The 69,559-nt window shown below is 43.8% G+C and overlaps 6 protein-coding genes and 1 pseudogene across 12 annotated transcripts in view; 5 read left to right on the forward strand and 2 right to left on the reverse strand.

The window, feature by feature from the left end:
- The window catches only part of LOC115536070 (sodium-dependent neutral amino acid transporter B(0)AT3-like), a 7,612-nt pseudogene extending 2,532 nt beyond the window's left edge, over nucleotides 1–5,080 (forward strand).
- A 5,688-nt stretch (nucleotides 5,081–10,768) lies between these two features.
- Nucleotides 10,769–21,063, forward strand: LOC115535390 (sodium-dependent neutral amino acid transporter B(0)AT3-like). Of its 3 annotated transcripts, none has more exons than XM_030346547.1 (12): nucleotides 10,769–11,239; nucleotides 15,627–15,767; nucleotides 15,906–16,043; nucleotides 16,203–16,384; nucleotides 16,515–16,625; nucleotides 16,714–16,826; nucleotides 17,087–17,215; nucleotides 17,386–17,452; nucleotides 17,543–17,747; nucleotides 18,883–19,042; nucleotides 19,250–19,412; nucleotides 19,605–21,063. In XM_030346547.1, the coding sequence occupies exons 1-12, from the start codon at nucleotides 11,101–11,103 to the stop codon at nucleotides 19,800–19,802; spliced, it is 1,746 nt and encodes a 581-aa protein (XP_030202407.1). In that variant the 5' UTR covers nucleotides 10,769–11,100; the 3' UTR covers nucleotides 19,803–21,063. The 3 variants fall into 3 exon arrangements, with proteins under 3 accessions (XP_030202407.1, XP_030202406.1, XP_030202408.1); XM_030346546.1 differs by having other exon boundaries at nucleotides 10,789–11,239; nucleotides 17,296–17,452; XM_030346548.1 differs by lacking the exon at nucleotides 16,515–16,625 and having other exon boundaries at nucleotides 10,791–11,239; nucleotides 17,296–17,452.
- A 6,076-nt stretch (nucleotides 21,064–27,139) lies between these two features.
- On the forward strand, nucleotides 27,140–36,696 carry LOC115535391 (sodium-dependent neutral amino acid transporter B(0)AT3-like). Of its 2 annotated transcripts, XM_030346549.1 has the most exons (12): nucleotides 27,140–28,978; nucleotides 30,713–30,853; nucleotides 31,147–31,284; nucleotides 31,452–31,633; nucleotides 31,761–31,871; nucleotides 31,968–32,080; nucleotides 32,264–32,392; nucleotides 32,467–32,623; nucleotides 32,718–32,922; nucleotides 34,664–34,823; nucleotides 35,175–35,337; nucleotides 35,729–36,696. In XM_030346549.1, exons 1-12 carry the CDS (start codon nucleotides 28,840–28,842, stop codon nucleotides 35,924–35,926), a joined length of 1,836 nt encoding a protein of 611 aa, XP_030202409.1. In that variant the 5' UTR covers nucleotides 27,140–28,839; the 3' UTR covers nucleotides 35,927–36,696. The 2 variants fall into 2 exon arrangements, with proteins under 2 accessions (XP_030202409.1, XP_030202410.1); XM_030346550.1 differs by lacking the exon at nucleotides 31,761–31,871 and having other exon boundaries at nucleotides 27,164–28,978.
- A 1,985-nt stretch (nucleotides 36,697–38,681) lies between these two features.
- Nucleotides 38,682–48,822, reverse strand: tert (telomerase reverse transcriptase). 2 transcript variants are annotated; one of them, XM_030346543.1, is made up of 17 exons: nucleotides 48,674–48,822; nucleotides 48,388–48,528; nucleotides 46,804–48,097; nucleotides 46,513–46,702; nucleotides 45,830–45,983; nucleotides 45,340–45,507; nucleotides 44,939–45,100; nucleotides 44,750–44,851; nucleotides 44,257–44,342; nucleotides 43,928–44,044; nucleotides 43,347–43,418; nucleotides 42,306–42,494; nucleotides 41,703–41,829; nucleotides 41,148–41,209; nucleotides 40,416–40,540; nucleotides 39,840–39,977; nucleotides 38,802–39,075 (listed from the first exon to the last, which is right to left on the reverse strand). In XM_030346543.1, the coding sequence occupies exons 3-17, from the start codon at nucleotides 47,879–47,881 to the stop codon at nucleotides 38,972–38,974; spliced, it is 2,874 nt and encodes a 957-aa protein (XP_030202403.1). In that variant the 5' UTR covers nucleotides 47,882–48,097; nucleotides 48,388–48,528; nucleotides 48,674–48,822; the 3' UTR covers nucleotides 38,802–38,971. The 2 variants fall into 2 exon arrangements, with proteins under 2 accessions (XP_030202402.1, XP_030202403.1); XM_030346542.1 differs by having other exon boundaries at nucleotides 38,682–39,075; nucleotides 48,388–48,822.
- An 82-nt stretch (nucleotides 48,823–48,904) lies between these two features.
- Nucleotides 48,905–54,626, forward strand: rbbp4 (retinoblastoma binding protein 4). Of its 2 annotated transcripts, none has more exons than XM_030346551.1 (12): nucleotides 48,905–49,163; nucleotides 49,864–50,011; nucleotides 50,244–50,389; nucleotides 50,776–50,949; nucleotides 51,250–51,365; nucleotides 51,741–51,901; nucleotides 52,025–52,151; nucleotides 52,345–52,422; nucleotides 52,788–52,885; nucleotides 52,976–53,033; nucleotides 53,154–53,264; nucleotides 53,770–54,626. In XM_030346551.1, exons 1-12 carry the CDS (start codon nucleotides 49,148–49,150, stop codon nucleotides 53,830–53,832), a joined length of 1,296 nt encoding a protein of 431 aa, XP_030202411.1. In that variant the 5' UTR covers nucleotides 48,905–49,147; the 3' UTR covers nucleotides 53,833–54,626. The 2 variants fall into 2 exon arrangements, with proteins under 2 accessions (XP_030202411.1, XP_030202412.1); XM_030346552.1 differs by having other exon boundaries at nucleotides 48,906–49,163; nucleotides 52,809–52,885.
- Nucleotides 54,627–54,930: 304 nt separating this feature from the next.
- sync (syncoilin, intermediate filament protein) lies at nucleotides 54,931–59,488 on the reverse strand. Its single transcript, XM_030346545.1, has 6 exons — nucleotides 59,303–59,488; nucleotides 56,535–58,095; nucleotides 56,153–56,367; nucleotides 55,650–55,857; nucleotides 55,293–55,417; nucleotides 54,931–55,206 (listed from the first exon to the last, which is right to left on the reverse strand). Exons 2-6 carry the CDS (start codon nucleotides 58,083–58,085, stop codon nucleotides 55,176–55,178), a joined length of 2,130 nt encoding a protein of 709 aa, XP_030202405.1. The 5' UTR covers nucleotides 58,086–58,095; nucleotides 59,303–59,488; the 3' UTR covers nucleotides 54,931–55,175.
- An 8,513-nt stretch (nucleotides 59,489–68,001) lies between these two features.
- nhsl3 (NHS like 3) overlaps nucleotides 68,002–69,559 on the forward strand; it is a 36,897-nt gene continuing 35,339 nt past the window's right edge. Inside the window, exon 1 of one of the 2 annotated variants that reach the window (XM_030347095.1) lies at nucleotides 68,002–68,276. The gene's annotated coding sequence lies outside the window, so the exon portion shown is untranslated. Of the gene's footprint in view, nucleotides 68,277–68,556; nucleotides 68,716–69,559 lie in introns of those variants that run through there. The other variant, XM_030347094.1, reaches the window with a different exon arrangement.

A 69,559-nucleotide genomic window follows, 5' to 3' on the forward strand; every position in this document is an offset into this window, starting at 1 on the left:
GAAGCGTCACATGCACCAGGAAATGCTTAACATCATGTCAGCGCCCGCTGTACCGTATTGGTTCGAATATAAACACAAACCCCATTGTAAGACGACCTATATTTGGAAAAAAGATTTGAAGACCAGATCTTGTTTTTATAAATAAATAAATTAATTGTATTCATTGAAATAATATACGAAAACAAAAAGGCATAGAATAAAACACTGCATTGCCACTAAACAGTAGTGCAAATAGGCCGTACTGATGTGTACACCAAAGACTATTCCTGACACTCCTCTGCCCCGCTGTGTTCGCTCTGGCTGTGGTCGCTCCGCACTGTTTCGGCCCGTGGCAAAGCGGGCCGAAACAGTTATTTAATGCTCATATGAGCATCAGTTATTTAATGCTCAGTTATTTAATGCTCATATGACCTAGTGATGAAAAAAAGTTATATGAAAATGTGTGAGGGGAGCGGTGGTGCGCTAAACTTGTTCTGCGAGAAGCTAGATGTGAACCATGGTGTGAACACAATGATCGATTTTCGACTGTGCGCGCATGCACTGGTGTAATTGAGCTGCGCTGCTATATTTCTTTTTTATCAATGTAGCGAGTTGCGAGTCTAGTGCAGGCTGATTTTTTTTTTCCAGCACCCCCTGCTGAGAATACGTTCCCGCGGCTATGTGTATGTGTTTTGATTGTGTTCGAGCCACTAGTTGGGAGTTGAGATTAGAAATTAGGCCGAATAGACGACAGATTTATAACAATTAGTTTGTATGATGAAGAGCACAGACATCATGGACAAAGTCCCTGATTGTTTCTACATTCCTGCCTGACGTCTCAAGTATTTCCCCACCCAGGTGCATTCCTCATCCCCTACCTGATAGCCTTTGTATTTGAGGGCCTTCCACTGCTCTACCTGGAGATGGCCATCGGACAGAGGCTGCGCATTGGCAGCATCGGCGTCTGGACCTCCATCGCCCCTTTCCTGGGTGGAGTCGGTAGGTCGCCTTAAGCGAATCGATTTGAAAACAGTGTCTGATACCTGATAACATTAGCATTGAGTAATTTGAATGGGCATGCAAGCTTTGAGACATGGTTTGAGTAGCAAAAAAAAAGAGATGTGTCTTAGTAAAAAAAAAAGAATCTGGAAGAAGTGCAGCAAAAAACACATGTAACATACAAATGGTGAGGCTTCCTGCTGATAAAGAGCAGTTTGGGTTCAGAAACATGGTGCATTAAACAATGGAGTTGACAATCGATCACAATTAGGAGGACCTTAAATGAGAATCTACATTAATCACAAAAAATCTGTTGCCCAGGCATAGCCAGCATGGCGGTGTCGTTCCTGGTGAGCCTGTACTACAACACCATCCTGGCCTGGGTGCTCTGGTACTTCTTCCACTCTTTCCAGGATCCCCTGCCCTGGAGTCAGTGCCCGCTTAATGACAACTCTACAGGTAACAGGAAGTACATCCGCATGTCTTGGTCATGGCTCGGTGTCTGGGTTAGGTTTCCAAGGTTTGTCAGGGCAGGATTGCTAAAAGTTTTACTGTACTTGATCACATAAGTTATCTGATCTTAAATGAGCAACGATAACATTTTGAGGCAAATACCCTTCCTTGAACCGGTGATCTCCTTGAACAGCCTACAACCAAGAGTGTGTGGACAGCACGCCGGTAAACTACTTCTGGTACCGCCAGACCCTGAACATAACCCCGGACATCGAGATTAGCGGCTCTCTGCAGTGGACGATGGTCATCTGCTTGGCCACCACCTGGTGTGTGGTCTACATCTGCTTCATCAGGGGCATCGAGACCATAGGGAAGGTGGGTGCACCGGGTTGACTTTGGTTGTCATTGAATTTGTAAGGATATACAAGGAGGGATATTCTACCACAGGGTAAATGCAGGAGTTTGGCCTAACGTACCTTTTGTCTTCAAGGCAGTATATGTGACAGCTACCTTCCCCTACCTGGTGCTGACTATATTCCTGATACAAAGCCTCACTCTGCCTGGATCCACTGACGGCCTGATATACCTCTTCACACCAGATGTAAGTTATCACAACTTGCAGGCTGACCTCCTTTCTCACATTTGGGAGCAGGTTTGATGGGATTTTGTATGCGTTTTGTTCCTTCTCCAGTGGAACATTCTGAAGAATCCCCAGGTGTGGCTAGACGCCGCCACTCAAATCTTCTTCTCACTCTCATTGGGTGTCGGAGGTCTCATCGCCTTCTCCAGTTATAATCCTGAGAAGTGGGTGGCCTGTTCATAATGCTTAACTTTCTAATGCTAATCATGCTAAAGCTGAGCTTTCTAATGCTTACCTTTCTAGCACATGCAGGACTGTCATTAAGCAATGACAGACGCTGAAGTGTTAATGATCTGTGTTCTCTCCCGGATGCCCATCAGGAATAACTGTGAGCGAGATGCTGTTCTGGTGGGTGTGATCAACTGTATTACATCTATTTATGCAACCATTACCATCTTCTCCATTTTGGGCTTCAAGGCCACCAACAACTACAACTCCTGCCGCATGAGGTAATTCAAGTTTACTCTTTCAATTTTCTTTAAATTGCCTGTAGATATAATACACATAATGTATTTAATCTGCAGCAACATCTTATCTCTGACCAACTACTTGGAGATCGGAGACCAGAACATGACCTTAGAAAACTACGAACAGATGCTTGAATATCTGACCAGCACACGGCCAAATGAGGTTGCACAGGTGGAACTGAGGTCCTGCGACCTTCAAAAGTTCCTTGACCAGGTACTAAGGGACCGATCAATGGATAGATAATTCTGGTAATAATATTAAATGATAGAATATAAACATATACTTTCCATCCTCTTTTCTCAGAGTGCGTCTGGTACCGGCCTGGCGTTCATTGTGTTCAGCGAAGCGGTGTTAAAGATGTCGGGCTCTCAGGTCTGGGCCGTGCTGTTCTTTGTCATGCTATTCAGCCTGGGCCTGTCAACCATGTTTGGAGCCATGGAGGGAATTTTTACGCCTATTCGGGACCTAAAACTGGTGCCAAAGTGGATCCCCAGTGAGCTGGTCCCAGGTGTGCAGTGCACCAATGCTATTTGTTGTTCCTCCACACAATCAGACATTTTAAGGGTCATGACAGATTGTATCATGACCCTACAGACTTCGGTGGGGGTGTCAATCCATCTGTGCATGGCACCTTCTTAACGAGCAGGGGCGCCTGCAGCCAGAGGGGGCGCCAGTATGCCAATTCCCCACACAAGGTTATTGTACTTCCAAAAGAAACCTCTTCGCAGCGGAGATGATTATTTCTTTATTTTTTCTGCTCGTGGCGCCCTATACGTAATTTGCCGACCCCCCACGGGCTGCCCGGTTCGCCCGTGCTTAAAACCGCTACTGATGACCAGCGAAGTGCATTGGAGGAAAGAGGAAAAGAGCAAAGGACCGTCGTTTATTATCAAATCTGGCCGACTTTGTAGCGCATGGAGTACTTGTGCCGGGTTTAGGCTACGTTTACATGATGACGGTCTGAACAGAAGACGCAAAAGTGGCGTTGCGTCTTCACTTTTTATTCCGCATTGAGTTTTTTCGGGTGCATACGGTGACGCAATAAGTGTGTGGAATTCGATTGGGTATGCATGTCAGGCGGCTAGGTGGTGCTGTGTTACACTATCACACAACACCGGCATGTCTGAGCCCATGCGTAGAATCTTCCTTCTTCTCTTATCTGCGCCGCGAAAACCAAAACATAATTACAGATCCTTCTCTGTTAAGTAATACTATCTGTACATGTCCTGTACATTTCGTGGAAAGACTCCTGTAAGTTTATTAGAGCTGCCAGAGCAGCTTGATGGTCCGACACATGGAAATAATCCAACATGTTTGTTTATTTCCCTGTACTGGTGCATGTATGTGACGTAAACGTGTATGCGACGAGAACTGATCTGAGCAGAGTTTTGCGTTTTGGCAGTGTAGACGGAAATGCTAAGGCGGAGCGAATTCGGAGCAAGTTTTCCACTCTGGAGGGTGGTTTCAGATTTTTGCGTTTTTTAAGCCCCAAAAACGCTGTCACCGTCTTGACAAAAGGCACTTCCGATAAGTATTTTGTCGTTTTTGCCCGCAAGCGTCCTCTTTTAACCGGGGCCTTAATTACACCATATTTTCTCTCAACTCTCAAAGCCGGTGTTTGCCTGATCTCCTTCCTGGTGGCCCTGGTGTTCACCCTGGGCTCAGGGAACTACTGGCTGGAGATCTTCAACAGCTATGTGGGCTCAGTGCCACTGCTCATCATCGCCTTCTGCGAACTGATCGGAGTCATCTATTTCTACGGGATGCAAAAGTAACCATTTCCTTCTAGCAGGAATCTTGATTATTTGATTATTTGATTATTTAAGTGTGTTTTTGGTGGTAGATATGAAGTCGTAATTTTTGCATTAATATATTCCCAAAACGTAGGTTCTGTTCCATGTTGGATACAGTTAAACCTAAAGGAACTCTATTAATCACATTCATGTTCTATGTCTATGGGCAGGTTTAGTGACGACATCCTCTTCATGACTGGGAAAAGACCCAACATCTTCTGGAGGGTTTGCTGGAGGTTTATCAGTCCATTGTACCTGCTGGTGGTGTTTCTGGCCTATGTGGTTATTCAGACCCAGCAGCACCCACAGTATCCTGCATGGAACCCTGACTATGTGAGTGAACCGATCAGAGACGAAAGACATGACAAAAACAGTTGCTTCGAAGTGGTTTGAGGATCATCTCCTTTATAACTTTTTATTACGTAAGAAGTTAATCTTGTATGTTTATTTTTCAATGTTATTGTCATTGTAAAATGTCTTCGTAAAAGCAACTCTGGAAATTTGATTTATTGGCTTGTTTTTATCCCAGGTCAACTTCCCAGAGACAGAAGCAAAGGATTACCCAGGTTGGGTGTTTGCCATTATAGTCATCCTCTCTGTGTTTCCGTTGATCTCCATCCCCCTGGTCGCCATTTACAGACTCATTCGCTGTGGATTCAACAGAAAGTCCTCCAAACGCTTTGGCATCAATCCCTACATCAACAACAGTTATGATATTGAAACATAATAACAGCAGCAGGAATTTTGAGAATTTATGAGAAATGCATGTCTCGAGGTGGCCCACTGGCATTGCTACTTTGAATGTGTGGACTTCTTCAATATATTCTGATATATTCAACTGTGATGGCTCTATGAGGTAGAATAGGGTTGGCCTACAGTGCTGAAGATAACTACTTTTGAATTTCAGTGGAAATAGTTTACAAGTAGGTCTTCAATGTTGCATTTTCATGTTTGTTTGTCCCACTACTGCTTTCTATACAATGTTGTTGTTTTTTATGCACCATTCAAGAGCTGAAATCATGTTTTGAAATAATTATAACAGTAAGAGTTTTTGGATATCAAAAACACGACTATACAGGGACCTTTTTAAGCAAATCTTGCCATTCTCTTGTCTCATAGTTAAGTTACATACTCATAATTACTTACTGATAAAATAACTTACTAAATGTTCTACCTGCTGTGAATCAGTAAAATAGCACTACCACTGATTATTGCAGTTCTTTCATGGAAATGTAACCCCTTCCTGGCGCTGGAAGTGTAATCTTATTATTAAAGGTTACTATATGTTAACGAACCGGATCCTGAATGCTTAGCAGTTGATGGTGAATTAGCTAAATCTCCTGTTTAGCAATAGATGTTATTAAATTAAATGTCCAGGACAAACAAATAAAGATATAACAAATATACATTTATTTGTGCTATATCGAAGTCAGTACTCGTGTGCTACAAAACCCTTAAACAAAATAACAAATATACATTTATTTGTGCTATATATATCATGTACTAATAAACCCTTAAACAAAATAACAAATACACGTAAAATGGAATTGTATTTTAAACCACAATAACATGTGAACACAAATAACATGAAACGAATTGCCTGCGGTGAACCGGTTCGACCTTTTTAAATGTATCTACTACCAAGCGCTTGGGTTTCTAACCATTGGGGCCCATAAATTGGTGCACTTGGAGAAAACCAATCCTTAGTTGCTTTAAGGAGCAATGACACCCTCCGTCCTCCGTTACTCACGTATCCACAGGAATGAACAAGCAGCACGGCAGAGTCAACGAGCTGAGTCAACGACCTTGTTTAACACCCAAACGATGAAGGCGAGACGAAAAAAAAAAGATAATCCAGCAACGCAGGTCTGTTAGCAGGGTTCCTCCTTGGTTAGCCGCAGCAGCTAACCAACGGCGCCAGTCTTTTCCTCTCTGGTGAAGTAGGAAGTCACGAACTTCCAGTGACACACAACGTTTCTCTGCCAGAGGATACCCGTGCCAACACTCAATAAAATACTAAGTATTCCGTCTACAAATATCACTCTTTTTGTTAAGCTCACGCTCTCGTTGAACGCATCACCTCCTCGACCTCATGCTCGAGTTCCTGTCTTTTAACAAGCCCGTCGCTGATTAGCTAAGAGTGCAGCAGGACATAAATCGATTGGCTTATGTTACTTCGCTTAAACACATTGAAAATGCCTTACAAGCCACCACAAAACGAAGGAGTAACGGTCATGCAGTTTATTTCTCTTTATTCACAAATTAAATAAAACTAACTATTTATTCATTAGACGGTATTTATCTGCATATGAAATAACCTTCTTTCTGTAGGTCCCTACAGAAATGTACTTCCTTGTTGGAGAAAGTAATTCAAATCTTTAGAGGGGGCATGCACAATTAATCAAAGAGAACTTTAATTGAGTCTTGTTTAGATCAAGGGTACTATGATAGTCTAATAGTGATCATTTATTTGTGTGTGGGCTTTCCATCCCACTGCCAGCCCTGCCAGTACTCTTCCTGATCATCTGCCTGCCACTCCCATCTCATCAGTGCAACCACCTTCACCTGTGTTCCCTCACCTGATTTAAAACCACTCTTTCCACTCAGTCTCTGCCAGATTGTCTTTAGCAGCATGCAAAGCTCTCTTTTACTATTTCCCGGATTGCTTCCTTGGTTTCGACCCTGCTTGTTCCTGACCCGTCCTCGTCGTTCCTGCCCTGGTAATCTGAACGGCCTTTTGTCCCTGACCCCCCTGCCTGCTCGCCCCTTGTCTGTCTCCAGTTGGCTTGGATTTCCGGTTTGGACAGTAAACTGTTGAACTGTTCCAATGTTGGTCTCAGTCTGTGCTGTTCTTGGGTCCAACCTCTCGCCCATTACAGTGTTGAATTATTGATTGGGTTTGGCGATGGAAATTTTTTTCATTGCAGAGGTTGGATAATAGGAGACAAGATGAATCGTGTTTTAACACAATGCATTTATTAATATATTATTACATAATAACATAACAACTCTTTCTTTATTCTATTTGGAATAAAGAAAACAAATTGTAGACTGGATGATGCAGCAGAGTTACTGTGTGCCATGTTTGGATGATAATAAAACCAAACAAACTAGTATCACCAACCAAGAACAACAACAAAAAGACTTCCTGGAAAACCCTGAATTTAAAAGCCAATATATAAGGTTCCTGAATTTGTGTGGTTCAAAAAATTGCATCAAAATAAAGATCATGCTCATTTTACAGAAAGGATTAAAATTGAGCTGAATCAGAAATATTAACCTCTCATACAGCTACCTGATATCGTTCACCAATGGAGGTTATGTCAACCAAGTTATACTTTGTTCCATCCCGTCATGGACACAGGTTACTAGTGAGGTTGACTCATCAAACATATTATCCTAGGAAGTGGTTGTAAACACATAGTTGATTGCTGGCATGGGCTCTACCAAGAGACGTGAAATGCAATAAGAAAAAACAAGGGTTGAAAAGGTAACTCCACCTCTAAAGTTTGAACATATAACATGAACACAATATTTAAAAAATATATCTAAGTAGATGTAGAGGTTTGTAGCCCTGGAGAGGGAATTCTATGTCTAATAAGTATTGAAAACTATTATTGTCTGACCCTGGCCAGTCGGATGTCCCCCAGCTTCCTCTCCAGACCCCGCTTCCCTGTGAACCACAGGGACAGCGGCGGAGGTCAGGTGACAGTGGATTTGAGGGAAATTATTGAAAAATAAGGCAAGGATCCATGCCACCCAATAACTAGAACATGCTTGTTTCAAAAGTAAAAGGAAATTATTTAGTAATTGAGAAGGAGCAACCAACCAGAGGTTGAAATATCCGTTGGTGTGCAATAATATTTCACTTGAATTAATACACAGCTTTTCATACCCAGAGGCTATGCCAACTTAAGGAGTGAAATCAGATGACTCAGAGTTCATGGTTGGAGCAGAAAGGAAGATTTTTTTTCTGAACCTTGAACATCATTATGATCCCAACTCCTTATATGTGGCTCCTCCATTTGGAGGAGATGTTAGGTCAACACTCTGCATCAGCAGACACTTTAAAGTTGAGGTATCCTTAATGGACAGGGCCTATGACTGAGAACTTTGATGGGTCACCTTCCAGCCGCAATCAGTTTAAGGCAGTCGGAATGAAGATACTTACTCAATTAGACGTTATGAAGACGCTATACAAACACTCTAAAACCGAATAAGTTCAGTTTATCAAAAAAATAAAAAAATCTTTGCAACCACACTAATGAGTTGAGAAATACACAATAATAAAACAAAACAAGAATAATAAACAAAGCAATTTATTAACAGGTCATGATCAGAGTCATTCGAGGAAACTGCACGTCATTCCATCAATATTAAATATAAGTCAAACTGAATCGTTTGGATTCCTTAAACCTGGATTTAGATTCTGTGCTGTTGGATATCAGTTACTCAGAAGCCAGAGCTAGTAGAGAAGCAGTCAGTTAGCAGTAATGAGGGTTGAAGGTTGACTGTGAAAGTGTCTGGTGGTCTAACAGTTCATCCATGCATGAAGCAACACCAGCTTGTAGACATTGCCGTAGACAGCCTCACCAGAGTTGCTCTGCAGGGGAGAGACATTGTTAAGCTCTGTGAAGGTGACCCCTTTAGGTAGAAGTGAACCAGGTTCAGAAATGAACAGCGGCTTGGACCATTTAGCCTTGTATTGCCATCGGAAGAGGGTTGATAGGGGGTTGTAAATGCCCCCAATAAAATAAAGGATTATTTTATGTATACTAACATATGTATTTAAGTCTGTAATTGCAAAACCCAGTTCATATCTTTAGTGCAATTGGATCATTGAATGTTTGTCTGTCATGCTACATTAAAAACTATGGTATTTCGCCACATTTTGATATTCATATTGCCGCTCAAATGTATCAAACATGGATCTGTGTTAAACTGATTGTATGTTGTACCCGGCTGTGAACCATGGCAGAACCAATGTGCAGGTTGAGAAAAACAGCTCACATGAAGCCCAGAAACATGCCAGCAGAAGCTTATTTGCTGATAGACATGTAAGTTGAGATATCTCATGAGTCATTAAAACTGAAAAGGGGAAAATCTCAGCTCGGATTAGCATTTAAAAGAGAATAAGTAGGTTCATAAAGACCAGTTCTTGCTATATGCGGACTAAACAGTTGCATATGGCCCCCAAAACCAGGCTGACCTTTTTTTGATTTTTTAAATTGACCGGTCTTTCTTGGTAGCCAAGTGACTGATACTGAAATCCTGGAGTGAATTGAGGTGGGAGAGACGTTTTTTCTTGATTTTTCTACATTCTACATTTTTCGAGAAACTGTCCTCCCTAATTATAACCGATCCTTACACATACATCTTGTACATGTTTCTCACTTATAATGAACCAAAGACACAATTTGATATTGAATATAGACAGGAATAATGATTTGTAACCCGTGACCAAGCAAACATTTTTTAAAATGAAACTAAAAGGAATATGTTTAAGTGTCAATGCCACTTAATACAGTCTTTGCTTAAACCACGTCCAAACGTCACTTCAGCGATGGTAGAGGGAAAAAAACATGCATGCATGCAAACTTATAGTTAATGTAAAATAAAGAGATTCCCTCTGTTAAATTGTCCTATCACAATATGTAAGAAACTCTGCTGCCCGACTGCTTACTAACTCCCCCTCCAGAGAACACATTGCTCCCATCCTCAATCAACTTCATTGGCTTCCAAAAAAACAACGCATCGATTTCAAGATTCTCCTCACCACCTACAAAGCGCATAACAACTTTGCACCCTCGTACATAACAGATCTCCTCCATCGCCACTCCCCCACTCGCCGCCTACGCTCCGCTGATGCCAACCTTCTCATCTCCATCACCAAGACCAAGTATCGCACCCTGGGGGACAGAGCCTTCGCCATCGCCGCCCCTACCCTCTGGAACTCCCTTCCTCCGGCCATCCGAAACTCTGATACACTATATTCCTTCAAAAGTCAACTTAAAACCTATCTCTTCAGGACCACCTACAACATTTGACAAATCATCCTCCGCCATCTTCCACTCTCTCCCGCTCTCTTAATGTGTTGCCTATTGGCGTTGTTTATTTTTTTCCCTTTTGTTGGATTGTCTGTACTGTCTGTGTGTATTCCTTTCTTATTTGTAAAGCTTCTTTGAGTATTTAGAAAAGCGCTATAAAAACCTGATAAATTATTATTATTATTATTATTTATTGCTACCTTACAATGGATAAAAAAGACCACCTATCCACAGCCTTGTTATTAGAGAAAGGCTAAATAGGCTAAATAGATGTATTCAGCCAACTCTAGAAATGCAGTCTTTTTCAAGAGTCGTCTGCTAATCAGCCAATCATCTGCTATTTAGCCATTTAGCCAGCCAGTGGTTGATTATGCATCACCATGCCACTTGCACTGCCAAGGTCAGTTCAACCAATAACTAACACTCATAAAACCAAAAAATCCCCCCCTCAACTTTTATACATGGGCTTGTGTATTTAAATCCGAAAACTTCTGAGCACAACCACTTGGAGAGAGAGGGGAGAGCGAGATAGTGGCAGAAAGAGACAGTGAGCAAACAGAGGAGAGAGGGACAAACCTACTGAACATCATTGAAGCTACTTTGCCTTAAGTGGACAGAAGACCCTCTACTGGACTGGGAGTCGACTAAAAATCCACTTGGACTCCATCGCTGGATTTGGGACTAATCTCAACGTTATTTTTTGACAACCTGTCATCACAACATGGGAAAAACAGTGGATGGGATAAAGGAGAGACCTAAATGGGACAACAAAATCCAGTATCTCCTGTCCTGCATTGGCTTTGCGGTTGGACTTGGGAATGTATGGCGTTTTCCCTATCTGTGCCAAATCTATGGTGGTGGTAAGGTGATACTTTTTATATTTTAATTCTGTGAATAGTTCATGCAGCATTGCATTTTCTTCTCTAACTTAGTGCGGGTGATGGTATATATATTCGTACATAAAACAACATACTCCAAAGCAATCATTAATAACACCATGACTAAATCATAAAAAACTAATCCAAATCGAAGGATGAATAAGTAAAGCACAACAATAAAATAAGAAAATATAATAAACTTGTGGTCAGAGCTGTCTGCAGAGTCTGCAACATCGTTGCAGACTCATTATATTTCAAAGATGCTAAATCCTAAAAATTCTACCCAGTTGTTCCATATCGTTCCTAAAAAGAGAATGTAGATATTATGGAACGGGTTGATTTCAATTGTTTGGTACGATTTCAGGCTTAATAAACAATATAAATAATCTGTATATCAAAGCAATATCAAGTAACAGTAGTCTCCAATTTATATACACATTAAAACATCATTATATATAATGGATATATTCTACAAAAAGTAACACTAGTACGCAATTAGCTTTCAGACTTACTACTGTCACAAAAATAGAAGTGGTGCTGATCTGATAAAAAATTTAGTGTTGTGGGACTAGTCATCCGCCTGAACTCGGTACATCAACCTAAGCAGAAATGCAATTACCCAAATTAATGTAAGACGTTTCCTAGATCAAAACAAGACATTGCCCACATTAACCACACAACAAAAAACGAACAAAATGAACAGAAGTCTGTAATACAATTTCAAACGTAATGTAATTTTATCCGCAAGACTGTTGTTAATTACCTTCCTTCTTAAAACACTGCTTCCATCAGAAATTGAAACTAGCATAAAAAAGTTGTTTGCCTTCAGGGCTTTCTGCCAGAAAGAGCTTGCTGCCAGAAATGGTTTTCTGCGGAGACTCTATCCAAGAAATTATATTCCCTTAACCTAACTACGTATTCTGTTGCCTAACTGACCATGTAGTTGATTTGCCAACCTAACCACCAAAAATATTGCACGCTCCTATTTTGTACGAGTTGAAACAAAATAAATAAAATATTTGGTTAAACAGTAAAGGTAGACACAGGTGTGCAGTTACAATAAAAGGTCGCTTGATTCCACACGTTTTGAGGGATCGGCAATTGGCATGCTGAATGCAGGAGAGTCCACCAGAGCTGTTACCAGTGAACTTAATGTTAAATTCAACCACAAGACGTCTCCATTGTCATTTCCGAATTTGACAGTTTATCCAACCAGCCACACAACTGCAGACCCCTTTTAACCACGCCGGGCCCAAACCACCACAACAGGCTTTTTTCTCCTGCCAGATCGTCTGACAGCTGACGCAATAGCTGGTTGTCACAACCAAATCATTTTTGCAGTAACAGTCAGAAACCATCTTGTGGAAGGTCATCTACATGCTTGTCGTCTTCAGCAGGGACTTGATGTGCCTGCAGTTCGCTTCTGTTACCAAGTTGAACTGGCCCCTAACTTGGAGAACTGTTCATTTCAGCGATTAATTCTGGTTGTCCCATAGAAATTAAAATTGAATTCACAGGTTACAGGTCTGGTGGACATTGCTGCAGTCAGTATGCTAATTGCCCATCCCTCAAAAGTCAAAAAGACAAAATGGCATTTTATTGATAAAACAGAACATTTTAGATACAAGATACAAGAGATACAAGATAGTTTATTGTCATAAACACAATGGAAACATAGTTTGCACTGGGCAATGAAATTCTTAACTACTAAAAAAATCTGTACAAAGAGCAGAATTTAGTTAAACAAAAACAGTTAAATATAAGGTGCTGTTTAGCATGTGCAATGTTCGCATACAGCAGAAGGCCCTGAAAGACATTGAAACATAGAAGTTTGAATATATACATTGGATACTGAATATTATTAGTACATAGTTCAAATTAAGTTCACAGCTGAAAATAAATACAGTTCACAGTATTGAATATAGTGCAAATACAGAGTGTCATCAGTGTTTGAGAGTGTCATTCAGCAGCCTGATGGCCTGTGGATAAAAACTGTTTTTAAGTCTTGTTGTTCTGGCTTTCATGCTCCTGTAGCATCTGCCAGATGGTAGCAGTGTGAACAGTGTGTGCTGGGGGTGTGTAGTGTCCTTGGTGATGTTGTGTGCCCCCCTTTGTAACCCGGGTGTTGTAAATGTCTTGAAGTGATGGGAAGGCTGCTCCACAGATGTATTGTGCAGTTTTAATCAAACGTTGGAGAGCCTTCCTTTCCTGTACTGTCCAGTTTCCAAACCACACTGTGATGGAGTTGCTCAGGAGGTTCTCCACTGTACATCTGTAGAAGTTGCTGAGGAGTTTGGATGACAGTCCAAATTTCCTCAGCTTTCTTAAGAAGTACAGCCGCTGCTGAGACTTCTTGGTGTTTTGAGACCAGGAGAGGCCTTAGCTGATGTAGGTGCCGAGGAATTCAAAGGTATTCACCCTCTCTACCTGAGTCTCGCCGATGTGTAATGGACTGTGCTGGTCTCTCCTCTTCCTTGGATCAATAATCATAATAATCCGAGGATGAGGAGCTTCTCAGCCAGTCTGGTTGGGAGGACCGTGGTGAATGCTGAGCTGTAGTCGATAAACCGCATACAAACATACGTATCCTTGTTCTCGAGATGCTTGAGAGCTGTGTGGATGGCGGTGTTTACTGCGTCGTCAGTGGACCGGTTCCGATGGTACGCAAACTGTAGGGGTTCCAGGGTGTCCGGGACGGTCTTTTTAATGTGGGACATGATTATCCCCTCAAAACACTTCATCACAATTGAAGTGAGTGCGATGGGACGGTAGTCATTTAGGCAGGTTATGGTGTTTTTCTTAGGTAGGGGCACAGTGGTGGTGGTCTTGAAGCAGGTGGGCACAGAAGATTGTGAGAGGGACAGATTGTAAATATCTGTTAGCACCTCAGCCAGCTCCGCTGAACAGACCCTCAGTGCACGGCCCGGGATATTGTCAGGGCTTGCTGCTTTCCAGGGATTTGTTCTCCTCAGCGCCCTGTACGCCTCAGCTGCTGTCACCGTGAGTGAAGAGCTCTTTGCTGCCTCTGTTGGTAGAATCCCTCTGTTGGTGTTGAGGTCGTCGAAGCGAGCGTAGAACTCATTCAGCTCATCTGGCAATGTGCTTTGGCTGGTTGTGACCCCCCTGCTCCGCTGCTGGTAGTCCGTGATGTGGTGCAGGCCCTGCCAGGGCTGGACTGGCCATCGGGCGTACCGGGCAATGCCCGGTGGGCTTGCAGGTCTTTTTGGGCCGACGAGGTTTACTTGAGGTTGACTTTTTTTTTTTTTAAAGGACCCGGCCCGGCCCAGCCATGTCACACAGCCGAGGGCCGAGGTCCGTTCCATCCCTCTCGGTCGCGCGGGCTGTCAACTTAACCTGAAAGTTCAATAAAACTTTGGCCCAGGCCATAACTCATTATGATTGGTTCTGGGCTGGCCCTGGCCCTATACACACAGCAGAGGGCCGAGGACCCGCCCCTTGGGCCTCGGCTGTCAATCAGTCACGTCACTAACTGACAGAAAAATGGAGAAGAAACGTAAAGGAGGCGCGGAGAATCTCTCTCTCTGCCACTTTGATTTACTGTGTTATAATTTGTTGTGTTTTAGTTAGTGTAGGCCTTAATAAAATAATACATATATTTTACTGCGCTTTTTTTTAATTGTTGAAACAGCACAATATGCAGATATATCCTCTGGTATGTTGTGTGCCTACGCATGTCGAATAAATAATCATAGTGGGCTGCCATGGCCAAAAATGCCAGGGCCATTTTTTGTTCCCAGTCCAGCCCTGGGCCCTGCCACATGCGCCGTGGATCCGCGGTGGTGTAGTATCCCTCCAGCTTCACTCTATACTGTCTCTTGGCTTCCCTGATGGATCTACGTAGGTCATATCTGGCCTTTATGTAGCCTTCAGCGTCACCAGAGGCAAATGCAGTTGAGTGGGCATGCAGCATGGACCGTACATCACAGTTAATCCAGGGTTTTTGGTTAGGGTATGTTTTGCAGCACTTGGTGGGGACAATGTTGTCTATGCATGTGCTGATGTAGCCAGTAACCACTGAAGCATATTCCTCTAAGTCCACAGTACAGTCCTCTCTCACAGCAGCGGTCTTAAACACATCCCAGTCAGTACTGTCAAAACAGTCCTGCAGCACAAGATCAGTCTCTTCGCTCCATACTTTAACGGTTTTACTTACTGGAGGGGCCTGTTTGAAGAGCTGCCTGTAAGAGGGGTAGAGGAACACGGAGATGTGGTCCGACTGTCCGAAGTTGGGGCGGGGCACACCTGAGTATTGTGTGTATTGTGTGTATTGTTTGTGCAAGATATTAAGGACTGAGTCCATTACTGTTTCTACATTCCTGCCTAATGTCTCAAAAATGTCCCCACCCAGGTGCATTCCTCATCCCCTACCTGATAGCCTTGGTATTTGAGGGCCTTCCACTGCTTTACTTGGAGCTGGCCATCGGACAGAGGTTCCGCATTTCTGCCATCGGTGTCTGGAACTCCATCTCCCCCTTCCTGGGTGGAGTCGGTAGGTCGTCTTAAGATATATCGTCTGACCACGTGTCATTACATATACCTTGATTCATCTCTCACATTGACACTTTTAACCAAATGGACCAAAGATTTAGGAGGAGTAGCTACAAATGTACCCATGCCTGCTACACAGGCATAGCCAGCATGGCGGTGTCGTTCCTGACAAACCTGTACTACAATACCATCCTGGCCTGGGTGCTCTGGTACTTCTTCCACTCTTTCCAGGAACCCCTGCCCTGGAGTCAGTGCCCACTTGTTGACAACTTTACAGGTAACAGGAAGTGCATCCGCATGTGTGGGTCATTGCTTAGGGTTAGGTTCTCAAGGTATCTCAGGGCACTATTACTAACAGCATTTTGCAAAAGACTTGATCACATTTTGAAGCAAATAACCTTTCTTCCAAATTTAAACCGGTGATCTCTATGAACAGCCTTCAACAAGGAATGTTTGGACAGCACGCCGGTTAACTACTTCTGGTACCGGCAGACCCTGAACATAACCCCGGACATCGAGACCAGCGGCTCTCTGCAGTGGACGCTGGTCATCTGCTTGGCCACCGCCTGGTGTGTGATTTATATCTGCTTCATCAGGGGCATCGAGACCATGGGAAAGGTGGGTGATGATTCACAAGCAGGGCTATTATACTATAGGGGGAATGCAGTATTTGGATTTGAGAACCCTACGTTCAATGACATATCCTTGAAGTGATTGAAGTAGGTTGCCCGTTGCTCATTTCTTCAAGGCAGTATATGTGACAGCTACCTTCCCCTACCTGGTGCTGACTATATTCCTGATACAAAGCCTCACTCTGCCTGGATCCACTGATGGCCTGATCTACTTCTTCACTCCTGATGTAAGTTATTACAACTTTCCGCCTTTCTGACAATGTTTGATTTGATTTTGTATGTGTTGTTTTGTTCTTCCTAAACCTCTTCCTCCAGTGGAACGTGCTGAAGAATCCCCGGGTGTGGCTGGACGCCGCCACTCAAATCTTTTTCTCACTCTCATTGGCTTTCGGAGGTCTCATCGCCTTCTCCAGTTACAATCCTGAGAAGTGGGTGCCCTGTTCATAACTCTAATCGTGCTAATGCTAACCATGTTAACTCTATGCTTTCTAATGCTTTCCTGCCTTGTTAATGCTAATATTAATGGTACTATTAATGAGGTCTTAAACCAATGCAATGCAACAGTTCTATGTCATCCATCTTTGGGAAACACATGCAGGTCTGTAATTAAGTGAATGAGACATCTAGAAAATACATTAGAAGGTGATAATGAGTTAATTATCTGTGTTCTCTCCCGGATGCCAATCAGGAATAACTGTGAGCGAGATGCTGTTCTGGTGGGTGTGATCAACAGTATTACATCTATTTATGCAGCCATTCCCATCTTCTCCATTCTGGGCTTCAAGGCCACCAACAATTACAACTCCTGTCGCATGAGGTAATTCAAGTTTACTCTTTCAAATTTCTTTCATTTTCTTTTGCCTGTAGATATAATACAAATTGTTATTTCATCTGTAGCAACATCTTATCTCTGACCAACCACTTGGTGATTGGAGACCAGAACATGACACTGGCCAACTACAAACAGATGATTGAATATCTGAACAGCACACGGCCAAATGAGGTTGCAGAGGTGAAACTGAGGTCCTGCGACCTTCAAAAGTTCCTTGACCAGGTACTAAGTGACCAATCAATAGATAGATAATTCTGATAATAATATTCAGTGATAGGATATAAACATATACTTTACATCCTCCTCTCTCAGAGTGTGTCAGGTACCGGCCTGGCGTTCATTGTGTTCACCGAAGCGGTGATAAATATGCCGGGCTCTCAGGTCTGGGCCGTGCTGTTCTTTGTCATGCTCTTCAGCCTGGGCCTGTCCTCCACGTTTGGAAACATAGAGGGCATTCTTACCCCTATTCGGGACCTAAAACTGGTGCCAACGTGGATCCCCAGTGAGCTGGTCACAGGTATCCAGTGCACCACTGCTATTTGATAAGAAAATAATAATAATAATAATAATTCATTGAATTTATATAGCGCTTTTTTTTTTTCTGGAAACCTCTCTAACCACCCCCAGTGTGTAGCACCCACTTGGGTGATGCAAGGCAGCCAATCGGCGTCAGAACGCTCACCACACACAAGCTTGAGGTGGAGAGTGAGGGAATTAATGAATAAGTCAATTATACAGGGGGGTGATTAGGGGGCCAGATTGAATGAGCCTGGTTGGGCAGTTTTAACCAGGACACCGGGGAATCAACTACTCTTTGCGATCAGTGCCCTGGGATCTTTTATGACCTTAGTGAGTCAAGACCTCGGTTTTACGTCTCCTCCGAAGGACGGCACCCTCCACAGCACAGAGTCCCCGTAACTGCACGGGGACATCGGGGATTGATGTTTTTGGCTAGAGGGAAGAGTGCCACCTATTGGCCCGATACCACTTCCAGCAGCAACTCAGTGTTCCCAGTTGGTCTCCCATCAAGTACTAACCAAGCCCACACCTGCTTAGCTTCAGAGATTCAGCTAAGGCAGGGTTGCCATTGGTCATGCTTCTGGCCAGACCAAGTGCATTTTTCTGAAAAAATACCCTTAAAACCATGGCATCCCTCCAAGATGTCACTCAGTGTCACTCAGAAAGCCTGTGAAATTTTCAATTACGTTTCCAGAAACTTCATTTGTACGTTTTTACTTATTCAGCTGATCCAATATTTGACGCAAGAATAGTTTATTGGAATTCATTTTGATTTAATTTAGAAAACTAGGAAAAGCAAGGGTAAAAAACTAGCAATGCGTATTAGGGTGTGTGGCTCATTACTATTCCCATGGTGCAGTTCACTCTACCCGCTATTTTAGACATTTGAGAGTTAAGATTTGTTATTTTTGTACTAATCGTTCATGAATCAAACCTTACAAATTCTCAGTCAAGGTGAAATATTAACATGTATTGGTTGTAAGTAACAGTAAATGAATGACTAGCAAAGTGCGTTGGAGGAAAGAGGGAAAGAGCATTGGACCGTAGTTTATTACCGAATCATCCCGACTTTGTAGCAAATGGAGTACCCGTGCCGGACTTAATGACACCATATCTTCTCTCAATTCTCAAAGCTGGTGTTTGCCTGATCTCCTTCGTGGTGGCCCTGGTGTTCACCCTGGGCTCAGGGAACTACTGGCTGGAGATCTTCAACAGCTACGTGGGCTCAGTGCCACTGCTCATCATCGCCTTCTGCGAGCTGATCGGAGTCATCTATTTCTACGGGATGCAAAAGTAACCATTTCCTTCTAGCATTAATCGTGATTGTCATTATTTGCGTGTGTTCCTGGTGGTAGATATGAAGTTTTCATTGTTGCATTAATATATTCCCAAAACGTAGGTCCTGCCCAAGGTTTGATACAGTTAAACAGAAGGAACTCATTTAATTAATAATAAATGAATAAATAATATACGTGTGCAATGTTCTATGTCTCTGGGCAGGTTTAGTGACGACATCCTCTTCATGACTGGGAAAAGACCCAACATCTTCTGGAGGGTTTGCTGGAGGTTTATCAGTCCACTGTACCTGCTGGTGGTGTTTCTGGCCTATGTGGTTATTCAGACCCAGGAGCACCCACAGTATCCTGCATGGAACCCTGACTATGTGAGTGAACCGATCAGAGACGAAAGACATGACAAAAACAGTTGCTTCGAAGTGGTTTGAGGATCAACTCTTTTATAACATTTACGTAATAAGGTAATGTTGTACGTTTATTTTAAAATGTTACTGTCATAGTAAAATGTCATTGTAAAAGCAACTTATGGGATTTGATTTATTGGCTTGTTTCTATCCCAGGACCATTTCCCCGAGACAGAGGCAAAGGATTACCCAGGCTGGGTGTTTGCCATCATTGTCATCCTCTCTGTGTTTCCGGTGATCTCCATCCCCCTGGTTGCCATTTACAGACTCATTCGCTGTGGACTCAACAGAAAGTCCTCCAAACGCTTTGGCACCAATCCCTACATCAACAACAGCTATGATATCGAAACATAATAACAACAGCAGGAATTATGAGAACTTCTGCCTATGACATGAAATGCATGTCTTGAGGTGGCCAATTAGCATTGCTTCTTTGGATGTGTGGACTTCTTCAATATAGTCTCATATATTCAGCTGTGTCGGCTCTATGAGGTGGTATTGGGTTTGGCCTATAGTGTTGAAGATAACTACTTCTGAATTTCAGCGGAAATAGTTTACAAGTAGGTCTGCAATGTTGAATTTTCACACTTGTGTGTCCCACTACTGCTTTCTATAAAAAAAAAATCATGCCACGATTCAAGAGCTGAAATTATGTTTTGAAATAATAATAACAGTAGTTATTGTCATGCTCTTCAGCCTGGGCCTGTCCTCCATGGATGGAAACATAGAGGGCATTCTTACCCACTCTAAAAAATCATGCCACGATTCAAGAGCTGAAATTATGTTTTGAAATAATAATAACAGTAGTTATTGTCATGCCCTTCAGCCTGGGCCTGTCCTCCATGTTTGGAAACATAGAGGGCATTCTTACCCCTATTCGGGACCTAAAACTGGTGCCAACGTATATCCAAAAACAAGAGTTTTTGGATATAAAAAAACGCGATCATACAGGGACCTTTTTAGGCAAATCTTGCCCTTCTCTTGTCTCATAATTAAGTTACATACTTATAATTATAATTTACCGATACAACAACTTACTAAATAATCTACCTGCTGTGATTTTGTAAAATAGCATTACCGCTGAAAATTCAGTTTTTTCATTAAAATGGACTTCCTTGTTTGAAAAAGTAATTGAAGTCTAGTGAGGGGTCAGGCACAATTAATCAAAGAGTAATTAAATTGAATCTGGTTTTCTTAAAGGGTTTTCAATCTAGGATGATAGTCTAATAGTGATAATTTATATGTGTGTGCATATGTGTGTTGACTTGAGTTATGGATTAGTTTGGCGATGGCTACATTTTTCCTTGCAGAGGTTGGATGAAAGGAGACAAGATTAATAGTGTTTAACAGTACGCATTTATTTAGATATTATAATATAATAACAGCTAGCATCTGTGCATATTTATTTGGAATAAAAAAATAATTCAACACTCGATGTGATTGGATGAGGCAGCTGAGTTTCTGTGATGATAATGAAACAAAACAAACTAGTATCACAAACCAAGAGCAACGACAACAACAATTCCTGGAAAACCCTACATTTTAAAGCCAATATAAAATGTGTCTGGGTTGGCGTGGGTCAAAAATTATTAAAATAAAGATCATGCTCATTTTACAGAAAGGATTAAAAGTGTGCTGAATCCAAAATAATTAATCTTTCATGCAGCTTCCTGATTTCTTTCACAAATGGAGGTTATATCGACCAAGCTATGCTTTGATTCGTCCCATCATGGACGCGTTTTATTTGTGAGGTAGACTCAAACATCTGATCCTAGTGAGTGGTTGTAAACATAGTGTGTATTGCTGGCATGGGCTCTACCAGGAGATGGACACCGTGGTGGACACCGGTGGTCAGGGAAGCCGTCCGATTGAAGAAGGAGGCCTTCCGGGATATGATATCCTGGAGGACTCCTGACTCGGTTGCAGGGTACCGACAGGCCCGAAGGGCTGCAGCTGCTGCCGTGTCGGAGGCTAAGCAGCGGGTGTGGGAGAAGTTCGGAGAGGCCATGGAGAAGGACTTTCGGTCGGCACCAAAGTGCTTCTGGAAGACTATCCGGCACCTCAGGAGGGGGAAACGGGGAACCATCCAAGCTGTGTACAGTAAGGATGGGACTCTGTTGACCTCAACTGAGGAGGTCGTCGGACGTTGGAAGGAACACTTTGAGGAACTCCTGAATCCGAATAACACGCCCTCTACGTTGGAGGCAGAGCTCGAGGTTGATGGTGTTTCGTCGTCAATTTCCCTGGTGGAGGTCACTGAGGTAGTCAAACATCTCCGCAGTGGCAAAGCCCCAGGGATTGATGAGATCCAGCCAGAAATGCTAAAGGCTCTGGGTGTTGAGGGGCTGTCATGGTTGACACGCCTATTCAACATCGCGTGGGAGTCGGGTACAGTGCCAAAGGAGTGGCAAACCGGGGTGGTGGTTCCCCTGTTCAAAAAGGGGACCAGAGAGTGTGTGCCAATTACCGGGGTATCACACTTCTCAGCCTCCCTGGTAAAGTCTACTCCAAGGTGCTGGAAAGGAGGGTTCGGCCGATCGTCGAACCTCAGATTGAAGAGGAACAATGCGGTTTTCGCCCCGGACGTGGGACTACGGACCAGCTCTTCACTCTCGCAAGGATCCTGGAGGGGGCCTGGGAGTATGCCCATCCGGTCTACATGTGTTTTGTGGATCTGGAGAAGGCGTATGACCGGGTCCCCCGGGAGAAACTGTGGGAGGTGCTGCGGGAGTATGGGGTAAGGGGGTCTATCCTCAGGGCCATCGAATCCCTGTACTTCCAAAGCGAGAGCTGTGTTCGCGTACTCGGCAGCCAGTCAGTTTCGTTCCCAGGTGGGTGCTGTTCTCCGCCAGGGCTGCGCCTTGTCACCAATCCTGTTTGTGATATACATGGACAGGATATCGTGGCGTAGTCGTGGTGGGGAGGGGTTGCAGTTCGGTGGTCTGAGGATCTCGTCACTGCCTTTTGCAGATGATGTGGTCCTCATGGGATCATCGGCCTGTGACCTTCAGCACTCACTGGATCGGCTGGCGGCCGAGTGTGAAGCGGCTGGGATGAGGATCAGCACCGCTAAATCTGAGGCCATGACTCTTAGCAGGAAACCGATGGATTGCTTACTCCGGGTAGGAAATGAGTCCTTAGCCCAAGTGAAGGAGTTCAAGTACCTCGGGGTCTTGTTCGCGAGTGAGGGTACTATGGAGCGTGAGATTGGCCGGAGAATCGGAGCTGCGGGGGCGGTATTGCGTTCGCTTTACCGCACCGTTGTAACGAAAAGAGAGCTGAGCCGCAAGGCAAAGCTCTCGATCTACCGGTCGATCTTCGTTCCTATCCTCACCTATGGTCATGAGGGCTGGGTGATGACCGAAAGGACGAGATCGTGGGTACAAGCGGCCGAGATGAGTTTTCTCAGAAGGGTGGCTGGCGTCTCCCTTAGGGATAGGGTGAGAAGCTCAGCCATCCGTGAGGAACTCGGATTAGAGCCGCTGCTCCTTTACTTAGAAAGGAGTCAGCTGAGGTGGTTCGGGCATCTGTTAAGGATGCCCACTGGGCGCCTTCCTTGGGAGGTGTTTCAGGCATGTCCAGTGGGGAGGAGACCTCGGGGAAGACCCAGGACTAGGTGGAGAGATTATATCTCAACACTGGCCTGGGAACGCCTCGGGATCCCCCCGTCAGAGTTGGTCAATGTGGCCCGGGAAAGGGAAGTCTGGGATTAGAGCCGCTGCTCCTTTACTTAGAAAGGAGTCAGCTGAGGTGGTTCGGGCATCTGTTAAGGATGCCCACTGGGCACCTTCCTTGGGAGGTGTTTCAGGCATGTCCAGTGGGGAGGAGACCTCGGGGAAGACCCAGGACTAGGTGGAGAGATTATATCTCAACACTGGCCTGGGAACGCCTCGGGATCCTCCCGTCAGAGTTGGTCAATGTGGCCCTGGAAAGGGAAGTCTGGGGCCCCCTGCTTGAGCTGCTCCACCCGCGACCCGACCCCGGATAAGCGGACGAAAATGAGATGAGATGAGACATTCACAAAATATTGTATTTGTTGACAGTATATAGTGTAAGTTTGCAGTTGTTTGTGTATTTATTAAGGAATCAACTGTTCTGCAGCTAAATCTGGCTGTCTCTCATACCATGACACGACATTATGTTTAAATTATTATGACCATGGAGCTTTTATTTGCATGGGGTTACATTTCGTTCTGTGTAGCATGGAAAAATAGGAGAAACACTCCCATTCAGAATGCATTGGTTTACATTTCGATATTTGGAGCACCGTTATTTTTATTTATTTATTTATTTTCAGATTTTGAGGAGGTGCTTCAAAGACGCAACATTTTCTGGAAAAACCTGTTGGCTTGTTGTCAAGGGAACCCAGGGCGACGCTCATTTCCGGGTCGGCCAACATACGTCATCCCTCCACCACTCTATACTGTAAAAACATGTTCAAGTTGAATGATAATGCTGGAATTTATTCTCTATTCTGCCATAGTAACACAGTAAATAAATGGAAAAAAAAAATAGGCTGAGAACGAATTCGTATTTACGATATGTTCAATAAAACGTAATCACAGACAAAATACGTTTTTTTTTTTTTTTACGTTTTTAACGTAATTGAGAATGCCAAATAGTTCTCTGGGAACTTAATTTTGATGAGCTAGGGTTGCTCTGTCAGTTGTCAAACAAAGCGGACGGACGTGGTCTCTATAGCAACGACCTCAGCTACCCAACACTGATCAAAAAAATTATTGTTTCTCTCAATCAAAGCACAAAACAGGACAACTGATGTCCATAGCCTTAACCCATACATGTTGTGTAATTAACAAGGACACGTTGGTGTAGTTGTGTTGAGTAATGTCACAGATTTCACTGTAAAATCGCCGTTAATGTGCAGCCATCGGGTCTTCCGTTAGCCAATGGGATGAATGCTCATATAGCTTCATATATTGCCGTGGAGGGATTACATTGTAATGAGTAGAAAACCTAGCCTGGCAAGCCAGACCCATACCGGAAAGATATTGGGTCTGGTCTCGTACGGTGGAAGTGTGGGCGGGATAAACGGTTGTCTTTCAAGTTCCCTCTGCACGCAATAGGATAGCGCTACAACCAATCAGAGCAACGAAGAAGGTGACCTAGTCAGAGCGACGGAAATTTCCATTGGGAAGTGTTGCGAATGGTGGATTGAGAGAATGGTATGAAGGTATTATTGTAGCAAAAGTCTTTAGCACCTGTAACTGCAGAATTTGGATGCGTACACTAAAGTCACAGTAAATTTGAAGTCGTTTATATTTATTTTGCATGTGTACTCTAAAGTCACAAATGTGTAGCAGTACATTTGTAGTCGTAAATATTTTTTACACCATTGTAAACACAAAATAGGGTTTACGAGTACGCAAATCTGTGTTACAGGTGCAGAAATCCTTTTGCTACAATTATTTTTTGTAGCTTTGGTGCAAAACACATTCGCACACCCGTGTTTCATAAGCTGAGACCATGCCCAAAAGGTGTGCATTCGTAAACCCAAATTTGAACTAATGCATCAGAAGTTGCACATCTGTGAAAAATTTCCTCACAAATAAAATGATAAAGAACGCTATGTTAATTCAGCATTTTAATGAGCGAGCACAAATCCATTTTACAACTGCTCGAATATGCTCCTGCAAGTCTCAGCTGTGGGTTTTTTTGCAGGTAGTTTTTGCAACACGTCTAGGTGGTAAATGTGTAGCAAAAGTATTTGTATCCGTAGATGCCAGAGCGTCCGTGGGCGGGACAAAATAGTTCCGCCCATAATTTCCTAATCCAATGAAAATCGCCGGCAGGGATGCATTTCTCAAATTACACTGGGACCCACCGCGTGCCAGCCATGGAGCTATAAAGATCGCAGCATACTCTCGCAGGTATCCTACATTATGTTAAATGAAATGACTTAGTTCAAGTGAATTCCCCCAAAAGTATCTCATTAACGTTTCTGAATTTATGTTATGGCGACCATTAAAATACATTGAAGTACATTTGCGGCATGAAATACTTAAGTCATTTCATTTAACATAATGTAGGATACCCACCTCCGTTCAGAAGGACGCCCTCTTCACTTCTCTAGAAAGAAACGTATCCTGCGCAAAGAGTATGCTGCAATCTTTATAGATTTCTAGGCTAGCGATATCCTGCATTCTAGTCCATTTTAGGATGACCTGCTGGAAATTGGCAAATCCTAAATCCCTTCTAATCATAGCCTACATTTTCAGTTGCAGGGCCTGCTCAAGACTAGGCCTGCCTTAACCTGCAATTGGGCCCTGGGGCTGAGGTTTCGTAGGGGATCTTACAATGAAGATGTGTAACTTATTTCCGACATTTTGCCGTTGTTGAGGGGGGGGGGGGGGGGGGGGGGCGAGTGTGGCTGTGGTGTAAAGGGGCCACTGGCCTTCTTTTTTCTTGGCTGATGATAGGCCTCTGATCTTTGTAAGCCCCAAACAAAAAATCACATTGTCTTGGGCCTTCGCCGATCTTGGGGCCTATCATGGGCCAGTATAAAATATAGATTAAAAAAAAATATATATATATATTTTTTTTTTACTGCAGCTCATGATAGGCCCCCCGATCGTCGTAGGCCCTGGGGCTTCAGCCCAGGCAAGCCTGTGCATTAAGGCGGCCTTGCTCAAGAAAATACTATTGAATGGAAAGAAACAATAACCACTCAACTATTGGGGGTCGGCTTAGCTCAGAAGGTAGAGGTAGATTCCCAGCTCCTCCTAGCTGTTGATGTGTCCCTGAGCAAGACGCTTAACCCTAACTGCTCCTGACGAGCTGGCTGTCGCCTTGTATGGTTGACTCTACCGTCGGTGTGTGAATGTGTGTATTAACCGATGTAAATCGCTTTGGATAAAAGCGTCTGCTAAAATGCCCTAATTGTAATTATTGACTTCTAGAGGTGTTTATCTTAACTACAATGGCAAAATTGAGACTTATAAATTTGAGACTAACTTTCAGTAGATTCAAAGTAGGATTGCAGAGATGGATTGTTTGTTTGTTTGATTGTTTGCTTTTTTGTATTTTAGAAGTGGTATGCCCACAGTGCTTAGCCAACAATAGGCCCATGGTTTTGTAGCGAAGCATTATCCATGCTGTTGCATGTCCTATCCATTAGATGGCAATGAAAATTCAAAAGCTTAAAGTGAGCTCGAGCTTTTGAAGTGAGATTCGGGGCTTCAGTCCCGAAAGCCACCCCCCGCTCCGCGCCTGCTTCAATTATGTTCCCAACTCCTATTCTGTGGCTCCTCCATCAAGGAGACATTTTACAATTAAAAATAAACATGATAACAATAGTCTGGCTTGCTTTGCAACCACACCAATGAGTGGAAGAATACAGAATGACTAAACAAAACAAAAACCCAACAATAAAGCAATAAACACAGGTCAGGACCAGAGTCATTCGAGGAGAATGCAAGTCATTCCATCATTCATTGAATATAAATAAAACTCAATCGTTTTTATTCCCTAAACCTGGATTTAGATTTTGTGCCGTTGGAAATCAGTTACTCACAAGCCCAGTAATTGGGGTTGAAGGTTCACTGTCTTACAGTCTTACGGTCTTACAGTTCATCCATGCATGAAGCAACACCAGCTTGTATACGTTGACGTAAACGGCCTCCACAGAGTTGCTCTGCAGGGGGGAGATATTGTTAAAGGTGACATATTATACCACCAGGTGTGAGTCTGATTAGCCGTTGCAAACACACTCACACCTGGTGGTACAATATGTTGCCTTTAAGCTCTGTGAAGGTGACCCCTTCAGGTAGAAGTGGAACTGTGAATCAGGGCTTGGGTCATTTTGCCTTATATTGCCCTCGAAATTGGGATGACAGGGGGTTGTAAATAACCCAATAAAATAAAGGATTTACTTATGTATTTAAGTCTGTATTTGCAAAACCCAGTTAATATCTTTAGTGTTATTGGATTATTGAATCTTTGTCTGTCATGATACATAGAAAAATATGATATTTCGGCACATTTTCATATCCATATTGCCCCTCAAATGCATTAAACAGGGACCTGTGTTAAACTGATTGTATGTTGTACCCGGCTGTGAACCATGGCAGAACCAATGTGCAGGTTAGGAAAACAGCATACATGCTCAGAAACAAGCCCAGAAACAAGCCAGCAGAGGCTGACATTTTTATTTATTTATTTACTTTATCATAAAATCCGGTCTTTCTTGATATGCTAAAAAATAAAATTATAATTGGCTACACATTTATAAATATATAAACTTTATTATAAATACGCTGCAATGGATAGGGGAGCTGTGTCTTTTGAGCAAATCAACTTTAAAGTCACATAGACATCATGCAATGAATGAGGCAGTATGGACATTGTTGACCGATGATGACCCCTGATGAAAGATATGATTGGACTGTCAGCCGCAGGTGGCTGCAAGTCAGTGACAAGAACGAGGAGGCTAATGGTATTGAAGTACAACTCTCAGCAGCACCACAAAGATGGGCAATCTTGAAGGGTCATGTGAATCTGACACTGAAATCCTGGAGTGATTTCTAAATTTTTCTACATAGGCCTACTACATTTTTTCTAGAAACTGCCCTCCCTAATCCTAACCGATCCTTAATCATACATCTTATAAATGTTCCTTGTAACCTGCTAACTTGTAATGAACCAAAGACACTTTTTTTTTAACATGAAAGTAAAGAAAATAGGTTAAATTGTCAAGGCTACTTTATACAATCTATGCCTCAACCACGTGCAAATGTCGGGAGGGAGGGAAAAAAAAACATATGTGAATGAGAATTTACAGTTAATGTCGAATAAGACATCCCCTCTGGAACATTGTCCTATTTCCATGTTATAATGAACAAAGAAAAGACTACATATCCATTGCCTTGTCATTATACAAAGGCTAAATAGGCTAAATAGATAGCCACTACAACTCCAGAAATGCTGTCTTTTGCAAGAGTTGTCTGCTATTTAGCCAGTTGTCTGCTATTTAGCCATTTAGCCAGCCGGGTGTTGCTTATGCAACGCAATGCTCATGACACTTGCACTGCCAAGGTCAGTTAAACCAATAACTAACAATCATGAGGCCTAAGAAATCCCCCCCTCCCCATGCATACATGGGGTTGTGTATTTCAATCCGAAAACCTCTGAGCACAACCACTTAGAGAGAGAGGAGAGAGCAAGATAGTGGTAGAGAGAGACAGTGTGGCTAACAGAGGAGAGAGGGCCAAACCAACTGAACATCATTGAAGCTACTTTGCCTTTGGTTGACAGTAGGGCCTCTACTGGACTTGGAGTCTGACTAAAAATCCAGGTGTTGTGTTGGAATTTCAGCATTAAGAGATCTCTATTTTGGACTTCACCTTGTTCTTTTTTGAAAACTAGTCATCGCAACATGGGGAAAACGGTGGATGGGATGAAGGAGAGACCTAAATGGGACAACAAAGTCCAGTATCTCCTGTCCTGCATTGGCTTTGCTGTTGGACTTGGGAATGTATGGCGTTTTCCCTATCTGTGCCAAATCTATGGCGGTGGTAAGGTGACACTTTTTTATTTTAATTCTGTGACTAATTCATGCAGCAGTGCATTTTCTTCTCTAACTTAGCGTGGGTGATGTTGGATACATTTGTACGTTAAATGACATTCTCCAAATCAATCATTAATAACTCCATGATAACGATTTGGTGGGGCTATTCCAAATTGAAGGATAAATAAGTAAAGCATAACAATTCATAAAAAATAAAAGAAACTTGTGTTCAGAGCTGTCTGCAGAGTCTGCAACATTGTTAGGATATTTCAAAGATTCTAAATCCTAAAAATGCTCCCCAGTAGTTCAAGATCGTTCTCAAAAAGAGAATGTAGATATTATGGAACAGGTCTATTTCAATTGTTTGGTACGATTTCAGACATAATATACAATATCAACTTTGTATATCAAAGCAATATAACTGTAGTCTCCAACTTATATACATATTACAATATCATTATACATGAATATATATTAAAAAAAAAGTAATACTAGCATACTAATAGCTTTCAGACTTAGTAATGTTACAGAAATTGAGGCAGTGGTGATCAAATAAACAATGTAGTGTTGTGGACTACTCATCCAGTTGAACTCGGCACAACCTAAGCAGGTAAAACGAGAAATATATAAAGAAATGCAATGACCTAAAATAATGTAAGACATTGCCTCGGTTAAAACCGGAAATTGGTTCTGTGTTTAATCAGTCATTAACCACATAACAAAAAAAAAAAAAAAGAATCAAAAGTCTGTAATATAATTTCAAATACTTTATTTGCATGACTGTTGTTGTAAATTACCTTCCTTCTTAAAAACAGAGCTTCCATCCGAAATTGGAACTAGCATAAGGGAGTGGTTTGCCTTCAGGGCTTTCTGCCAGAAAGGACTTGCTGCTAGCAAGGGTTTTTTGACTAGACTCTAACCAAGATAATCTGTCAACCTGAGCTGTATGGCATATCTTGATGCTGATTAAACAGTATGTTTTTTACTCAGGTGTGCATGGGCTGGTTACAATAAAAGGCCACTCTCAAATGTGCTATTTTATCACACAAAGCAATGGCAGCAATTTTACAAGTTTTGATGGATTGGCAATTGGCGTGCTGCATGCAGGAGAGTCTACCAGAGCTGTCTTCAGTGAATTGAATTTTCATTTCGAGACCACAAGCTGCCTGCATCATTATTTGAACTCGAATTTGGCAGTTCATCCAACTAGCCTCACAACTGCAGTCCCCTTGTAACCACGCCGGGCCTGAACCTCCACATCAGGCTCCTTCTCCTGCAAGATCATCTGAGACACAGACCGCTGACACAATAGCTGGTTGGCACAACCAAATCGATTTTGGTAGTCTGAAACCATCTGGTGGGAGGTCATCTACATGCTCGTCATCCTCACCATGGTCTTGACGTGCCTGCAGTTCGCTTCGGTTACCAAGTTGAACTGGCTCTTTGGAGAAGTGTTCACTTCAGCGATGAATCCTGGATTTCCCAGGGATATTAACATTGAATTCACAGATTACAGGTCTGGTTGATATTGCTAAAGTCAGTATACTAATTGCCAATCCCTCAAAACTCAAAAAGACATCATAGCATTGTATTGATGTGATAAAATAGCACATTTTAGAGTGGCCCTGTGTAATCACAGGTGTGTGTTTTGTTTGTGTCTGGTGGAGAGCAAGACATTAAGGACCGAGTCCCCTACTGTTTCTACATTCCTTCCTGACATGTCAAGAATTTCCCCACCCAGGTGCTTTCCTCATCCCCTACCTGATAGCCTTGGTATTTGAGGGCCTTCCCCTGCTCTACCTGGAGATGGCCATCGGACAGAGGCTGCGCACCAGCACCATCGATGTCTGGAACTGCATCTCCCCCTTCCTGGGTGGAGTCGGTAGGTCGTCTAAAGTTATATCATGTGACCATGTCTTATAACCATTAGTCATTTGGCACTTTGGCATTTTTAACAAAATCGACCAAAGTTATAGGAGGAGTAGCTACAAAAAAGTGCTTCTGCTTAAATAATAAATCATTTTGAAGGAATACAGGAACAACCACATATGACATACAGCTGGTGAGGTTTCCTGATGAAAAAGACCAGTAAGGTCTTGAAGATCTACATTGATCACATAAAAAGGTCACATCTTCTCACTGCTCACACTCAATGTACCCGTGCCTGCTACACAGGCATAGCCAGCATGGCGGTGTCGTTCCTGACAAACCTGTACTACAACACCATCCTGGCCTGGGTGCTCTGGTACTTCTTCCACTCTTTCCAGGAACCCCTGCCCTGGAGTCAGTGCCCACTTGTTGACAACTCTACAGGTAACAGGAAGTGCATCCGCATATCTGGGTCATAGCTCAAGGTCTGGGTTAGGTTCTCAAGATATCTCAGGGCACTATTGCTAACAGTAGTACAGTTCGCGGAAGACTATCAGATTTTGAGCAAATACCCTGTCTTACGAATATGAACCGGTGATCTCTATGAACAGCCTTCAACAAGGAATGTTTGGACAGCACGCCGGTCAACTACTTCTGGTACCGCCAGACCCTGAACATAACCCCGGACATCGATACCAGCGGCTCTCTGCAGTGGACGCTGGTCATCTGCTTGGCCACCGCCTGGTGTGTGGTCTACATCTGCTTCATCAGGGGTATCGAGACCATGGGAAAGGTGGGTGATGATTCACAAGCAGGGCTTTTCTACTAGGGGAATGCGTTATTTGGATTTGAGTACCTTAGGTTCAAACAAATATCATTGAAGTAATTGAAGTAGGTTGTCCGTTGCTCATTTCTTCAAGGCAGTATATGTGACAGCTACCTTCCCCTACCTGGTGCTGACTATATTCCTGATAAAAAGCCTCACTCTGACTGGGTCCACTGATGGCCTGATCTACCTCTTCACTCCCGATGCAAGTTATTACAATTTTCAGGCTGACCTCCTTTCTCACAGTTGGGAGCATGTATGATGTGATTTTGAATGGGTTATTTTGTATTTCTTCCTCCAGTGGAACGTGCTGAAGAACCCCCAGGTATGGCTGGACGCCGCCACTCAAATCTTCTTTTCTCTCTCATTGGCTTTCGGAGGTCTCATCGCCTTCTCCGGTTACAATCCTGAGAAGTGGGTGCCCTGTTCATAATGCTAACCTTGCTAATGCTATTGATAATATTGATGAGGTCTGAAACCTATGCAATGCAACAGTACTATGTAATCCACCATAGGGAAACACATGCAGCTCTGTCATTAAGCAATGACAGACGATGATTAATTAATGATCTGTGTTCTCTCCCGGATGCCCAACAGGAATAACTGTGAGCAAGATGCTGTTCTGGTGGGTGTGATCAACAGTATTACATCCATTTATGCAGCCATTCCCATCTTCTCCATTCTGGGCTTCAAGGCCACCATCAACTACAACTCCTGCCGAATGAGGTAATTCAAGTTTACTCTTTCAATTTTCTTTTAATTGACTGTAGATATAATACACATTTGCATTTCCTCTGCAGCAACATCTTATCTCTAACTAACCACTTTGAGATTGGAGACCAGAACATGACCCTGGACAACTACGAACAGATGCTTGGATATCTGAACAGCACAAAGCTGGAGGAGGTTGCAAAGTTGGAACTAAGGTCCTGCAACCTTCAAAAGTTCCTTGACCAGGTACTGACCCATCAATATATAATTAATACTGATGGTAATATTCAGTGATAGAATATAAACATATAATTGTTTGACTTCCATCCTCCATTCTCAGAGTGCGTCTGGTACCGGCCTGGCGTTCATTGTGTTCACCGAAGCGGTGATAGAGATGCCGGGCTCTCAGGTCTGGGCCGTGCTGCTATTCGTCATGCTCTTCAGCTTGGGCCTGTCCTCCACGTTTGGAAGCATTGAACCCATCCTCACGCCCCTCTGTGACCTAAACCTGGTGTCAAAGTGGATCCCTAATGAGCTTGTCACAGGTGTGCAACACATTCTTCCACAGAATTTGGAAGAATACCCCATAGACCTCGGCAGTCATGTGGTCATTCCGAGAGCCTCTGGCTTCTGGAAAGTATTTGAAAATAACGTATAATTATGAATATCTGAGATAGGTCAGCAAGTTTGCGGTCAGAGAAATAAGCCAACTGTGACTGTACACTAGCCTGGGTATACCCATGCTGCCTTTCGCGCAATTTCATTTCGCGCTGATAGGCAGCCTGGATTCCATGGATCCGATTTTCTCCTGAGATAGGGAACCAATCACAGAACGGGGAGGGACGGCAAGACGATGACGATGTCTATAAGACACACCCATCGTCTTCTTCCTCATCGAATTTATGTCGCTCTACATACGTCATCTGGTATAATTGATAAGATTGGCTATGAGCTAGGTTCAGACTCATAAAAAAAAAAAGATTTTATATAGCGCCTTTCAGGATACTCAAGGTCGCTTCACAAGAGTGGGTGATGAGGGTGTATGTGTAGGCAAGTGAGTGAGAGTACAAAATGCGCAAGGCGCTTGGTGGGGTCGTGAGTTAGAGGCCATGGGCCTCAGGGAAAAGGTTTGCTTTCGTGTACTTTTTGAAATTCTCCATGGAAGGGTGGATGTGGGGGGGGGCTGATTCCACAGAGTGGGGGCGGACACGCAAAAGGCCCTATCCCCAAAGGTCTTGAGTCTCGTGCGGGGAATTGCCAGCTGGTCCTTGTCAGAGGACCTGAGGGACTGCAGGGGGGTGGAGGGGTGGAGGAGGTCAGAGAGGTAACGGGGGGCCAGAGCATGAAGGGACTTGTATGTGAGTAATATAATTTTGAATTGATTGCGGAACTTGACTGGTAACCAGTGAAGCTGCATCAGGGATTAATGCCAGTTAAGACCCTGGCAGCTAAGTTCTGCACATATTGCAGTCTGTCCAGGGTTTTAGAGGGGAGACCATGTGTATGGCGTTGAAGTAGTCCATGCGGATAGAAATGAAGCAGTGGATCAGGGTTTCGGTAACTGAGTCTGAGAGTGAGGGTCGGAGTCATGCGATGTTCTTCAGGTGGTGGAATGCAGATCTTGTGACGTTCTTAATGTGAGACTGGAATGATAGGGTGGGGTCCAGGATGACACCCACGTTGCGGACTACGGGTGATGGAGGGATGGAGCAGCCATCCACTTCCAGGAGTAGATCACCAACCTTCCTGAGCAGTGACTTGGGGCCCACCACCATGAGTTCAGTTTTATTGCTGTTCAGTTTGAGGAGGTTGGAGGTCATCCAGGTTTTTAGTTCTTGCAGATAGTTGATGATTGGACCAGGCGTGGTGGAGTGGAGGGTTTGGTGCTGATGTATAGCTGAGTGTCATCAGCATAACAGTGGAAACAGACCGTGGTGACGAATAATTTGGCCAAGGGGGAGCATGTATATGGTGAAGAGGAGAGGAAGAACTGTGAAAAAGCTGCGAAACACGAAACAAGCTACATGCCTTTATAGGGCCAGCCAAAATATATGAAGAAATTTTCAAATTCTGTTGAATCATTGGCCTTGTGTGCCTTTATGGGCTGGATGGTGAATCGAAAGAGGAAACGATTGAAGATAAGAGGGAATGATATGTAGCACAAGTCAGCAGATCGGAATTGAGTCCGGGACGCTTTGAGGCGCATGGCCTACATTGGAAGTGTACTAGCAGGTTGAGCCCCCGTGCCAGGCTGAATGATGCCCTTTCTTCTCTCAACTCTCAAAGCTGGTGTTTGCTTGATCTCCTTCCTGGTGGGCATGCTGTTCACCCTCGGCTCGGGGAACTACTGGCTGGAGATCTTCGACAACCATGTGGGCACTACGCCACTGCTCATCATCGCCTTCTTCGAGCTGATCGGAGTAATTTATTTCTACGGGATGCAAAAGTAACAATTTCCCTTTAGTATAAGTTGTGATCTTCCATATATCCTTATTTGAGCATACCATTTTAGTGGAAGATTAAAAAAACGTAGGTCCTGCCCATCCTTAAACCAAAATATATTTTGTAACATAATCAATGATAATTGTATGTAGGCCTACATACAATAATCATTGATTATATTACAAAATATAATCATGCATATATACATATATACATACATACATACATACATACATACATACATACATACATACATACATACATACATACATACATACATACATATACTGTATCTATACACATTCCCGCTATGTTATATCAATAACTATATTCATTAACTATCCACTTTGGGCAGCTTTAGTGACGACATCCTCTACATGACTGGGAAAAGACCAAACATCTTCTGGAGGGTTTGTTGGAGGTTTATCAGTCCACTGTACCTGCTGGCGGTGTTTCTGGCCTATGTGGTTATTCAGACCCAGCAGCACCCACAGTATCTTGCATGGAACCCTGACTATGTGAGTGAACCGCCACAGGCATACAAAAGTTTGCTTGTAATTCATTTGACATTGCTCTTGTAAAAGTTGGTGCCATGGAATTTGAAAGAAGAAAAACACCCATATCAGATCTGAAAACATAGCATAAATCCTATTGAATAAGACACTAGGATTACATTTTACTACTCAAGGGTTGGACATCACAATGTAAAAAGGTAAAATAACCGTCACATATAACAGGGGGATGTATCCACGACACACCTATTCCAATATCCACAAAATGTAGAAAAAGTAGATTAAGACACAGCTTAAACTCAGTCTTGGAAAGACTTTAGGCATAACATAAGAAAGCTAATTACTTATTCCTGGTGTTCATCACTTTACACATAGCCTTTCTTATGTCTTTTCCCAGGTCCATTTCCCAGAGACAGAAGCAAAGGATTACCCAGGATGGGTGTTTGCTATTATAGTCATCCTCTCTGTGTTGCCGGTGATCTCCATCCCCCTGGTTGCCTTTTACAGACTGATTTGCTGTGGACTTGACAGGAAGTCTACCAAGTGCAGTGGCACCAATCCCTACATCAACAGTGGTTATGAGATAGAAACATAAAAACGGTAGCCTACCGACTTTGAACGACTTGAAATGGGTGTCCGGACGTGGCGATTAGCATGGCTTCTGCTGATGTGGACTATGACAATTTTTGGCTGTTGTAGTTAAATCACATTTTCAACTAAGATCGGCCTATATTATGCTTTCTAATTAGAGATGGCATAGTAATAAAGATAATCGTCTGTGCATAATAATATATCATCTCGACAACATATGGGTTTATGTTGTGTTTATTTTGACTACATTTTCTTGCAGCGATTGGAACAAAGCAGACAGGATTAATAGTAATTTAACAGTATGCCTTTATTATGGATTATATAATAACATTTGTGTATGTATTTTGGATAAAGATCATCCGTTTGTTTTTTAAAAAGAAAACAGCCTTGATATAGTGACGTAGCAGGGTTACTGAATACCATTGATGATAGAAATATAAGCAAGCTAGTTTAACCAAAAAAGTCCAACACACATTTCCTGGAAAATCCTGAATTTAAAGCCAACAAAAACAAAAGGTGTCTGAATCGGTGTGGTTCAACAAGAAACACCCATAAACTAGTCACATTTCTATGAAATTCGCAGTTTTTTATAAAAAAAATATCTTATGAAAGTACAAAAGCACAATTGGCTAAATGAAGGCTACTTATTATGGTTTTGTGGTATCTGTTATGTAGAACAATGTTCCCGGTGTTTCTTTCATAACCCTCGCTCAGCCCTGGAACTCACACCATTATCTGATGCTCAAAATAAACTTAACACAAAAAGTAAGGAAATTTGTGTTTGGTTGATTATTTCTCTGGTAACAATGCTTTTTGGCAATAAATCTTATACCGTTGGAAAGCCTGTATAGTTCCCTTTCAAATGCTGCCCCAGTTGTAAGGAACATGCACTTGTGGGATGAGCAGCAGAGCTGAGTATGTGGGTTGCGCCCATGAAAGATTTGCCAAATCTTCTCTGCCAATGCCAAATTTCTTATTCTGCCATTGACTCGTTTGGTGTTTGGTGGATTGGATGATTGAAGTTTGAAGAAACAAGACATATTGGCAATTTAACAATTTATTCATATCACAAACAGGAGCCTCAGTAGCGTGTGGAAGAACCATACACAGCCACAACAGCCTGGCACCTCTTCCTCATGCTGTTCACCAGCCTGGTCACACACTGCTGTAGGATGGCATCCCATTCTTCAACCAGCATTTGTCGCAAGTCAACCAACGTGGTTGTGTTGGTCACTCTGGCACGAACAGCACGCCCAAGCTGATCCCACAAGTTTTCAATGGGGTTGAGGTCAGGACTGTAGCAGGCCATTCCATCCTCTCCACTCCCACATTCTGGAGATAGTCTCTGATGAACCCCACCCTGTGGGGGCGAGCGTTGTCATCTTGGAGGATACAGTTCGGTCCCATACTGTGGCGATATGGGATGGCCACTGGTTGCAGAATCTCATCTCTATATCTCTCTGCATTGAGATTGCCTCCAATGATGACAAGCCTTGTTTTTCCAGTGAGGGAGATGCCACCCAACAACATCACACTGCCTCCACCAAAAGATGTTATTCTATCGATGCAGCAATCAGCATTGCGTTCTCCGCGTCTTCTCCACACTTTGACCCTGCAATCCAACTGCCGTAGGCAGAATCAGGACTCATCACTGAATATAGCGTTCCTCCACATGTTAAGGTTCCAGTGCACGTGTTGCCGACACCAGCGCAAACGGGCCTGACGGTGAAGGGCAGTCATGGCAGGACTCCTGGCAGCCCTATGAGAACGGAGATTGGCTGCGTGTAGTCTGTTCCGGATTGTCTGGGCAGAGAGCCGTCGGCCATATCGTACTGCAAACCTTGAATGCAAATCTGTAAAAGACAGCCTACTTAATTTAAGTGCTGAGGGTGATGAAACGGTCTTCTTGGGGCGTCGTCTTCTTGGGGCCTGTCTTTGACATCCCCTGTTATATGGAACTTGGCCTTCAGTTTGGAGAGGGTACTAGGGCTCACTCCAAATAATGCCGCAACTTGGTTTTGCGGAACACCAGCTTGAAGTTGCCAAATCAGGTGCCAATCAGGCAGCTGATTGGCAGCACCATGGGCGTACCAGAAGCTCAAAAAAAGTGTCAATAGCAACAGCAACTCCATATTTAGTTTGAACCTTGGAACATAGGAAGACGGTTCCTCGTAACCTTTTAGCAAGGTTACACATTTATTAAATAAAACAAAAATGGCCTGTACTAAATGTTTTGATAAATTAAAAAAAATGGTAAATGGGCCGCATTCATGTAGCGCTATTAGAACCAGTGCCCACTCAAAGTCCTTTGCAATTATTGCCCATTCATCCATTCATACACGCATTACACACATGCGCGTTGTCAACCATGCAAAACAGCCAGGTCGTCTGGAGCAATTAGGGTCAGGGGTCTTGCTCAGGGAAACCTCAACACTCACTGGAAACTACTGGTTGCCATGAGTCAACCTGTTGTACCTCCTAAGCCACTGCCGCCCAGTAGGTTCACAAACATGTCACCTTTTTCTCTTATGAAGACGACAGGTCAGAAAAATAGTGTCAAAGAAACAATAGGGAACTTATTTACAGAAAGGATTAAAAGTGTACTTAATCATTGGCGGGTTAGTTGATAGAAAAATCTTTCCTTCTGCTTTCTGATAGCTATCACAACTGGAGGTTATAAAGACCAAGTAATGATTTTTTTTGTCCTCTCATGCATGCGTTAATTGTTTTGTTGACTCATTGAACATCTGATCATAGAGTGGTTGTTAAAATAGTTTATTGCTGTGGTGGGCTCCACCAACAGATGTTGAAACGCAATAATACAAAATAATGTTTGTATGGGGAACATTTTTGGAAAACTCCAAAGAACAACAATCCGCTTGGTACTTCTGCCGCTGTGCCACAATATTAAGCTAAAAATAAATACAGAGCTTTGATAACCCGAATCTATATGCAATGAAATCAGATTACTCAGAGTGCATGAGGGGGAGCAGAAACCTGGACTTTTTTTTTTTCTTTTTCTGGGAGGTGTAGCTGTAGCAGGGGTCGTCTAAGGATGGATGGCCAGGAACTCTTGCGGGATCCCGGGCTTGGTGGCCTGTCTGACCCTGGCCAGTCGGATGTCCCCCAGCTGCCTCTCCAGACACCGCTTCCCTGTGAACCAGGGGGACAGGCGGAGGAGGTCATGTGACAGTGGACTGGAGGGAAATGATTTTTAACATAGGCAGGGATTCATGGCAACCAATATCTGGAACATGCTGGTTCCACAAATCTGAGGAAAAAAAGGGTTGGTATGTCTGCTGCTTTTCAAAAATATTAAGCTAAAATAAATAAAAGACTTTGATAACCAGAAGCTATGCCGAGTTAAGAAGTGAAATCTGATAACTCGGATGGCATGGGTGGAGAAACCGGGAAGCCCATATATTGATCCCAACTCCTGTTCTGTGGCTGCTCCATGAAGAGGGCACATTAGGGTTGAGACTCTGCATCAGCAGACACGTCTAAGCTGAGGACACCTGCATGGACCGGGCCTATGACTGAGACATTTGATAGGTCTGATTATAGCCTGGGTCAACTTGAGGCCACAGGAAACAAGAAAAGCACTCAATAAAGACGCTATGAAGTAGCCTGAGTCAATCATAAACCTGCCCACACCAAAGGTTATTTTAAACTACCCATAACTTGGCTAACAAAGGAGCCTTTCAAAGTGAATCATCTAAATTGTCATTTCTAAAAGGTCTTTGGAGGTAGTGGGATGGTCCGACGGCTCTTAAAATAGGCTACTAGATAAGATTGTTTCAGTATTTTATATTCTAGATAAAAGTAAAGCAATTTTAAGAACCCAACCAAAAGGTTAACATTACATCAACCAAATCTTCCTCTCGAGTGGTGTGGTGGTGCCATGGGGGTGTACATACGTTTGTGTAGGCCAGGGAGCAGGCCTCTGTACTGGGGCCGGTGCCGGGACATGACCAGGATGAAGGCCAGGCAGAAGAGCAGCTCCACTGCCTCGCTCTGCAGGACGCCTGTCTGGTGCCTGGTGCCAAGGCTCACCCCTTGGGGACCGTGAGGAACCACAGAGGAGAGGGGAGGGTGGGCGGGAGAGAGCAGAGTTATTCATTCGTTTTATTAATAATTAGTTGATATGACGTACATAATGATATTATATATGTATATATATATATATATAAAAAATATTTTGTTTTTATTATTAATAATGTATTTTATTTTTCATCTGCTTTGGAAGGGAAGGAACAAGGGTAGAAAGAGTAAGGGGGATGGAGAGGACACGGAGTGAATTACACTTTGTTTTGAATACATAAACATTGATTTTCCACGTCAATAGTGCAATAGTGCTCTTTTGAAAAATTATTAAATTGGGGGTATGAGACCCAAGAGAATAACATTTGAGAATAACAGGTAAAGACAAATCTTATTTAGGTTCAGGTAAAGACCAAAACCAAGCACTCAAGATCGATAAAGTCAATCTTTGCCTTTGTTGCAGAGTCGGACGAGTCGATTCACATAGTGAGCCATGTCCCAGATCATGAGCAGGAAGCACTTGGGATTCTTGGCAACCGTTTGTCCAAAGGGCAAACTCTGGGCGCACACATGGAACCTGACAGACAACGAGGGAGGACAGAGAAATCAGACCGCTAGGCTGGCACACCAACAATATGTACGACAGAAATATAATGACCACACATGGAGACCACAGAATGACTAAACAAAAAATAAATAACACAAAAAAGCGATAAACGAGATTGGGTTCATGACCGGAGTCATTCGATGAGGCTGCAGGTATTTCCGTCAGGTTTAAGAAGGGCTACGTTGTAAAACCACTCAACAGCCAGGGTCATTCTTTACTTTGTTAAGAGGACAGCGGAAATACACAAATGGTGAAACATTGACAGATATATGTGACAAAATAGTTAATAAACACTACTTACATGTCGTGTATGTACAACTTTATAAGTTCAGACTACTCTGGTCAGTTATCTTCATCTTGATTCCATCCGATTATATTCTTTATTCCTCATTCATTCATTCATTATTGTTCAAAACATAATAGTTACCCTGATGCCTTATTAACACCCGGATTTAGTTATGTGCCGTGGGAAATCAGTATCTTAGGCGCCCGAACTAGTGTACGTAAAGTAGCAGTCAGCAGGTGTTAATGTGAGGTTGAAGGTTGACTGTGAGAGTTCCTGGGGGTCATTCAGTACCTCCATGCTTGAAGCAACACCAGCTTGTACACGCTGCCGTAGACGGCTTCCACAGAGTTTATCTGCATGGAAGAGAGACATTGTCAGATCCAGGGCAGGCAATTTGGAGAAGCCAGCCGGAGAAGGCTTGATTGTGTACGTATCCAACCCAGAGAAATCCCACCCGTCCCTTCAGGCCTGCCTCCAAAGACAAGGCTCAAAAACTGCTTTTACCCACAAAGCAGGATAGAACCATAATGCAGAATATAATCCCACACAAACGTTGTAGTTCCTTCCTTTTTACCCAGAAACTACAGAGCCGTTCCAATTTAATAGACAGAGATCCGGGGAAGGTCAACATTTTTAATTTAAACACAGCCGGATCATATACATAGTAAATTTTTGTAAAAAAAAACGAACAAGTGGTCCCTTTAAAAGTAATCACATCTCGTTAATGCACGTTTGTGGGAATTTTCATGAAATAGACCCTTAAAAAATACAGCCTGGCTAAATTTCACATTCCATGTGGTTTGAACTTAAGGGGCTGTAATAGATTGCCTTCCCCAACACACACACCGTGAGGTCCAGAAAGAGGGCGTGGCACTTGAGTCGAAGGAGCCCCATCAGCTTCTTCTTCATGTGCAACCCCGCTCGCTGGGAGAAGCCCAGGGTGAAGCTGTAACGCAGGGATAGCCCCGCGTAGCTGCGCGTGAACACACACACACACACACACACACACACACACACACACACACACACACACACACACACACACACACACACACACACACACACACACACACACACACACACACACACACACACACACTTAATCTGTGCAATTTAATAATGTGTAGCAAAACATGGAAGAGCACGGCATTAACACTGTCAGGGTTAGGGGGTTGGATCCAAAGAGTAATGGTAGCTGTTTAGGTCCTGCATATGTTTATATTATAACATTCTTTCCCCAGTAATTGGGTTTGGATTTGTCTCTGTGGTTTTATAAGGACAATGGCCAAGGCCTTTTACCAAAACTATACACACACAGAAACACGTTGAAACAAACAAAGCCACCTAACGGCAGCCTTCTCGATCCAAATCAAGGGGGGGGGGGGGGGGGGGGGGGGGGTGGGCTTGTGTCTGTGTGTGTCTGTGTGTATAACACATGATGATGATCACCTGGAGTAGTCCTGGAAGACATCCAGGGTGTGCGTGTCCAGGAGCAGTCCGCACCAGGGGAAGAGGCAGCTAGCAGGCAGCACACGTACGTTTGGACCCGCCCCCGAATCCTCCGATACCTGGAAGTTGACCACCACCTTCTGTGGGTTTACCAGCAACCCATAGTCCTGAACCCCGTCTGACAGAGTCCTGCACGGGGGCAGAGCAGTCAAAGGGTATATCTTCTATGGTGACGGCAATGAGCTGACATTTACTACACATGCATCACAATCCATGACCTGGCTGTTCCATTATACACAACTTGACCCTTATCTTTATTTTTTGCACACCGGCTTTGTACTAATGTTACATGACAAAAATTATCTGCAGTTTGATTATATTGCCATTTAATGTCCAATCAAGTGTCATAAAATAAAGACTGTAAATCCCTTCAGCTCCCGGCTGTGCTTTGGCAATGACCTGGCAATGTGATGCTGTCCAAGTTATTCAGAGATTTATTCTCGCAACAGATTACTCCAGGTTGGGCACTTAAGTCTGTAAAATCGGACAATCTGCTGGCACAACCCCATGCCGTATCGAAGGGAGTGCCGCAAGGCACTATCCCAGCCTCCATTAACTTTTTGACCATATCAATAAAAAAAAAATCAGTTTTGTACTTTGTTGGCCCTACCCCGGATGCTGTCCTGAAAACTCTTCAGGAGAGCTCCCAGGACATACATTGGCGTTTCTCAGCCCTTGCCTGCTCCTGCAGACGTCCTTTATAATTTGCTTCCTCACAGGACACCACTACAGCCATCTGAAGAAGTACCCTCCTACTAAACCCTATTTAAACTTCTGCAACAAAGTTTCCATGTGATGAAATCGAGGTATGCAGCAGCAAAGTGAAATACTACAAGAAAGTGATCAAATAGGACCTGGGCTGAGTTGCAAATCACCAATAGAAAACATAGTTGTTTTTTAGCATTTAGCATTACTTTAAACGGAAAAGGAATGTGCTAAAGGAACAGCAAAGCTGAAAAGGCAGTGTGGTGGGTATCATACTTGAAGAAGGTCTGTGCTTGACCCAGGTCAGGGGTTATCAGGAGGAAATCATCTACCAACCTCATCAGACACCTGCAGGAGACAGAGAGATGTCTGACCTTTGGGCTGTGGAAGACTCTACTGCAATCTACCGGTAAAGATGTGTAAATACATCAACATGTGATTCACATTACACCTTCTTCAACCCGAACGTACACTGTACTCTATTCCATTATATTTACACATCAATAAAATCAGGCATTATATCACCTTTGACCCTAAAACCATTTGGTTATCTTATCTGCAAGTCATAGATTTAACTGATAACCTTTTACTATTTAAGCATGACTAGAACTGATCCAATTTGCAAGTCAGGTCAGAATATAGTTTCAGTTTCATGTTGACTCATGCAATATCTAGTCATCTATTGAAAGATAAATCAGTTAGGTCTAACTGTTTAAATAAAATTCATTGAGACAGTTTAAATTTCTAATAATCAATTCCTTCTCATTTTACCTTTAACATACACTCAAAACTCTTGCAATGTTGCTAATCATTTTATTCTCTTTTTGGATACAAAAGCAATCAAAAACAACCTTTACCCTCCATTCAAGTTAATATCTTTGAATAAGTTGTTCTCCATGTGACCGTAGCAGAGGCAGCACATGAGACTGGACACCACCGAGCCCTGGGGGATGCCTCTACACTGCCGGAAAGTTCTGGAAGACACACACACACACACACACACACACACACACACACACACACACACACGGAACAGATGCATGTAAACTGTCAAAGCCATGTGATTTCTCTTTTATTAAATCAAACGTTACGAACAGATGTTTAAATCATCATAGCAAAAGAGAGAACAAAGCAGCCACAGAGGTTTATATTACTGCATTTTTAAGATAGTTTGAACACAGCTTACTTTTTCCCAAATTTCACAACTCCACCAGTAAGCATTTGAGTGAAAAACTGAAGAGCATCTCGGCCATGCAGGTCTGAGGAAAAATGCTGGACGGAGAGAACATAAATAAGGCATCTTTTTACCAGATAAACACTCTGTGAAGGAAACAGAAATTCCTTTTCATAACTGACCCGCACCGCATCAAAGGCAATGGAGACTGAAGCAAACTTACTTAACAATAATACGAACTGGCTAAAGCTAGCTCTTCTTTGTATAGTAGCTCACTTGGGAGCCCACTTACAAATCACCTATTTTTTCCTTGCAATAAGACTTGTTTGAATAAAAGAGATATCAGCACACAGGCTACTTACTCAATGAAGAGATTCAGGGAATGTCTTATTTTTATTTTTATTGTTCATATTTTAGCAATTTAAGGCAATATATGCATGCAAAATCCTGTGTGCATCAATCCTTCAGTGCTTGAAGAAACCATCTCTCTCTCTCTCTCTCTCACCTGCTCCACCAGTATAGCGTTATGAAGCTTGCCCTCTCGCTGCATGTTCATCACAAAGCCTTTCATGTTTGTGGATCCAATGTTGTCTTCCATGAAATCTGCCTTTAAACCAAAATGGGATCAATAAACATAGACACAAGAAATACCAATAAAGAGCTTAAGATTTTAAAGTCAAGAAGTAAGAGATACCTGTCGAGTAAACGTCTTCTTCAGGCCTTCATGGGCGTCCCTCCAGATCTTGGCGTAGCGACGGATGACGAATGTGTCTTCCAGGACCGGTGTCAGGGCCTGGCCAATCACCTCAATGAGTTTGTCATGGGGAAGGCTCTCATAGGCCCCGCTCACGTCCACCTGGAATGCACAGGGACAGGCACGGACAAATCAAAACACAAGACTGTGCCAAAATAAGAAAATTATATTTCCCAGGTATGTACACGTAAGTAACTGTCCACATCTCTTACATTATTTCATCACGACAATCTTATCTTTAAGAAGAGCTAAGACGACAATAAGGCCTATTGAGATGAAAAGACCACAAATATCAATATATAAGATGATGTACTCGATTAATCCAATATCAAACGTCTTACCTTAACAAAGTAGAGGCGTTGAGGCTGGTCCTTCTGAGCGGACGCCAGGGGGCGGAGCTTCTTGTGAATGTCGGTCATCCCCCACACAGTGAAGCCCAGCAAGGGGGGGTCAGAGCGCACACACGCCCCCAGCACGTCCAGCAGCTCACGCATGTTTGATTGGTGAACCTGCACGCAGAATAACCCACATTTGATCATACATTTAAGACATTTGGTTTAATTATTTCAGGTCTAGTTTTCATCCAAAATAACAATATACGTCTTGTCGGGATTAGACATGGTTAAGGAGTAGGTACAAGATCTTGTTCATTGATGCCGACAGTCCGGAGGGCGGCACTAGGATTTGAACCCTGATCCTCGTGGGTCAAACCCGGATCTGGAGTCAAACACCATAAACACTAGACGTTGCTGCACATATTTGCCTTAAATTAGTTATAGACACATATAGACACCTAAAAGTCAAATCAAAGTATCATGATATAAAAAGCACCCTGGATTTGACGTCGGATCTAACGACGCGCGTGATCGGTCGCATGCTGTCCGCCTTGGGGATGAAGCGAAGGCGGGAAACCACGGTGGCTTTTGGCAGGGAGGCCATCTGGGTGGGTGTCAGCTCTTCCAGCTGGCCCTTGGAGACGTGCCCTCTGAAAGAAACGTTAAGTATGGATCGAGAACGCTGCCGTTAGGTGGCTCTGTGTGTTTTCAATAGGGATGCACCGAATATTCGGCCACCGAACATGTTCGGCCGAAAATGGCCCAAAACATAATGTTTGGTTTGGGCCGAAGGAGTAAAAAGGCTGAACATAATACACCGAACATTTTTATTTATTTAAAAATAATAATAATAATTTTACTCATTTATTTAAGAGGTACATTGTTCTTAAATTCTTACTATAATGTCTGCTGGAATGTTAGAAAACGTTAAGTATTAAATAAATATTTTGTATCAAATTTGTAATTGATTTTTTTTTTATAGAAAAGCAAGACAATAAAGTTTATAAAGGACATTTATTTGTTTGATTTATGCAATTTTGAAAAATTAAAGCAAAATGAATGAAAAACATTAAAAGCCACATTCGGTATTCGGTTTCGGCCTTCGGCCAAGAATTTACATTTCGGTGCATCCCTAGTTTTCAACGTGTTTCTGTGTGCGTCTGTTGAGTTAGAGCGTACCTGAAGGCCAGCTCCCTCAGCTTGGCCCACACCTCCTGTCTGTAGAAGCGGAGCGTGTTCTTCTGTCCCATGCTCTCCGTGACGTAGAAGCACGCTCGGACCAAGCCCACCACGTAGCCGTCCAGCATCCACGCCAAGAATTGACCAATCACGCGTGTCCGGTAGGCCAGCTCGCTGGGGGGGACATGACCTGAGGGACACAGGAGGAGGTTCATTGAAACTGATGCAGCTCATCAGTAATTGGTGTTAGAAAACGGGCTGTCTTATGTTGATCACATAAACTACCCTTACCCGTCTTGCTGATCTTCAGCCAATCACACTCGCTCACCCTCATCTTCCACAGCAGCTCGGCCAATGAGAGCCTCTCGAACTTGCCGCTGCGCAGGAAGCCCCTGACCCTGAGGAGGAAACGACCCCGGTTGTGTTCGGACCCCCACAGCTCCATGGGCACCACGGTGGCGAGGCACTTTCTGATGAAGAGGAACACCTGATGGGGGGAACAGGTGAGGGGCAGGAGGGAGCTCAGGTCCCCCTGTGCCTCCACGCCCAGCTCCTCCATGCGCAAGGGGCATGCGCTCTGCAGGACCCTTCCGTAGGGGCAGCCCCTGTGCTGCCGCAGCAGCCGGTCGAACAGAGGCACCATGTTGAAGAAGCGCCGGGGCAGTTTCCTTGGCTTCTTCTCCACTCCGTTGAGATAGGCCACGCCCTCAAAGAACACAATCCTGACCAGGTCCCGCCCCTGAAGCCTCTGCTTCACCTCTGTACGGCTCTTCGTCTTCCTGTTCAGAAGGAATCCACGCATCCCCTTCCCGCCGTACAGCATTCCCAAGGTTCGGATGAAGCAGTGGGATGCTGGGAGAGTTGGAGAGAATCCCGATCTCCAACTTGGCCCTCCTTCCAAAGGAAGAGAGGTTTTCGACACTATGACCTGCCTTTTAGAATCAGCACTACACCCTTCTGCTGGCACCTTGGATGCCTCCACTGAGCTAGGAAGAACATCACCCCCTGCATCAACGCCACTCTGCGGTATCTCCTGCTTGGCCCAATCCATTCTTGTCCTCTTTGCGGCCCGACCCATACCATCCGTCCGGCCAGCGCTTTTCCTCTTCCTTTGATTACCATCCCTAGCCCTGCCCCTGTTCCTGTTGGTTTTATAACCAGCCCCTCGTTTCCTAATCTGGCACACCGGGGGGCGGCGATCCCGCTGACGGTTACCCGGGTCAGACCTGGATTTGGTCCGGAGGAAGACGCCAGCGCGGCTGGTCATGACCGACACCCGGTCGTACACGGGCACGCCACACACCTGGAACACGCAGGAGGGGGGCACCGCCACGAACACGGCGCAGCTCTCCAGCAGGTATCGGGTCATGTCCGTGCCGAGACGGTGGGAGACTTTCTTCCACAGATCGCTGCCGTGGATGTAAGCGGCACTTTGAGTGACGTCGCTTTGGAACTTGAACTGGTCCGCGTCACGGTCCTCTTGGGCCAGGGAGAGGAACCCGTAGCCGTGCGCCAGCACATTTCTTTTCTTCTTCCTCTTCACAGTGTTCAAAACAAAAGCCAGTAGCTCGGGGAGTGTGCAGATCTGTAGGGGGGTCGTATGAGAACACACACATAGTAGATAATGTTGAGTCAGGTACGTTGAGTCAGACACTAATAGCTCTAGAGGTGGACTATCCAAGGTTCGAATAGTAAAGCTGCTATTATCTGATTTGACGTTTTGCTGATTTGTTGTACTTCTTTTCACATTGAGATGATGTGAAATGCTCATAACCCTGAGAACCATGCCCTGTAAAACAGCTATGTTCCTTTGAATTTAACAGAGAGACATCAACAACATAAGTTGAACGAATTACATGTGGGATATAAGTTTACCTCGTTTCGGCTTGGCAGTTGTTGCAACTGTTGATCAGTGCACACAAAAATACCCCCGACGAATGACTTGAAGCGTGCTGTGTCGGATCCTTCAATGAGCGATGCTTTCTGCCCTTCTCGAAATACGATGGTGTCTGCAAACTGATTAAGTGTTTGCACATGCTGGTAAAGTGACTTCAGAATGTCAAGTACCCTTGATGTGTCTGATCTAGACATAGTGTTGAATAACGTTAATGTGAATTGTTTGATGCAAAATAAGACACTGCGAAGGAAGGGTGTACTTTACATGTTTTCGGAGGTTATAATATCGGGTCTTGAGCTGTCAGGATATTAAATATATGGTCAAGACTCAGGAGAGGCATATCTTGAACTCCAAATACCCCGCTTCAGAATCGCCCAATGAGGAAAGAGCTTACTGTCTCGTCCAGTCCTTATGGTCCAATACGACAACATTACACTCCATGTTTGTTGTGGTATGTAAACGCCTCGTCTGCCCTCCTGTGGCACAGTTGTTGAACGGCAGGCGTCGAGACCCCGTGGTCACAGGAGCGTTCTATCATCTGATTGGTTGCAGGACACCCCCTCCTTTGTACCAAGCGCGCGAATGCGCCCACGTCGCTCCGCCAAGTAGCGAGTTTAGCTCCGGTTAGCTCGGGTCGCTCAACACGGCACTGCCAGACAGCCTGAGACAAAGCTTTCCGTCTTGAGACTGTCTGTATAACTTTCATCAGTGGACTTTTATCTGCTGAAGTTAGCTACAATGGCCGACAAGGAAGGTAACGTCTATGAAGCGTGCAACGGGTTTTTGTTACTAAAAATGGATACTTGCCGAAATATTCATGCTAACTGGCTAGCTCAATTAGCTAGTAGCAATTGGTACACACGCTAGCTAATCCAATTTCATGTTTAATATGCAAAATAGGCCTTGCTTGTATCGACGGTGATTCTCTTCCGTAGACGTAACGATTCATGTCGAATGTTTTGCACAAATGCGCTAGATGCAGTCAACGTGCATCTTGCTTAAAGATGTAAAAAGGCCAGATTAATGAAATGTGTAAATGTGTAGCGTTAAAGTGATTTGAATCGTCAATCGTTGTAGTTCCCAGTAAGAACGTGCTGGGTCCCAAACAATAAGGAAAACCTGCATTTATCCATTTGATTGACCGGCAGTAAGTTCCGGCTTTGTTACGAGCAAAACCAATCAAAATGTTAAGTGTTGGTCATTTTTGACTCCTTTGTGCCGCAATCTCACTGTTATCTGTCAGTCCTGCACGTATAAAGCAGATCATCCCTTTTATATATGAGCTGGCAGTCAACCCAACATTTTCTGAATCAGATTTCGAATTGAGATATATCTGAGGAATTAAAACAATAATTGGTTGTCTTCCAGAAATACTAGATTTGTAACAGTTGTATTATGATTATGTGTCATGCGTTACTGGTTGAATTGTAAGAGTTCTCCCGTATTATTTGCAGGTGCGTTTGACGATGCGGTCGAGGAAAGGGTTATCAACGAGGAGTACAAGATCTGGAAGAAAAACACTCCCTTCCTTTATGACCTGGTGATGACCCACGCTCTGGAATGGCCCAGCCTCACCGCTCAGTGGCTTCCCGATGTCTCCAGGTAAGGACGCATGCACGTTTATGTCCTCTTAATATTAAACTACATACACAACCCAAAACATCCTCTCCCTTCTGCCCTACGTTTCTCCAAAATTGAGAAGTGTTCCATCCTTTACTCCCCTGTGGTTGACAAGCAAGAATAATTCTTCGGAACCATTCACTTCCTGCTCCCTTTATGAACCAGCTTTCTTCACAACTGGACAAATGATTTGTCGTTTTTTATTTGTTCATAGACCAGAGGGCAAGGATTACAGTGTCCACCGGCTGGTGTTGGGCACTCATACGTCAGACGAGCAGAACCATCTGGTCATCGCTAGCGTCCAATTGCCCAATGACGACGCCCAGTTTGATGCCTCACACTATGACAGCGAGAAAGGAGGTAAGTCATTTATTATATTTGATCACAGAAGCCATTGGATTTTCTTTGCAAATATCGTGAATGTGCTGATGTCGGCAGCAATCCCAGAGATTGAAATGTCGAATAAGTAACAATCATTAAAAGCTGCTATGTGCATTAGAGTAGAGCCCGACTGATATATCAGCCCCTCACGATATATCCTATCGGTCATTTTGCCGCTCCCTTATACTGGCATCGGCCACGAAATCCAGGATTGGTCCGGCTCTACAAATGAGTATGCTGGAATGAAATGCAATTGATGGTCACTATGCTGCAACCCATAGAGAATAGAAGGCTACGATTAGCTCCCTTTGTTGCTTTCATGAATGTCTTAATCAACTGACTATTTATATATTCTTCCTCTGCAGAGTTCGGTGGCTTTGGCTCAGTCAGTGGTAAGATTGAGATTGAGATCAAGATCAACCATGAGGGCGAGGTGAACCGGGCCCGCTACATGCCCCAGAATCCCTGCATCATCGCCACCAAGACCCCCACCTCAGACGTGCTGGTCTTCGACTACACAAAGCACCCCTCCAAACCTGGTACGGAGTTCATAAGCCCTGCGGGTTTATAGATGGCATGTATTTGTATTCTGCAGTTGCTGTAGAAGGTGCTGAATGCTGTGATTTATCAATGTAATTACATTTTCAGATTCAACAATGAATTAAGCTAATGCTAAGAATGTTACGTTATATCCTGGGAGTTTAATGTACACTATTCTTTGAGGGGAAGCTGGGAACACTGGCTTTTTTTTTAACTGAATCGTCTATTATTGTTTTTAATGCTTTCTTAAAACAAGCCACTGATATGACAATGCAAGCATGTGTGGGTGTGCTCTGCAGACGCGTCAGGAGAGTGCCGTCCAGACCTGCGTCTCAGAGGCCATCAGAAGGAGGGTTATGGGCTCTCCTGGAACCCCAACCTGTCCGGCTGCCTGCTCAGTGCTTCAGATGATCACGTAAGACCTTCCGCCACACCTGTTTGGCTGCATCTCTGGCAACCAGGGCCAGGGAAATGATTGCCTACAAATAGAAAATCTCCATTTAGTATTTTTTTCTGAAACATGGCACAAAACTCTTAATTGTTGACGCCTTTTCACTTTCAAACTAAGGTGGGTGTGGGTTTGGGAAGCTAGTTAAATGGGGGTGTACTTTGCTGAGGAAAGTCAATATATCAAATGGATATTCTATGACTGTTTACACATGGTTAATATCATTGGAATCCCTAGCAAGGCATCAATAAAAGCCGTGCAGAACTAAATCAATTATCATACCTGTGAGGTTGCGGTTTGAAAGTTCTAACGGGTACAATCTGGGTTTCCATCGGCCCCCAGACGATCTGCCTTTGGGACATCAGCGCGGTGCCCAAAGAGGGCAAGGTGGTGGACGCCAAGACCATCTTCACGGGTCACACCGCAGTGGTGGAGGACGTCTCCTGGCACCTGCTGCATGAGTCTCTCTTTGGCTCCGTGGCCGACGACCAGAAGCTCATGATGTAAGCGTTAAATAATATAAAGGATGGTATGCCACTCAAGTGGCAATTACCATAATGGGGTGGTTTAGGTATGACTCAAGATATCAGGTGTGTTTCAACAATCTTTTTTTTTTTTCTCTGTAGCTGGGACACGCGCTCCAACAACACCTCCAAGCCCAGCCACGCTGTGGACGCACACACAGCAGAGGTCAATTGCCTGTCCTTCAACCCATACAGCGAGTTCATCCTGGCCACCGGCTCAGCAGACAAGGTAATGCAACACCCATGTATATATATATATATATATACACATACACACTATACCTCCCCAGCTCTTTTCCCCTGTAAATGTTGCTGATGTGCTTGAAACGAGAGATGCTACCCCTTTTTTGTTTCTTTTATATCTCTGTGCATTACCGGTGGTGTTGTTGGACTGCGTGTGTAACCGCTCCTGTTCTCTGCAGACTGTGGCCCTCTGGGACCTGAGGAACCTGAAACTCAAACTGCACTCCTTTGAGTCACACAAAGATGAGATCTTCCAGGTGAGAGATTTCCCACACTATACATTATTGTATAATAAACATGTCAATATTGTTGATTTGCACCTTAAGAGGTGCAAAGAAAATATGTATGCTGCATTATTTATGTATGGCATTTTTGAATGCTATTGAAAAAAAATAGAATCAAGAATAAATCTTGGCATTTATGCTACTAAATAAATATTTGTTTGACTTATGGCGTAGCTAATGCTTTTATCAGAACCCCCGCTAACCTTGTATACAAGCCATCATGTTCTATTGATACCTTGTCTATTGTAATTGGCAATCCAATGATTCTCATCAACAATGTTGCATGGTGTGTCTGCCTGTATCTGGCCCTGTTGCTATTTACATGGATCTGATTTGAGCTCTGCGATGGGCTGTTACAGGTCCAGTGGTCCCCCCATAACGAGACCATCCTGGCCTCCAGTGGAACCGACCGCCGGCTCAACGTCTGGGACCTCAGGTGACTGACTGCGAACCCCTCCCTTCACATCATTGTTAATCCTCTGCTGGTGTAATTGTGTTTTAAAGGATTATTACTATTATTTTGCAGTAAAATCGGAGAGGAGCAGTCGCCAGAAGATGCAGAAGATGGACCCCCAGAGCTGCTGGTAAGTGTTTTTGACGATCATGTCAAACAAAAATGATAGACCCATATGTTTGACTGTATGATGATGATGAATAATTAAAGCTGCATTCAAATTTATATATTTCCCCTGCCTCTCATCCAGTTCATCCACGGAGGTCACACAGCCAAGATCTCTGACTTTTCCTGGAACCCCAATGAGCCATGGGTCATCTGCTCGGTGTCTGAAGACAACATCATGCAAGTCTGGCAAATGGTGAGCCAGATATATCTCTGCATGGTAGTCATGCATGCAGGAAAGGCCATGGCCTCCCCTATAATATTGAATATACTAAATGGATTTGGAGAATATACGCCACACAGATGCAGCTTTTGTATTTGAAGAATGGTCAGTATATTTTCGAAGTAAATTGACAGAAATGCAACAGAATTTCAAAGCAAGGAGAATGTCGGAGCTCATGGCTTTGCATGGTAGCCACCTTATTTGAGAAAGACGTACATTTGGAACGAAGCTCAGAGGCAATGCTAGCTATCTCTTCAGCGTGAGGAAGGTGAGCGTTCAGAAAATGGTGAGTCTACTAATCCAGGTTGCATAATATCTGTTATGCAGTGAATGTGAAAAGACACACTGTCTGGCAGGCATTTTAGCCAAGCGCTGTAATGTAACTCTGCTAGAATAGCAAGACTAGATCAATGTAGAAATTAAGTTTTCTGTGTACTAAAACAATGGAGCAGCCGTAACTCTGACATTGTCCCCGCAGGCGGAGAACATCTACAACGACGAGGACCCCGAGAGCTCAGCGGACCCCGAACCCACCGCCTAACGAAACCCACCGCACCTCATACCCTCTTCTTCCCCCGCAACATCACCTCAAACTGCTGAGAAGGTCACTGCAACGAGTCCCGCTCAACTACCTCCTCCATACTTTCTATTGGTGGAACAGATCATGTGTCTAGTCAATACTCATGAGGGCAGGAAATGAGCTGTCCTTTTTTTGCCCACTGGTCTGTTTTTAAAAATGCTGAAAAACTCTTGTCGGTTGACATTAATAATTTATTGCCTGAGGGATTTTCATTCATGCCTGATTTTTATATGCCGTTATGAAAGGATATATTTTTCTATTTAAATTGGCTCACCGTGCATTCTAATACTATGCCCTGGAATTGGTTAAATTTAAATTGTTTTGGTGTTCATGAGGAGAGGAAGTGGGAAAGGGTAGTCTTTATTCATTATCTAGTAAAAAAAAAAAAAAAAGCATTGATAATTGTAGAGACTGTTGGAGAGTGCAACCGTGATTTGGCAGATTTCTGTGCTCATGTTATAACTATAGAAAAGCAATCTGCAAATCGCAGATTGTAAGGGGTAAGAGCCTTGGTCTGCACTGGTTGTTCAGGTTTCCGTACCAGCATTCCCAGCAGTGTGGCAGCCTTGCTCCCTGTTATATACTCCCTTTTGAACAGATTGGCCCCTGAAGTGTCCATTTTAGTACATACTGTCTTGCATTGTCGTGTCTTTGTGAGTCTTTGTTGTATCTTAATTGTAGTTAAACTTTTTTATGTCTTAACATTTTGCAAATGTACAGTGAGTGAATTCTCAATAAAATGTTTTTCCATCAATCCTTGGGCTGCAGAGTAAAGTTTCCTAATCAGAACACGTTAAGCCTGATTGCATCATTCTTCCATGTTTTCACGTTTTAATTCTCTTTAACCTTCAAAAGGCTCTATAAATAGGTTCTGGCAGACATTTGGGGGCATTGGGGATATCTGACCTTTTGTATTAATTTGAGCCTTGTGATGCTGTCCTATTAAGTCACAATCTATTTGTCAATACAAGTGTTTACAGTCGATTACAGGCCCATTGCCCTTTAAGCACCCCATCCTCTCCAGTCTACTCCTCAGGACCCAACTCATCCACACTAGAGTTACAATGAAAGCATACAACTCTTTATTCATAAAAACACCCTTTCAAGTGACTGCTCTGTTAACTATATCCACTCTTTATGGCTTGATAAACCAGTGATCTACATACCAGGTGTGTCGCATCTAGAAAGGGATCTGTAAGGTTGATGGATTCAGTTTTATCACAAAATCATCTTAACTGGCAACCCTGGTGAAAGAAGGATATTATGGTCGAAGATATCTTTTTGCAAATCTTGAATACAAATGTTCATGTTTTCTTCCTATCCTCCACAGCAGCTCTGTAACAGAAAATGTTTAATCAGGGATTACACAAAACCGCTCTTTAGGCAACTGTTGAATCTTGCATGATCAATCAGGTTCTTACCTGTAAAGCATAAGTTTATTGGCAAGGTTCTCTTTCATCTCCGCTGTTTCTTTGGTTTTTCTCTTCTGAATTTTAAGCTCTGTCTGTATCTCCCAGCTGCTGTCCTCAAGGCTCAATACAATGTCCTGTGCAAATAAAGGATGTTATAAGGATCACATTTGAAAAAGACATGAAAGATTGCGGCAAATGTACCTTCATCTGGAACAGATTTACTTGTCTACTCTGTCAGGGTTGTCACAATGCTACGTAGGTCCCAGATAGTACCAAAAGTCTTTTGGGTGGGCATCATCTCCTAGCGAAAGGTCTTGCTTTCCTCGTTTGTTTATAGCCTATCCCCAACTTCAACATCTCCATCACCTTGTACTGCTTGATGTCCTCTTGCCTCTGCTTCTGCATCAGTTCCAACCTCTCCTCCAGACAGACCTTCTGCAACCCCAGTCTGTGGCCCTCTTCCACCAAGGGCCTCAGCTGGCCCCTGAGCTCCTGGACCTGCTCTCTGGCTTTACTGAGGGCACTGGCTGTTGTCTCCCTTCTCTTCAACAGTGCCTTCAGCATAGGCTCATACCTGACAATTGGAGAGCAGGAAGAACCCTTTTTCTAAGTGATACACTTCACTTCTGCTGACATCAGTTTTTTTCAATATTTTTTGAACTAGTACTGGCACTAGAACTATAGACAATAAGTAGTGTCTAAAGAATTTAACAATGACTCAATCTAACTTGTTTATTCAGTTTAAATCAAATGAAGTATGTTGGGTAACAGAATAAATCAAATCTTGAAAGAAAGTGGTAACTGCATTGAAAATGTTACATGGTGCAAGTTTAGAGAAAATGAGATAGTAGATAGTAGCATGTTTGCACCTCTCCTCCAGGGCCTTCTGGCCTCCCTGCAGATACTGCTGGATGTCCCCACATGAGTGCCTCTTGCACTCAGTCAGCTCCTCCACGGTACTGGAGGTCTGTCTGCAGTTTTGTGCTTGCAGTGTGGCCTGTAGTGTGGAGAGCTTCTCTTGCTGAGCAGGGCGGAGTCGGCTGCACTCCTCAGTCAGCTGAACCACAAGGGACTGCAACGTTTCCTGGAACCAAGAGGCATGAAAAGAAATGTGGCTGCCTCGTTGCTTTTATGTTTTTTTCTCTTGTGCATTCAACGGGTTCATTGGTTTTGAAGTTAATTTAGAACTATGCATTTTTATGACACAAATTTAGAAGTACACAATTAACAGAGTATTTTAAGCCCTCATACCTCCTCGATCTTAAACCGCTCTACCCCGCGTTGCTGGTTGGTCAGGGCAGCCACACTGTGTGCACGGTTCCTAGCCTCTGTGAACAGCTTCCTCTTCAACCTCCAGGTCTCCTCCTGCAGCCCCTGTCTCTCCAGGTTCATCTTCCACACGCTCCTCTCTACTTCCGCCCGCTGCTCTCTCAGGGCCAGCGTATCCCTCTGGCTCTCTGCCCTTCTCTTCTGCTCTTCCTTCTTCAGCTCCTCCAGTAGCGCCGCTGCTTTCCTCTCAATCGTCTCCTCTGATTCGTCTCTCTCCTGGCGCTCCGTTGTGGTACCCTCTACGTCTCCCTGCTCCTCGCTCTTCCTCCTCAGTGCCAGCACCTCATCCAGCAGCGCCCCCCTCAGCCTCTCATGGCCTTCTACCTCCTCTATTAACTTCTCCATCTGACACCCTACAGTGGCCAGTTCCTCTGTGGAAGACCTCTGGCAAGTCAAGTCGATCCCTACCTCTAGTCCTTCTCCATCACACAAAAGCCCGACATCATCCCCTCCTGTTGGACTCCATTTGTCATCACGGTTGTTTTGTATGCAAGACTCATCGGAGTTGGGGGATCCATTTTGTGCTTCCATCGCCGTTGGAATCTTTGGACCCGAGCAACATAATCGATTTTCCTGAACTGAAGTCTCAGACATTACAGTACCCGAATGTTCCTGTCTTTGCACTGTGGTACTCTCCATCTCAACATGCCTGACTACGGGTTTGCCTGGTGTAACAGAACTGTATTGAACTTCTGTGATTCCTGGGTCGGCACTATGGCCACCGCATGACTTTAGTGTAGCCATCTCTGATGCAGCGGCCATTCTTTTTTCCACGGCCGCGTACTCGTCACACCTCGGAGAACTTATTTGTATGTATTCATGGTTTGTATTCGAAGAGAAACACTCCTGTGATGCAAAGTCCATGCCAGACCCCTGGTCGATTCCCGAGTCTTCCATACAGTTATCCAGCATGGCCAGCATCCCCATCAGTTGACCCTGGTACTCTGTCATAGTGTCACTGAGTGCATTGCCCACCGCGGTCAGGGATCCATCTGCTGGTGAGAGGTCTGTCGCTGTTTCACAGCTGGCGTTCATGATGGAGGAGGCCTCATGACAGGCTTGTGTCAGCTGACCTGTGTCAGCTACCTCTACTCGCGTGTCAATGTAGGTAGTGCACAAGCTCTTCTGTTGAGATGTGCTTGTGTCTCTGTATCTGTCTGAGGAGCAATCGCTCAACTCCTTCAATTGTACGTCTTTAAGACATGTGTCCGTGTAACTGGGTGAGAATTGGGAGCTCAGTGGTACACCAGCAAGATCCTCGCAACTCTTCAGCAATTCATCCATCTCCCATAGGTATGGATGTATTTGAACTGCCTGTGATAAATGTGTTTCTATGTGTCCCATTGTAGATTGGGCCAGATGGTCAAACCCCCTTCTTTCATCCACCCTTGCTCTCTCCTGTTGTTCGTCCTCCTCCTGGATGAAGAGAGACTCAAACCCTGTGCTTGTTGAACTATGCCCATTGTTCTCCATGTTGTTTACTCTGGAAAATATAGTAATCAAATAATCAAAGAGTTAGCCGAATAATATCTAGAGTCATAAATACTGCAGGCAATGAACTACTTTCTGTAGAATTCTTGAAAATACGAATCTTTTTCATTTTCCATGAAAGCTTTTTCAGTGAAAAAAGCTCTTCCCCCCTAAAGAGTAGTATTGAGTTTGACCATTGACCTGGCATACATTTAACAAAATAGATGAGCCGTTGTTATGAAGCGAATGCAGGGGTTAGGTTTCGGCTCCACAAGGGCCCTTTATGTAAGCTATTGAGATGTTGTTAGCAAATGGGGGTATGTGGAGCAGGGCAATAGCAAGAATGCTACCCGTTGACAGCTGCACTGGCCTGGAACAGAGGGACAGCTGGGATGTGGTCTCTGGCAAACTCCCACAAACACACTCACGACACCTTCCCATATGTGCCCATACAGAACATCCAATAATCTATGGCATTCAAGTACTTTCACGCTCCTAATTTAAACATGCCTGCACTAGCAATGGTAATGCAACAAGTATCAACATGCACGGTGGCCTTGCCTCTTGTAAACTTAGATGAGTTGAATTGTAATTTTAACATTATTGCAAAACGGATCATTACATGTCCCAATGTTTTAATTTGATTTCTTTGGGAAGCATCGTCTCCTCCCTTTGGGCTTCTACCAAGACTTGACTCAATTTATCACACAGTTAATTGATCATGTTAGCCCAAAAGTGTCATAGCACATAATTATGTAATGCAGAAATAGCAACTGTTGGTGTTGCTGTCTCCAAGCAAAATCGAGACAAAAATATATATTTGCCCGCTAGCTTACCTGAAAACTTTGAAATAATCTTTACAGACACCATAAGTTTGAACTTTCTTGAGCTATGCAAGACAAAGCAGACCCCTCAGAGTAGAGCAGACACACCAGCTGTCTGAATGAAATTCTGGCATGGGAACGAGACAGAAACCTACGACATGGACTATTCAAAAGAGCTTCACTGGCATTCTTTTGATTAGAACTTCAATGGGCTTGTTTCCAAATTGTATACGCAAAGATATCCGTAAATGCAGATATTGCATTTTTCCTGTTCAAATTTAAGCAGACAGGATATTGGATAATTTGCATCAGAAATGATTTATTATTTGTCTCACTAACTTTAAGTGGCCTAACCCTTTTGTTATTTTGGGTGAACATTAAACAAAGTGAACTTACCCTTTTTCTATTTTTCCTCCTCTTCTGTCATTTGATGCCCAAAATAGGGGTAAATCATAGGCCAGTGTCCGAACCTCAAAGACGGTCACAAAGAATCGACGAGTAGTTGAGAGAAGTGGGGTACACAGAGCGAGCTTAGATGTCGTCTCACTCTCACTCTAAACAGCCAGTGTGTAGCTAAGTGTGGCCATGGCTACACAGAATCTGTTTGGGTTTATTAATAAATACTGGGAGCAGAAGGAAAGAGGAGCCTGCCTGGTGTTGTATACCCAGGGGACGGGGGCCTACCAAGTGGCCTGGAGGACCACCAAGCCACCTGGCCCTTGGTCCTCATAAACCATGTTTCCTTTGTGTGTAGCGCTCGTATGCGTGAGAATTAGGACGATAGCCACTTGTTCCCAATGCCAAGATGGGTACATTTTGGTGGCTTTAAGGAAACATGCCACCAATCATTCTTCATTTGAAGTGGCCTTTACGGCTCCTGTAGGGGCTGTCGTGTCTCGTTTGTTCAAGTTGAGGCAGAACACGGCTGTTGGATTGTGCCCGTGTCTCCTCATTATCAAGCCCTCTTTAAATAGAATCATAAAGCCACCACACTGGAGGATTGGTTTTCCTCTTGGACTTCTGACCCCAACATAACATCACATGTGGTCTACTTCTCTGTGTGTGTGTGTGTGTGTGCGTGCGTGCGTGCGTGCGTGTGTGTGTGCGTGCTTGCGTGCGTGCGTGCGTGCGTGCGTGCGTGCGTGCGGGCGTGCGTGCGTGCGTGCGTGCGTGTGTGTGTGTGTGTGGGGGTGGGTGGGTGGGTAGGGAAGGATAGCTAATGGAGAAAAACAAAGACATCTTTGCATTATAAGACTGTGGAGAACAGGTGAAAATGGTGAGTGAAATTGAAAAGTTAACATGGCAATTCAGAATCCCGGCTACCTCCTTCTTGTATAAACAGCTTCCACTAGATGGCGTCACAGACTTAGTAAAGGCCCTCAGACTCAGAGAGTAGAAACAAACTAATGTTGACTATCAGTGTGCACACCAGTCTTTGTCCAGACTTTCTGTCTGCTTCTCTGTCCAAACAGTGATTCAGATGACAAAACTAGTCATTATGCATAAACCGGTAGAAATACATATCATCTTCCAGAATGGCACTGATGCAGAATCTCAAAATAGCTCTATTTTAGTTTAACAGTCTGTGAACCTCTTTTCTTCCTTGCTGTTTTATTTCTGCTGCTCTGTGGCCAATTAGATACACAGTGAACGCTTTTCTCTATGTGTCACTCTCCTGGCCTCTCCACATTGTGTGCTGTGCGTGCTCGTACATTTGTGAAGAAAGGTAGAGGGACGGCGATGGGAAGAAGGGGAATTACAAAGTTCAACCACAGCTCCTCCTACACTACATAAAACCCAACTCACCCAATCTTAGTAATATCCCATGCTTTGTGTTATAGTTCACACCCTCTATAAAAAAGTGAGCTCATTGATTCGGTCATTTGGATGTTACCACAAAAGGGATTTTAGGGATTCTCTTTGTCCAGCGACAGAGGGAATTATTTATTAATTGGAGTCCATCCTTATCTCTTGCAGTGTGTCAGTTTCTGACCGAGCCAAGCCTTATGAGGGAGGCAATAATCACAAGTCAAGGGGTCTCCTGATTTAGCACCACGTTGACGTCCATGCTTTGAGGTGGCCTGGCCATGACCCAAGCACACCCGCACAAGGTTTTGTAGTGCTCCAGTATCCATAGTGAAAGATTCCCTGTTCTTGGTTGGTTACATTTCAGAAACAGCTGTTCAACCTTTTACTTAACCCAATTTTCTTGTAGAAAATTTAAGGATCCTGTCTTATATCCCATGAAGAGGAGAAGGGAGTTAATATTCTGCAATGGGGCCGAATATTTATCGCTTTGGAACTAACTCCAGTAAAATTATGTTCCTTAGAAATGTCAATGCACTACCAACACTTATAATTGTTTTTCCTCTATTACGTTCAACTAGACTGTGTAGCTGCACTTGTAGGAGGTTCAGTATTACATGTTATATTAAGTGTAGTTATTAAGTGAGGTGAGCATGCTCCTTGAGCATCGTTTTCCCAGCAGATGATGTGGCGACCCACCGGTCACAGGCCTAACCTCTAGGCAACCACATCTGGTTTCAGAGCCTGACCACCTGTCTGCCGGTATGTCTCGTTGACTGTAGAACCGCTTATGCCTACTCCGAAACCAATGTGCCCATGTCCTTCATGCATGTGTATTGTGTAGGTCACGGTTGTCTTATGTCTGTCACGTTGTAAGTGGTACATCGCCGAATCACTCTGATTTAAGTGCATTTTAATGGCGGTGGCACTGATGTGTGTTTATGTTTCATAGAGTGAGTGCCTTTCTCCGGCCATTGACACACTCAATCTTTCTTTTATTGTCATCAACCAACTGTACGTTTGTTACACAAGAGCTTTTAAGTGTCTTTAGGGATAGGGATGACCTAACTGTAAATAGTGCTACATTGTTTGGGTGATCCTCCCTGCTATGTAAGCTTTCCTGAGCTACCATTGAGAGGTCTCAGAGAGCCTCCCACAGGTGTTGGAGGAGTGGTGCGGTGTTAGGATTCTGGTGGAGATGAGAATCTGAAGAGTTGACATGGTTACCGATACCGCTCTATGGGAAACTATGCAAAGCGTTGGGCCCATTGTTGGGCCCATGCTCAACAGGTCTGTTGAGCTAGATATCTTAGGTCATTACTTAAAAGGATTCCTATTGGAGCTGCTTTTGTGTTTTAAAATGGTTCTGTAGAACTGCTGTGAGTGTGCGTGCATGTGTGCATGCGTGTGTGCATGCGTGTGTGCTTGCGTACCTGCGTTGTGCGTGCGTACATACATGCGTATGTGTGCTTTTGGAAGCTGTGACCCGGAGCATGTGAGTAAAGTTGTGAGAGAGTATATTTGGTAGCTGCCCGTTTGGTCTTCCTTCCTTGGTCTCCCTTGAGACAACTAAACAAGTACTCCATATACATCCCTATTCATGCTCTGCTACAACATCGATCCCTAGTGATGAGCTTGGAATCTGCAGCTGAATCCCCAATTGGTAAACCCAGTGTCCGGTGAGTCATTGGGTGTGTGTATGTGTATGTGAGGATTCCTGATTCCATCCTTTTAAGGAACTGACTTTCTAACAACACTGAGTTGGTAAATGGTTTAGTCCCAACACAAGCAAAATAATGTTCTCTTACCCTGCCTCTTACATCCCATTAGCTTTTCAAAACTGCCGCAGCCGTTTTCTGGGAACAAAACCAAAGTACCCTGTTCATCATAATATATTATCTTGGTCACATGTTTTCCATCCAAAGGCCTATCCCATCGATTTATTAACAACATTGACGTGACAACGTTCCCGTTATCTGTCCTCTTGTTTTCAGTGACGTAAACGTGGCATTATCAAATGAAACACAGCAGCACCAAAAACAGGCCGACAGTTATTTTTTAATTGGACTGAGGCGGCGAAAAGGCAGAGGGAACCAAAACACAGGGGGTGCAGGGGAAGGGGCCGCTTGGCGGGGGGTTCAGCACAGAAGAGGGCGGCATTGGAAAAAAGCAAATGTTCTGTTTTTTGTGCTGTTCTAAACCCAGCTGCAGCCACACCCACCCAGAAGTTCCTGCAAAAGAGGAATAACAAATGTTTTTTGGGAAAGAAGCAGTTGAGCCCCATCGTGATAGGTTCACGGTTTGCCTTAAATGCCTCCCTCCCCCTCCGTTCCCCTTCAGAAGTACATAATAGAAACACACTACCCCATACAAAGCCTCTATAGATCCAATTGTGCAACAGTTCTGCAAGTAATTTCAAGGATTCGAAAACTAGTGGAATCTTTGTTATTGCTTTCCTCCTAAAAGGGTTTTAATTTGAGAACGTTCTAGGTTGTTGAGCGTGTGTGTATGCAACAATGTCATGGAGTGCAGTCCACTTGGGTTTATGGGCCTTCACCAGATTCGCTTCAGCAGAACTTCAGAAGTATTTTTGTTGAAAAATGGTTGGATCGAGAGCCTTATACACAGAAGTCTTCGATGTAGTTGTTTTTGAGGGGGACAATGAGCACTGTAGCTGGTCATGAGCCACACACAACATGATTTCACATTATATTGAACAGACTTCTGGCTCTCTCCTCCTCTTTTTAGCTCAATCAATCAATTTCTCACTTACTGTCTATCTTTCTATTTCTCCTGTGTTTTTTTATAGTTGGTTCGATTCTTCACTTCAAGGGGTCAACAAAATTGCTGTAGCATGATTAGCAGGAATATCCCTAACTTGCCCCGACATGGTACTCTGATTGGTTGAAGGGAGGTCGTATGGGTCATCCAGCTGTCCTATCACAAGCAGGATTTATACAGCCAGGGGGAAATCCTCCTTTCCCCATATCTTGGTCTATATCCAGATAGCATCAGCTCAATGAAAATCCTTCCCTAAACACAGATCCTTTCTTTATTCCATGTTTACTTTTCATTTACCTCACTAGGGTTTCTTGCCAAAGTACTGTACTGAAGTAGACAAAGAGCTGTGCTTATGAAAGCACGTATTATCTGCCTGACAAGAGGGAAGGTCAGGTGGAGGTTTCCTGTAAATTAAATTAAAAGGCAGAGTAAAAGAATGCACAGTGCAATACTGTGTGTGCGTGTGAATGTGAGTGCATGTGGGCATCCCATGTATCTGTGAACCAAATTCCCAGCAAATAGAAATGAAGGACGTACCGGTCCCGTTTAAATTAAACAAGGTTTGCCGAAATACAAAGGATAACTTCAAAGACGACTCAGCTGTTCCCTCAGTGATAACATATCAATGAGACATTTACTTCTCCTATACTTGCCATAGTCTACCTTAAGGGCTCCCTTAAAAAGCACAACGCTTTTACGTCCATGTATGTTTGCAGCAGCATGTCCTCCCTCTGGCCAGCATCACCCCTCTCCGTTTCTCGAATGGACTCTCCCGGGTTTCAATTTCCGCATCTCTTTGGGATGTTCAATGTGGAGCCCTCGATGTATGGGGGTGTGATGTAAGGGGGGGATACCACCATTTGTCCTTGCATTTTGGACATTTGCGCACTTTTGCATCATGTTGATGATGACATCAGAGGCCGTGTTCTCCTGCCTTTGGATTTAACAGCTGAACCCTTGACTACTTTATCTACACCTTTATTTACATTCTGTCCCTCTTTACTTTGTCCTCTCCTGGGCCTCCCTGCTCTTTCCATCCCTCTCTTCCTCTCCCTCCCCATCCCTCTCTATCCCGCCCTCCCCATCCCTCTCTCTCTTTCCATCCCTCTCTTCCTCTACGAGTTGGGAGCAGTTATTAATAGCCAGAAAGTAATGGATCATGGAATGTAACTTTGCCCTCTAGACCTATAGACTTTCTCGTAAACTGCTTCATACTGGACAAATATATGAACACACACACACACACACACACACACACACACACACACACACACACACACACACACACACACACACACACACACACACACACACACACACATTTCAATGTCTTTATTTCTGTCCGCATTTATAAAATACATTGCAAGGGCACAAATATTTTCAGTTGCTTTTGATGCCCTACATCCTCGAAACAACATGTTGCAGTACGTGAGTCATACATGCACAGAATAGACAATACGTACACATGAGCTTATTCTGCACACAGTCTGTTAGCAGACAGAGACACACACACACACACACACAGAAATGAAACACTGAAAATTGAAGTAAGAAGCAAGAGTGCAAAGTTAATGTGAAGATGTATGTTTAAGAGTGTTCACTTAATCAAATAGTTGATAGATTCAGATGTTTGGAGATGGAAATAAAAAAGAGAACATTTCTTTAGAGAGAGACAGAGAGAGACAGAGAGACAGCCATTGGTGCAGAAAGAATGTGTTCATCTGGGGACAAAAGCAGAGTGGGAGTGATAAAGCTGGTTCGGGAGCAGGGGGGCTTATCCCTCCGCCAGTTTGGATTTCCTGGCCGTTACCTCATTCCTTTCAGTCATATGTGAGACACACAATCATAAGTACACACTTGAAAACCACAGGCACACAAACACACTCACAAACACCCACCCGCATCCAAAACATCTCTTACAACAGCTCGTCAGCTGTAATAGGTGTATGCCATTTGGAACAGGTTTTTACAATCTTAGTGAAGTACAGAAGGAGCCGGCTGGCTGGTAGCGGTGTCAAAACACCGCCTGAGCCCCCGACCTGGTTTTGTTTCCGAACAGGCTGGACAACAGGAAAGACGCTGGAGGATGACGTAGCGATGAACATTACGGAAAGACGAAAACATAATTATGATTGTTTGTGATAGACAGGGAGATGGCATTAGAATCGGGAAATAGTCAATCCGATTTCCAATTCTTGATTTTTACAACATATCTGACCCGCACCTGCTGAGGTTCACTCCAGGAGCTTTTGCTGGTATCCATGGTGACTAATGGCTAGACTAGAATGGAATGCCAGGAGAGGCTGTCAGGTGAGTGCTTGGCGTCCCTCACCTGTGTTACTACAGTTCAGGTACAAAGTAATCACATGTGTCCTTCAGAGTTTACAATGCCATCGCCCCCTAAACAAAGGATACACATTACGGTTACTGCTGGTAGAGGCTTGCCTAGTATGCGTTTGTAATATGTATATATATGTGTGTGTGTGTGTGTGTGTGTGTGTGTGTGTGTGTGTGTGTGTGTGTGTGTGTGTGTGTGTGTGTGTGTGTGTAGGTTATTTTATTATAGATGATTTGTTAACAATGGGAAGGGTAATGAATTGAGATTTTTAGAGATTCATTATAGAAAGAGGGAGAGTTCGAAGAACCAAAAAAAAACCTCAGTGTTCTGGTATTCAAATTGTTTAGTACCATTTATGGCACGTACACATACACATACAACATGGCTTTAGGCACCCACTCCTACACACACACACATACACAAACAAAACCGCCCTGACGGACTCTCTCATTCCCTTCTCATTCCCTCACGGTGGCCGTTCCCGTCATCGTCATGGAAACCCTAAAACATTTCAATCTGTTTGGCTTGAGAGAACTAAACTATGACTCATTTCATCCTCTCCCTGGATGCACACACTAGCACACACGCACACACACACACACACACACACACACACACACACACACACACACACACACACACACACACACACACACACACACACACACACACACACACACACACACACACACACAAACACTCACACACAAACACAGACACACACATGCACACACACACACTCACTCTTTCAAGAATACACAATAACCCAACAAACTCTGTCATACAGTTCTGAGGAAAGTCCTGAGAAAACGTTAAACTGTAACCAAAGAAAACATCTCTGTGAAAGTTATTCCTTGTCTTGTGCCTAGTATTACAGTTTTGTAATGTTTGTAATGTTATTATTATTAATTATTTTTTCACTAGTAAATTACGTTCTCTGTAGTTCAGCAGCTGCAATATCCAAATGTTCCCAAATATACACAAAATATTGCATTATCGTATTTCTTGTAGAATGCATTGTTACAGTACTGCAGCAGTATTTGTTATTGTTGTAGTAACCCATACTTTGAAGGGGAAGTAGACTAGTTAAGGTTTATCTGTGTGCTTCCTGGAGTTTCCCATTAGAGGGGGAAGCGTCGGTCATTGGAACCGTAAACACAGTTATTCAAATAATCCCAAAAGACAGGTAGCCAGCTAGATTTCTTCAGCCAACCACTGACCACTCCACTTTTCTGAAACTGGAAGCCTCTACTATACTTAACCTATACTGGTGTTTATCTAACCTTTTTAACAGAAGTGTATGGTACGGTGGCGGTTTTTCATCCAGTGTGTGTTGGACGTTGGAACCTCTACCTCAGTCAGGTAGGACTTGGAAGTTGTTGCCTTGCCAACAATGCTGCCCAAGGCAACCCTGTCGAAAATAAACAACTGTGATATGCATAGTGGTTCTTCCAATTAAAATGGGAAACCAGGACTGCCTGCTAGCCAGAACTGATTTGAATTGTATTGAGGAGCTGTGGATGTGCAGGTGTGCCCCAAGTCCTCTCCCCCAGGATCCCCACCCCTCCCTCTCTGATGTCTGACTCCTCACCCGACCTCCTCCCTCTCCCCCCGTCCTTTTTCCTCTCCAGTCCTAACCCCTGAGAGTCCACTTCCATATCCAAACCAGATGAGCCGGTCCCAAGATAGACAGCAACACACTCGCGCGCACACACCCACACACCCACACACCCACACACACACACCCACACATTCGTATAATCACACCCAAACTCTCCAATTAAACCCCATATGCACGCACACACAGGCTATGATGTGAGCTCCTCCTGTTTGTAAAACGCGAAGCACCATTGTGGAACGTAAAACACAACAGCCCATTTTCTAAAATGCTCCAGCGTCCTGGGGAAAGGGCCTCCTCTCCCAGAGCAATGCTGGGCAAGCCCTGCAGGTTATGGGGCCTCTTGTGACCAGCCCTACCTGTCTGAATCTCAGTGTGTGTGTTTACATGTGCGTGTGTGTGTGTGTGTGTGTGTGTGTGTGTGTGTGTGTGTGTGTGTGTGTGTGCGTGTGCGTGTGCGTGTGTGCGTGTGCTGTCAGGTTGGACCAAGTGTCAAGTTACCGCTCGGCTGCAGGGGCCACTCCTTTGCTCTGCAGAATTAGAAGTCTGCATGTCCTCGCCTCAGAGACTTGCTCTGTATGCAGACGATACACTCTTTCACGCTAAACCATTTGGGGTTGTTGTTTGTTTGATCGCTCGGTGCGGGCCGGGCTCTGTATACACTGTGATCGTGAGGCGTGGTCGGTGTTTGCTACAGGTCTGCTGCTGAGATGTATCCAGACCCTGGGGTTGCCCTCCTCAGGGAGGCTGGGGCGCACACACCTGATCCCCGAAAGGGAGGATAAGACTAAAGACAAAACGAAGGCAAAAGAGAAAGACCCGATAGAGTAGGTGTACTTTGTTCATAATATACCTTATCTAAGGTTTGGTTTTTTGTGGTTGTTATGTTATGTTTGCTTGTTGTTCTTTGCTTCTGTTTGATAAATGATTGTGTAGGCTAATGCCAACCGCTCAGGTGTTCTCAGGGCTTTTCAATGAGCAAGGCTAGCTTGCTAGCTAACTAACTCCTGGGTCAGCTCTGTGGGAGAGGAGAGAGAGAGACAGAGAGAGGGAAAGGGAGGAGAGGCTGGCTGGCCCACAGAGGGAGGGACTGAGTGTTCACAGATGCATGGAGCCCCGTTCACACCGCTGATCGCACACAGACACAGACACACACACACACACACACCCAGACATACAGACATACAGACATGCTCACAGCAGCCTGCGCTCAGACACTGGGAGAAGGGAGAAGAGCGCAGAAGAGGACTAAGCAAACACTCTTGAGTAAGTTGTTGTAGAGCGCTTAATAATAATATGAGGACTTTGAGGACTTTGGGTAGTGAGTGGATGCGTATGTGTTTAACTCCTAACTTGCAGCGGTCCGTTGTTAAACTAAGTTGATAGCATCCTCATGTCTGTTCTCCACATGTGGATACTAACGCATGTTATGATTTTTTTATTGCCATTATGTTGCCATTATTTGAACTTCTACTGTATTTAAATATTTGATTCATTCACATTTTTTCGTGCTCAAGCTTTCCAACCAGACTCGCACACACACAGACACACACACATGTTTCTGCTTATGTCAACCATGTGTAATGTACACACACGCGCACACAGTTATTTGCACGTTCACACACAGAGAGTGATTTTCCTCTTTTCTCTGCAGGGTATGGACTCTGCACACAACCACGTACGCACACACACACACACACACACACACACACACACACACACACACACACACATATGCACACACACACACATATCACAATGAGAAGAAAAGGGAGGATCAGTCCTTCAGTGCTAAATCTTTTTGGAAGACTTTGTGGGAATGTGGGTTTTGATACACTGCATGTCATGGCGGACTCAGCACTGCCGGACAGTTTGGTGATTTTGATCTGTGTTTTCATACTAATCCTCAATAAATTCTGGCTTTGCTAATTAATCTCTCCATTCTAATTTGTCTCCTTTTAATTGCTCCACTGTATATCTCTCCCTCAATCTTTGCCTCTTTTCTTCGGTTTATCTCTGTTTCACACTCACTTGCCCTCAAGTGAGTGTTTAAGTGCCAGTGAACCCAAAATCTGGTTTGTTCTGTTTTACACATCTTAGTATGTCTTCT

This window comes from Gadus morhua, chromosome 22, assembly GCF_902167405.1.
Source record: "Gadus morhua chromosome 22, gadMor3.0, whole genome shotgun sequence".
Lineage (NCBI taxonomy): Eukaryota > Metazoa > Chordata > Actinopteri > Gadiformes > Gadidae > Gadus > Gadus morhua.

Bases quoted from the DNA above. Each gene is read 5' to 3' on its own strand.
- LOC115535390 (XM_030346546.1), top strand. From the start codon at position 11,101: ATGGGAAAAACAGTGGATGGGATAAAGGAGAGACCTAAATGGGACAAC. The intron at 17,748-18,882 runs GTATCCAGTGCA...CAATTCTCAAAG, and splicing joins CCCCAGTGAGCTGGTCACAG to CTGGTGTTTGCCTGATCTCC. The intron at 19,043-19,249 runs GTAACCATTTCC...GTCTCTGGGCAG, and splicing joins TATTTCTACGGGATGCAAAA to GTTTAGTGACGACATCCTCT.
- LOC115535391 (XM_030346549.1), top strand. From the start codon at position 28,840: ATGGGGAAAACGGTGGATGGGATGAAGGAGAGACCTAAATGGGACAAC. The intron at 32,624-32,717 runs GTACTGACCCAT...CTCCATTCTCAG, and splicing joins TTCAAAAGTTCCTTGACCAG to AGTGCGTCTGGTACCGGCCT. The intron at 34,824-35,174 runs GTAACAATTTCC...CACTTTGGGCAG, and splicing joins TATTTCTACGGGATGCAAAA to CTTTAGTGACGACATCCTCT.
- tert (XM_030346542.1), bottom strand. From the start codon at position 48,603: ATGTCTAGATCAGACACATCAAGGGTACTTGACATTCTGAAGTCACTT. The intron at 46,703-46,803 runs GTAAGGGTAGTT...TGTGTCCCTCAG, and splicing joins GCTGAAGATCAGCAAGACGG to GTCATGTCCCCCCCAGCGAG. The intron at 42,495-43,346 runs GTATGATACCCA...GCCCCCGTGCAG, and splicing joins CAAGCACAGACCTTCTTCAA to GACTCTGTCAGACGGGGTTC.
- rbbp4 (XM_030346551.1), top strand. The intron at 52,152-52,344 runs GTAATGCAACAC...TGTTCTCTGCAG, and splicing joins CCACCGGCTCAGCAGACAAG to ACTGTGGCCCTCTGGGACCT. The intron at 52,886-52,975 runs GTGACTGACTGC...ATTATTTTGCAG, and splicing joins CTCAACGTCTGGGACCTCAG to TAAAATCGGAGAGGAGCAGT.
- sync (XM_030346545.1), bottom strand. From the start codon at position 58,085: ATGGAGAACAATGGGCATAGTTCAACAAGCACAGGGTTTGAGTCTCTC. The intron at 55,858-56,152 runs GTGCAAACATGC...TCCAATTGTCAG, and splicing joins CAGAAGGCCCTGGAGGAGAG to GTATGAGCCTATGCTGAAGG. The intron at 55,418-55,649 runs GTGATGGAGATG...TTATTTGCACAG, and splicing joins AGGACATCAAGCAGTACAAG to GACATTGTATTGAGCCTTGA.